Raw genomic sequence first — 72,089 nt, 5'->3', positions numbered from 1 at the left:
ACCAAGACATGCAGGGGCACAGACAGTGAGGAATTGCCACATAGTGGGCCAGCCAAAGGGTGTTCAGCTATATGCCAGAGGAGTAGCTCAGCTGCGGAGAGGTAGTTCAGTTGTGTGGGGTGGGAGAAGGCCACAGATGGAGGTCTGGTCAGGGCCCGGCAATGGTGTGGACTTTGGCCATAGGCGTACCATTTGTAGGTGGAGATTGCATTTTTGTTTCCTTACTCCCCAGACCAGAATAATCACACAGAAGCTGTACTAATTAAAACACTGTTCAGCCAATGACTCAGGCATATTTCTGGCAAGCTCTTAAATCTTGAATTAGTCCATTTCTATTAACCTATGTATCAGCATGAGGTTTTGACTTACTGGTAAGGATCCGGTGTCTGTCTTATTTGACAACTACATGATGCCTCTGACTATGCCTAGTCTCTCTCTCTCTCTCTCTCTCTCTCTCTCTCTCTCTCTCTCTCTCTTTCCGTGTGTGTGTGTGTGTGTGTGTGTACATCTTCTTCCAGCCTGGCTATATTCTACCATGCTATAGGCCAAAGTAGCTTCTTTATTAACCAATGGTAAGAAAACATATTCATAGCATACAGAGGGGAATCCCACATCTTCTCCCCTTTTCTGTCTAAATAAAAGGAAGGTTTTAACTTTAATGTAGTAAATTTACATATAACAAAATAGGTTCAAGCAAGAATTATATTTATAATATTTATTTTGGAGATCAGACCTTTGTCTGTTGTGGGGTTGGTGAAGATCTTCTCCCAGTCAGTGTGTTGCCTTTCTGGCTTAGTGACAGTGTCCTTTGCTTTACAGAAGCTTCTCAGTTTCAGGAGGTCCCATTTATTCAATGTTGCCCTTAATGTCTGGGCTGCTGGGGTTATATGTAAGAAGTGGTCTCCTGTGCCCATATGTTGTAGAGTACTTCCCACTTTCTCTTCTATCAGGTTCAGTGTGTTCAGATTGATATTGAGGTCTTTGATCCATCTGGACTTGAGTTTTATGCATGGTGATAGATATGGGTCTATTTTCATTCTTCTACATGTTGACATCCAGTTATGCCAGCACCATTTGTTGAAGATGCTTTCTTTCTTCCGTTGTAAATTTTTACCTCCTTTATCAAAAATCAGGTGTTCATAGGATTGAGGGTTAAAATCCAGGTCTTCTATATGATACCATTGGTCGACTTCTCTGTTTTTATGCCAATACCAAGAGTTTGAAGTCAGGGACGGTAATGCCTCCAGACGATCCTTTATTGTATAAGATTGTTTTGGCTATCCTAGGTTTTTTGTTTTTCCATATAAAGTTGATTATTGGCCTCTCAAGATCTGTGAAGAATTTTGATGGGACCTTGTTGGGGATTGCATTGAATCTATAAATTGCCTTTGGTAGAATTGCCATTTTTACTATATTGATTCTCCCAATCCAAGAGCAAGGGAGATCCTTCCACTTTCTGGTATCCTCTTCAATTTCTTTCTTCAATGCCTTATAGTTCTTGTCAAATAGATCTTTCACTTCCTTGGTTAGATTTACTCCAAGATATTTTATGCTCTTTGTGGATATCATGAAAGGTGATGCTTCTCTAATTTCCCTCTCTGTTTCCTTATCCTTAGTGTATAGGAAGGCCACTGATTTTTTGGAGTTGATCTTGTATCCTGCCACATTACTAAAGGTGTTTATCAGCTGTAGGAGTTCTTTGGTAGAGTTTTTGGGGTCGCTTATCTATACTATCATATCATCTGCAAATAATGAAAGTTTAACTTCTTCCTTTCCAATTCGAATCCCCTTGATCCCATTATGTTGTCTTATTGCTATTGCTAGAACTCCAAGCACTGTATTGAAGAGGTATGGAGAGAGTGGACAACCTTGTCGTGTTCCTGATTTTAGTGGGGTGGCTTTAAGTTTCTCTCCATTTAATTTGATGTTAGCTGTCGGCTTGCTGTAAATAGCGTTTATTATATTTAGATATGACGCTTGTATTCCTAATCTCTCCAAGACCTTTATCATAAAGGGATGTTGAATTTTGTCAAATGCTTTTCCAGCATCTAATGAAATGATCATATGGTTTTTTTCTTTCAGTTTATTTATATGATAGATTACATTGATGGATTTTCATATGTTGAACCAGCCCTGCATCCCTGGGATGAAGCCTACTTGATCATAATGGATAATTTTTCGGGTGTGTTCTTGGATTCGGTTTGCCAGTATTTTATTGAGGATTTTCGCGTCAACGTTCATGAGTGAGATTGGCCTGTAATTCTCTTTCTTGGTTGAGTCTTTGTGTGGTTTTGCTATCAGGGTAACTGTAGCTTCATGAAAGGAATTTGGCAATGACTCTTCTGTTTCTATATTGTGAAATACATTAAGGGGTATAGGTATTAGCTCTTCTTGGAAGTTCTGGTAGAATTCTGCATTGAAACCATCTGGACCTGGGCTTTTTTTGGTAGGGAGGTTTTTGATAACAGTTTCTAATTCTTTGCGACTAACAGGTCTATTTAGATTGTTCACCTGGTCCTGGTTTAACTTTGGTATATGATTCTTATCTAAAAAAATGTCCATTTCTTTTACATTTTCCAGTTTTGTGGCATACAGGCTTTTGTAGTAAGATATAATGATTCTCTGGATTTCCTCTGTGTCTGTAGTTATGTCCCCCTTCTCATTTCTGATCTTATTAATTTGCATATTCTCTCTCTGTCATTTGATTAGTTTGGATAGGGGTTTATCAATCTTGTTGATTTTCTCCAAGAACCAGCTTTTTGTTTCATTGATTCTTTGGATTGTTTTCTATGTTTCAATTTTGTTGATTTCAGCCCTCAGTTTGATTATTTCCAGTCTTCTACTCCTCCTAGGTGAGTCTGCTTCTTTTTTTTTCTAGAGCTTTCTGGTGGGATGTTAAGTCTCCAATGTGTGCTTTCTCCGTTTTCTTTAAGTGGGCACTTAGTGCTATGAACTTTCCTCTTAGCACTGCTTTCATAGTGTCCCATAGGTTTGAGTATGTTGAGTCTTCATTTTCATTGAATTCAAGAAAGACTTTAATTTCTTTATTTTTTCCTTGATCCAGGTGTGGTTCAGTAGTTGACCGTTCAGTTTTCATGAGTTTGTAGGCTTTCTAGGGGTAGCATTGTTGTTGAATTCTAACTTTAATCCATGGTGATCCGATAAGACACAGGTGGTTACTAATATTTGTTTCTCTGTTTTATTTTTGTCCAGCTGATGTGTTTATTGGTGTGATAGGTTATTGAATTCACACATTCTTATTGTGTTCCTATTATCTACCCTAATGGAGTGTTTGCTTTGATGGTAAAGTGTCTTTCTTGTAGGCAGCAAAAAGATGGATCCTGTTTCCTAATTCAATCTTATACTCTGTGGTTCTTTATTGGGTAATTGGGATTGTTAATAAGAGTTATTGATTTTGTGTATTAATTTCTGTTATTTTCTTTTCTGTAGTGTTTTTGTAGACTTCATTAGATTAACTTTCCTGGAATTGTTTATTTCTCTGTGACCTTCTGGGTGTGCTCATTCTTATCTTCAGATTGAAGTATTCCTTCTAATGGTTCCTGTGGAACTTGCTTAGTTGTGAACAAAGATGCATGCAGGCAAAACACAATTTTCCATAAAAAATAATTTTTTAGAATGCAAATATTCTTTCCCTCTGCTCTACCCCATACATGAGCAATCACATGGGTAAGTGGAATGCATGTCCCCTTGGTATCAAGAAAAAAAATAATAATTTTTTAAAAAGAGAAAACTAAGAATAAAAATGATGTGGTGACTGTAGATTACAATGAAATACATAGAATATGGAAATATTTTTAAATTTAGATTGCAAAAAACCTGAAAAGTCACTCTCAGACACATGTTAAATCAAGAAGATATAAGCACACTCCTAACAGCCTTTAACAGAAATTAAAAAAAACCTTCTAGCAAAGAAAAGCCAAACATCAGATTATTTAGTACTTGGATTCTAAAAATCCTTTAAAAAGGAGTTCAGTCAATGCTCATCAAACTGTTCAATAAAATAGGCAATATTACTTTGATACTGAAATCATGTAACATGGATAGAATACTATAGAACAGTTTCCCTGATGAATATGAGCAAGAAATTTCTCAGTAAAATTCTTACTAACCAATTTAACATCATCAATATTATTTGTGTGTATGTGTATGCACATGATATATGTACATATAATATGCATGTGAGTGATGTGGAATATTGTGTAGGTCAGAGGACAGCTTTGTGGAGTCACTTATCTCCTTCCCCATTCATGTAGGTTCCAGGGATTGAACGAAGGTTACCAGGCTTATGAAGCAAGTTCCTTTACCCATCAAGATATTTTGCAAGTCAAGTTTAAGAGCACATTAAGAAGATCAGGTAACTTGTTGCACAGGTCTGACTGCCTAAGTTCAATCCAAAGAACCCATGTAAAAGCAAAAGGAAAGAGGTGACTGCACATGTTTGGCCTCCACATATGCTATACCATGCATGCACTCGTAGTCACACACACGGAAGATCATACACAACAGCCAATTTGGTTTCACTGAATAAATGCAAGTTTGATTCTGTAGCACGATTAGTAAAAGCTCAGAGACAGACATTGGGGTTCAACCTGAAGATCAGAAAAGCAAAACATCCACTGGCTCTTATCTCTGCCGCAGCCTGAAATGACCTTCCTGCCTCCAGGAATCTCAGAATGAGACTGAATATCTGTCTCTGGGTTTTTATTAAGTGTGCTACATGATTCAGTTCATGAATAGAGGTAAAGTCACAAATCGTATATATATATATATATATATATATATATATTTCAACATTTCCTATTAACAATACCTGAAGAAACTCAGAATGAAGAGAACATAGTAAACATGCCAAACCTATATCCAGTATTATACTAAGTATGGGAAAACTGTGAGCATTTCCTGTAAAACCTCAAATGATACAGGGGTGCATACTCACTTCATTTCTATCCAATGTGGTTCTCAAAGTCTTAGCTAGAGCAATCAAGATATAAAAATTAGTTAGATTCTCTGTATTTCAATAATGAATTCACTTAAAAATAAGAAAAACCAACAGCAAAAAGTTCTATTCACAATTACTGCACTAGCAGTAAGAAGCCAATATGGTGTGTTTTGTTTTGATTCCATTTAATGATTTTTAAGTTGGACCTTTATTTTTACATTGACGTTACAGTCAGTTGTGAGTTGTTTGAGATGAGTACCAACATACAAAATTGGGATCTCTGAAAGAGCAGTATGTGCTCTTAACTGTTGAACCATTTCACCAGCCCCTATTGCCAATATTTAATTGTATTTTGGGAGAATCTTCTTCTCTCTTTATTTTTACTTATTATTCGGGGGGTTGTTTTTGTTTTTGTTGCTGTTTTGTTTTATTTTTAGAGTTCCTGGTATATTCTGCATCTTCATCATTTACCCAATGTTAAAAATAATGCAAATTATACATCTGGACACATGAAATATTCAAAATACTGTTTTACAGAATACTTTATTTTCAATGTGGTCTCTTTCTCCCAAAACTCTTTGAGGAAAGAGACTTTTGCAATATGCATTGATATATCTCCAGCACCTGCATACCTACATCCATGTGCTTTCAAAGATCATTTTAAATCAGTGAGTTTTAAATAGACAAATAATATGGTATTAGTTATCCTGTAGTCTTACTTAAAACCAAGTTTACAGAAGTCTATATTCACTTGGATATGCATACACGTTTTATTATCAAGATTTGACTTTGTATAATTTTGGGGTCTGAAAGAACATTCCCTAAAACTATAGTCTTTTTAAACCTACTATTAGACCTAGGAAGTTAGGAACAAAAGATGGATGTAAATGATAAAACAAATACAAAATGGAACTTACATCAGTTATTACTGATCCATTGTGGATAATGCAGGTATCCCGAAGAATAAATTTTCTCCTGAGATTAATATACACTCACATTAGGCCAAATTAAATTGCATTCTCAGAAACTGTACATAAAAGTTCTTTTTCCCCATTTGCTTAAGAATATTTGTTGGTTTATGTTTTCTTGATGGAATGAAATGATCCCAATGTAGTTTTGATTTTTTCCCTCACTTATTTAAAAGTATAATATTTCATGTATTTACTAAACATATTTCTTCATTTGAAACTTATGTATTCCGCTTAATTACATTTGCTGATTTAATATTAATTTGTGATTAATAATTTGATTCTATATATTTTATATTAATTTTCTACCAGATAAATAATTGGCAATTTTCATCCTTTATGGATGCTGTCTCATCTCTCTATTAATTGTTTTTTCTGTGCCTAAGGATTTTAGTCTGATATGATCGCAATAGTCAGTTCTTGTCATTATTTGATGAGTTATAAAATCATATTCAGAAAGCCTTTGCCAAAACAGAGATACTGAAGTATTTCTCCTATTATTTTCTCTGCTATTTTCAAAGTGCCAAGTCTTACATTAGAATCTTTGATCCCTTTCCAGTTGATTTTTGCATCATTGATAGATAAAGGGATCTTGTTTCAATTCTCTACACATTGATCTCAAGTTTTTTCAGCACAGCTTATTGTGCAGGTCATCAGAGCTACCTCGAATAGTGAGTTACATATAGAAGATAAAATTTCCCAATCCTCCAGATCCTGCATTCTTTCCACTTCCTCTTCAGTGATGTTCTCTGGTCCTTGGCAGGGGCATAGATGTTGATAAAGATTCTGTTATCTATTAGCTTTCTCTGAGGTGAATTTGTAGGAAACGGACATCTCAAAAAACAGAGAATGGACTAGAATTTGCAAAATTTCAAAAGTCAATACTCTAGGATATAGTTCATAGGAGTATTTATCTATCATGAAGACTTCATTAGGAACTTCTCAAGTCAGTGCTGAGCTTTCTTGGGAAAACATTTTACAAGAATGGGGTCCTTTAGGGATGGATAGCCTTCAGAGTCATACTGAAATTCATGAAGTCTTTGACACCATTGTTTGGATGGAGCGGTTATATTCAGATGCTTCTTTTGCATGTTTTAACGCAGGCCTCTTTCTAATGCCATTTGTGTTTTAATTTCACAAACAATACAACTTATCAGTCGTATTTACTTCAATATTGTAATTATGACTGTATAACAGGGATTAATATTTTAAAACAAATTCCAAATTGCAATGTCTCTTAAAAGACATCTCAGTAGTTTGGATCCTATGCATTTTCACATAAATTTGACAGTTATCTGTTTATATTCCACCAAAAATGCTGTCAAAGCTTTTAACTAGAATTGTATTTACTATATGATCTATGTTATGAAGAATGGACATATATAAAATGCTGAGTTTTCCCATTAGTAGTGGAAATAGAGGTCCTATGATTGTATATGTTTAGGACAGCTCTCTCTTATTTAACATTTAATAAAACTTGATTGTTTCACTTATAATTGTCTTATATTTCTTTGTCAGGCTATATTTTGTGTTCCTTTTGCTTTTGATATCATTAAAATAAATTATCTTTTCATTTTCTGTATATGGCATATAGAAATCAGTTGGGTTTTTTTGTTATTGTTTTCTGTGTTGGTTTCATACCGAACACCATTGCTAAGCTTTAGCTAATACTTCTCATATTCATTTATCATTGCCTTGGATTCCCATCCTTATACTTATGTATTGGGTATTAAAAACAGGTATTTGCATCTGTTCCATTCTTTACACCTCATCTCTGTCCTCCCTTCTGACCCATTCAGACATATAGTAATGGCTTATTTTCTTTTTGTATCTAGAGATGCTTACATTTCAGGCAAGTACTTTATCACAGCCTGATGGTCTTACTCCTGGTCCCATAGAGAAAGTCATCAATAAATCATGATTTAGTTTGATGCTTAAATAGAGTGTGTCACATATATTATCATCCTTTAAAAGTCAGTTGGTGGCTTCTACTCTTCAATGATGATTAATAAAAAGTTGTATCAGATTACAATCCTGCCAATAGTAGTTATAGTAATAAGGTGATTTCAAAGACCAGATAGGACAGTTATCATTGTACGATATAAAAATTCCAGAAATCAGGGTACTGTTGAGTGGGAGTCTGGTATTTCACGTCCATGTTGTACTCTGAACATTTGACCATCATTGGTGCACACCAACAGCTGAACACTCCTTAGAAGACCCTGATGTGGGAGGTGATGTATGCTGTGAATATGTTTTATTAACAAAGAAAGGCCAGGCAGGAAATCCAGAGATGTAGAGAGAGAGTAGGTGCAGTCAGAGAGACACCATGTAATTGCTGAAGGAGACAGAGGCCCTGGAACCTTACCAGTAAACTACAAGCCTTGTGGAAAAATATAAAATAATAGAAATGAGTTAATTTAACATATACAAGCTAGCTAGAAATATTCTTAAGCTATTGCCAAACAGTATTACAATTAATATAGTTTCTGTGTGATTATCTTGGGTCTGGGTGGCCAGAATGAACAAGCAGCCTCTGCCTACAGAGCCCAAACTTTGGGGCTATATAGGCCTGGGGGACAAATATAAACTTCAGGGACAGTTTTCCAGCAAGAAGAAGAAGTTACAGTATTGAATCAATATTCACTGGGGTTCTACTTTAACGTATTTGTTAAATTCTAAGGGGAAAAATGAACCTTGGAAAGGCAAAGTAAAATTTCCCAGTAGCATTTAATAACAAAAGGGTTTCAGTTCAGGCAAATTAGTTAGCAGGCCTCAAGAATGCACAGTTTCAGTCATATGAAATCCTCAGTGTTCTGACATAGTAATGGAGATGAAATAGTCATAGTGAGAGCTTCACTGAAAGAAACATATTCTGGCCAGGTGGTGGTGGTGCACGCCTTTAATCCCAGCACTCTGGTGACAGAGGCAGGTGGATCTCTGTGAGTTTGAGGTCAGCCTGGTCTACAAAAGCTAGTTCCAGGACAGGCACCAAAGCTACACTGAAAAACCCTGTCTTGAGTAACCAGAAAGGAAGAAAGCAAGGAAAGAAGGAAGAGAAGAAGGAAGGAAGGAAGGAAAGAAGGAAGGAAGGAAGATATTATGATCTCAGACTAGATTAAGATATCCTATTCTAAATGACTATTAATGAATAATATGAACACCCATAAAGAAAAATAACATCATATGAAGACTTCTTCTATATATATATAATATTTGGTGGTCAAGGAAAGCACCAAGACACATTAGTTCATTCAAAGGAAAACGTTGAAAATAGAAATAGACTCAGAGGTTATTTCAGTATAGGGTAAGAATTTACAATAATTAACTGAAGAAAAAAATGAAGGAAAAGAGAAGAAATCAGAAAATGTCCAGATAATTGAAATGCATAAAAAGGAATTAATATTTAGAAAATAGAGACCTAATAACCGAAATTGAGAACTAAAAATAGAAAACTTTCTCTTTCTGACTTCATGATATTTACTAAAAAGCGATGTATGTTGAGTTTTTTCCTTTGGAATCGCTCCAACCCTTTTGTTGTGCTGTGCTTTGTTTTGGTGTCAGACAATCTTGCTCTGCAGCCCAAGCTAGCCTGAAGCACACTGTATCAGGATGCATTGATTAGCCTGCCTCTGCCTCCTGAGTGCCGAGATTGGGGACTATGCCATGGTGCCTGATCACATTACTTGATTAATATATTTAATTTATTGATTTTTATACTATTATGCATTCCTAAAATAAATGCATTTCCTTACTACTACATTTTTTGTCATTTTCTTTTTTTTAAGATTTTTGTGTCTATGCTTATAAATGAAATTGGCTTCTAATTTTTTTGTTAATATCAAAGTTGTATTTGCCTCATAACTGAAGAAAAGTGTGTCCCCTCTCAATGTTCCTTGAAAGATTTTGTGACAGCTTGGACTACATTTTAATTGAACATGTCACCTGACCTCCTCTCCTTCATGTTCTCAGCCTTTATCTTCACTTTGTTCTTCTTTCTCAGTCCAAGTCTTAAATCTGGCAACAAAAACTACTTTCCGTCTTTTATGAGGATTAATTGTTTTCTCTTGACAATTCCTAATAATTCTTTGAAGATGGTCTAATTTTTACTTATAGTTAATTTGTATTTTCACTTCCTTTTCTAATTTGATCAAGATAGTGATTAACAAAGACAAAAATAATTAAAATGTGATAACGTGTCAGTAATGATGGCACATACTTATAAATCCAACACTTGGGAAGCCAAGCAGGAGAATCACTGCTGAATTATAGGCCAGCCTGCACTACATACTGAGTTCAAGGCTAACCTGAACCACAAACTGAGAACAAGGCCAGTCTGGGCTACAGGGTAAGAATATATCTCAAACAAGGTGATAAGTTCTACCAAGACTTAAAGATGTAATAATATCTGTGAACTTTTTAGGAGTACATGTAGTGGCATTTCATTTGTATTTTGATAAACAAAAGCTTGCCTAATGATCAGAAAAGTAAAACAGCCACATAGGCAGCAATGACACACACCTTTAATCCGAGTAGCCACACTAACTTTCCATAGAAACCAGGCAGTAGTGGTACACGCCTTTATCTCAGAACTAGAGAGGAATTAAAACAGGAAGAGAGAGCTCTCAGTCTTAGTCTCATTCTGAGATTCCTGGAGGCAAGATATGCCATTTTCAACTGGGTAGAGGTAAGAGCTAGTGGCTGGCTGTTTTGCTTTTCTGACCTTCAGGTTGAAGTCCAGATTTTTGTCTCTGAACTTTTATTAATCGTGCCTCAAGTAGTTACAAAAGCACATAAAAGAGACATTGTGTGAAAATTTAAATGGGAATTTGTCTGTATTCTGTTGTGTCCTCCTCCTTAAAAGTGATTCAAAGCTGAACTGTGATGATACACACCTTTAATCCCAGCACTCAGTAAACAGATACAGTGGATCTCTGTGGGTTCAAGACCAGCCTGGTGTACAGAGCTAGTTCTAGTACAGCCAGGGCTATGCAGAGAAACCCTGTCCAGAAAGAGAAAGAGAGAGGGGGAGGGGAGGGAGAGAAAGGGAGAGAGAGAGAGAGAGAGAGAGAGAGAGAGAGAGAGAGAGAGAAAGGGAGAAGGGAAGGAAGGGAAAAAAGTGATTTAAAAACCAAGGTCCAAATGGGGAAGCAGTAATGGCAGAACATTGAGTGAGCATACAGGAGGCCTTGGATTCAATTGTAGGCAGCAAAAACAAAGATCAGCTCTCACTCAAATGAAAGAGACTCAAATGGTAGCTCATACATGGAAAGACTTAAAAATTTGTAAACCTTCAGAGATAAGGGAAATCTTTACAGCAAGGAAAGGTTAAGAGTTATCCAAACAAAGGGAACCACTAGAAAATGCAACAGATACAGAAAAGTCTAATAAAACTTGTTAAACATCAGTAATAAAATCACAAAATACAAAGAGTTAAAATGTCAGAGGTTGAGATCTGAGAGCTTAAGAATGGGATGTTGCCTGTAGGATGCGGCAGATAAAGTATCTAAATTTTGTTCTCAAAACAACAGTCAATGAAAAGTTGTATTTATTAAAAATATATATAATTACATTTATGTTTTTCACATATAATGAGCTTCTGTGTGAGAAATAGTTAGATTGGGCCATTGTTGGCTACTACGACTGCAGAAAACAGACTATTGAAAGAATGTGGAAGGACTTAGATGACGAGATAGATGAGTTTGGTAATACTTGGTAGGCAAATTCTTAGAATTCTGCGACAGGTTATTGGGAGTGAAGATCAAAACAGAGCTAAGAACAAAACTCAGGCACTAGGTAGGGAAGCTTACCAAGTGATGGCACCACTAAGTGTCAGTTTGAACAAAGAAGTGTCTCTTCTCTTCTTTATGTACCTCAGAAAATGCCAATAGATGTTTGCCCTATAGAAGACCATTAAAATAGCCATTTTTCTTAAGGGGAGCTTGGCGATCCTAAAGAAAACTTTTACAACAGAAACCAGTTCTTTTCTTTTTAGTCCTTTGAGTTCTGTACATTAGGCATTATATTATACATTTTCTAATTTTACATTATAAAATATAGCTATCATATAGACAAGTATACTAGCTTCTAGACACAACAAGAATGAGGAAATAGTTAGCAATCTCTTATACAACAAGTAGTGACACCCTTGCATAATCTTCTCTACTCATGAGTGGGAATTAATGTTTTGAACCAGTTCTAAGAATAACTAGTGGCAGAACTTTTAGCTTAGATTATAAAATGTCTGTGGCTTCTATTTTGGTTGTTGTATCTCATTCTATGTCTTAGCTGTCTCCTTATTCAGGAATCTATCCATGTAAAAGTATGCTGGGCCATGATTCAAGGCTTCTTGTGAGAACATGCAATGGATTTCTCTTCCAGTGAGACTTGAGATGACTGAAGACACGAGTGAGTGACCTCTTAGTCTTTGTTATGCTACAAACAGCAATCTATAATCATTTTTCACAGCTACTTCCAATTCCTGATTACCTAAAACCATCAGATAATAAAAGTTTGTCCTGACTAAACATAGTGGCACATACCTGTGATTCTAATATACAGAAGGTATAAGTAGAATGATCATGAGTTTGGTGCCAATTTCAGCTTTATAGAACATCTAAGACATCCTGGGCTGCATGGTAAAAGCCTGTCTTTAAATGAATCAGTAAATAAAACAAATGTGTGTAGGTTCTTAACCATTATATCTTGGACTAAGTTGTTATACAGAAATAGCTAACTAATAAATATCAAAATGAGTCAAATGTTTGATTAACAGTGATCATAAACTATTTTGTTTATTTAAGTGTTAAAGCAGTACCTTAACAGAACCTTATTTTGTAAAGAAATAACAATATAAACATGAATATGATTACCAGCTAACACAGTGGAGATATTAGTACTTCTGGGCTGTTCTCCATGGCTACATAATTCAAAAGCTTTAAGACTGAATGAAGATAGGGCAGGAATATTAGATAGTCATTTCTGAATGGATGGATATAACAGAAATCAATAAGATATTTTAACAAAGAAATGGAAACATTTCCCTTTGAAGAGAGATCTCTGTAACATTCCTATTTTCAAAGTCTATGTTCAAAAGGAAATGGGGTACGTCAATTATCCAGTAAATCTGACTCCAAAATTCCCTTCAGTATGTCTCTTACAGAGTGAAAATAGCATGATTCAGAGGCTAGAGACTGATTTGACAATTGTTAAGAATCTAACACTTAAACTTGGGCCTATCTTGTAGTACTCAGGGCTAAATTCAGGGGCTCACATATGTTAGGTCAGTATTCTGAGCTATATCCACACCGGCAGCCATCCGTGGATCTTAGGTCACAAGAGCTATAGGTTCTCTTGGCCTCTCATGTCCAAAAAATTCACCCAGTTATGTTTCCCCATCTTTAAGGGATATGGTTACTGCTATCAGGTGGTGAATGATTTTCTTCTGCTTGAGATGGGAAGTTCATGACCAATATTCTCTTCCTTGGGTATATAAAGCAGGAACCCACTCAAGGGAGAGATAAGAGGAATCAAAATACCAGGCAGGCAGGTAATTGTTTGGGGCCTCATGCTATGGGTGTTTTGGTTTTCCAGAGAGAGATAAGTCTTTTAAGCTCAGGGCAATTGCAAGTCAGAGCCCTAAGGCCTGGCTGGTTTTGTCAATCTGGCAGTTCAGTGTCAGAGCAAAGGACATCCCCAGCACCTGTGAAAAGAATTGAGAAAATGTGAGGTCTTCAAAAGAGAAAACATTTCTCCCACAGATACTAGGATTGGTAACACAGAAAAGCAAGATTTCTATCACCTTGTGACCACTCTCCGGCATCACTCCCTTCTAAGGAATTTCTCTCTTTATGATTAAGGACAGCATTAGGAAGAAAATTGGAGCAATTGCAGTATGATGGAAATGTGGAAGGTTTTGGAAACATTTTTATCTTCTTAAGAAGTCACAGATGAGCCGGGCGGTGGTGGCGCACGCCTTTAATCCCAGCACTCAGGAGGCAGAGGCAGGCGGATCTCTGTGAGTTCGAGCCAGCCTGGTCTACAAGAGCTAGTTCCAGGACAGGAACCAAAAAGCTACAGAGAAACCCTGTCTCGAAAATCCAAAAAAAAAAAAGTCACAGATGAGTAATGTATAGCCAGTTGTCTTTATTGAACAGTATAAGAAAAATAAGTCAGCTCTGTCCAAGCCTTAGGTTTCTTTTGCTTCCAAGCAGAGAAAAGGTCATTTAATCTTTAGCACTTAAGTAGGTCTTAAATAAAGTATAATATGCTCAATACTTTGGTAGAAAATAATTTTATGAATATCACACAACAAAACAACAAAATTTCCCATTCACTTGTCAAACCAAGTACAAGCAGAAAGGGAAAATAATTATAATTTCCATCATTACTTCCTTCTTAACATAAAAGGTCAATTTTTCAAAGTAACTATTTTATCATAATCTTTTCCAGACCAGCTAAGTGAGCAACTAATGTGGAAATCTGCTTAGCACTCCTAATTTGACTGTGACTCATTTGTATCTCTAAGGGCACATTAATTTGATATATATTCATATAACCATTTTTCTGTATGTTTCAAGTTGAGTTGATAATATAATAATTTGCTCCTTGAATAGAGAAACTCATGAATAACGTGACATTTATTGCATCATTTTTCTTTCCCGGTACTGTTCTAAGACTGCGTGTTTTAACTCATTTAATCCTTGTGGGGATCCCAGGATGAAGCTCTTACCTGTATCACACATACACAGATGGTAATGATTCCAATATATAAGAAATTGGAGTGAAACCACTGTTTTGCTTTATTGTAGCAACCCTAGGGGAAAAATTATAGGCATGAATGGTATCATCCAATATGTCAACTTTATCAGGAAGGTTATCTGGGATGGCAGTTTGTATTTATTTAATACAGAGACTGACATCAGATGTTGCAGTTTTATTTCCCTTTAATTTTTAAAGAGACAGACATAGAGAACATTGTCAGAGGCCTTCCTACTGATATTATCAGTATATTTGCACTTAACACAGAAGACTTAGCTTTTAACAGAGTTAAACTAGCACCCAAGAAGTAAGTAAAAAATACATGTCCTTATTTTCTTTGGACACTAAGAGCTGATCTAAAAAATAACATATGGGATTATAGGTGTTGTGATCTTTGGATCAAGGTATATCTCAATATTTGCTTCAGGAATCAGCATCATAACCTCATAAAATTCCAGAGTTGTTGACTGCTGGTTGTCCTGTGTTTTTTTTTCCCTTGGACCTGAATATTTTTATAGATTTCCAAACTCAGGAAAAGGTAATATGTGGTCAAGACAAGGTCTTAGGGATTTGGTTTATTGGAAGATGACTCTGTTTTCCTCTAGATGAAGAAAGCCCAAAAATAAGAGGAAAGGTGGTTTCTAAAAACTCCTTTTCCAAAACTCTCATTCCTCCACATGCCTTTAACTCATCTCACAAAGGAAATGCATCTGCCATCTCCAGGGAGAGAGAGAAGACAAGCAGTTACCTAACAAGCTATTCTACCCTAATCATGTAAATTATACTTTAAAAGTGAGAACTATCTTTTGTTGAATAATTGTCTAGAAACATCTCTGGACAAGTTTTACACACACACACACACACACACACACACACACACACACAGAGAGAGAGAGAGAGAGAGAGAGAGAGAGAGAGAGAGAGAGAATAGTATAACAAAAGATTCTTCATTGTGTCTCTTAAATGGATTAACTTGCTTCTGGATTTTCGAGGCTTCTATAGTTACTGGGTGTCGTTTCCCTGCTCCTTTTTGTTATTGTTGTTCCAAATTCCCTGTTTCTAGGTGGAAGATTTAGGTCCTTTGGAACAGTTTCTGATGTAATTAAGTTTGAACAAAAGAGCCAGTAACAAGAAAATTGCTAACAAAATTACCTGAACATCTGCACCTGTTGGGCACGAAGATGGTGGACCTCCAGTCCAATCACTTGTGCTATTTACACCACAGCAATGCAGCTGAAAGACAAGTCCCCCAAACATGATGATTAGAAAATTAGCAAAAACCAACACAAACAATGAACCCTAAACTTTATACAAAAGGTATGCTTGTCTTTCAAATCTGACTCCAGAAGAAAAAAAAAATCAGAATGGATCTACTGCTGCAGCCTCTTTGGAACTAAATGTTCCCAGACTATTATATCATTTTGTTCATAGAAGACATCTTCACAGAATACAAAGGGCATGTTTGGCTTATATATTCATCTATTGAGTACTTTCTTCCCAGGAGGCCTTATAACACAGAACTAAGGCTAACCACATTGATTCTTGAGATTACTGAAAATCTCTGGACAAGTTTTACACAAACTACCACACACACAGAGACAGACAGACAGACACACACACACACGCAGAGAGAGAGAGAGAGAGAGAGAGAGAGAGAGAGAGAGAGAGAGAATAGTATAACAAAAGATTCTTCATTGTGTCTCTTAACTGGATTAACTTGGATTAATATTTAGATACCTGCTTAGATGAGAAAAGAGGAATGGTAGTTTTACATCTAGGAGAAATTTATGATCCAGCTATACTATTCTTAGACATACACCCAAAGGACACTGTTGTCCTACTAAAGGCACACTTGTTTATACACCTTTATTGCTATTCTATTTGCAGTAGCCATTCTAAATGTCCATCAATTGATGAATGGATATTGAAAATGTAGTACATTTATACAATGAAATATTATTCACATCTTAAGAAAAATTAAATTTAGAAAATTTCCGGTAAATGGACAAAGGTGGAGACAATCATCCTGAGTACAATAGCCTAGACTCAGAAACATAAATTTCATGTTTTTTCTCTTATATGTGGATGCTAACTTTGAACGTTTAGATTATTTGTTTAAATTGGAGTATAGATAGATGCCAGGAAACTGGTAAAAGGGTATGGGGATGCTCTCAAGATAGAGGAGTTAGATAGAATTCTGTCATATAAAGGAGATAAATGGAATGGGAATAGTTAAGTGAGTTGGGGGATAGGAGGGCAGGGTAAGGGATAGAATACTAGGAGGGGTAACTAACACTAAAGAGATCTGGAAAAAAGATATATGGAAACTTTTGCAGCAGTATGTTTCCATATATATATATATATATATATATATATACAATTTAATATAAACAATTTAAGTGACGTTATCTGTAATTGAACAATAATGCCCCTACTAGACCCCAGACTAACAAATAAACCTTTGTTGGGGATGCTGGCCATTGGGGTTCTATAGACCCTTACATATTACAAGCTACTGCCAATATCTCCAGTTACACTCCAGAACTTGGTATAAGACCCTATTGATGAAACTTCAACATATGTGAGTCACAGAACATGGAGAGATCAAGCTGGATTGATTTGGAAGTTTGATACGTACTGGCTAGATTTCATAGTGTTGGGCAGTTCTGTATGTGCTACCAGAGGAGAAATGTGGTCATAAATCTTACAGACTTGTGATCCTGAGAGTTGTAATAATGATCAGCCTAGCAAGACACTACTACTAGCACTATCATGACCCAGATGCCACGGGAGTAACCATTAACTTTCTGCTTGGATTTAAGGCATCTTACATAAGATAGGACACATACTTGACACCATTTTGAGGGCCAATAATCTGTGACTGGATAGTCTATAGGCCCTTGGGGAGAACCTACTAGAATGGTTTTGCTAAAATGGACAAAATATCAAATCAGTTTCTAATGACTTATTACTATACCCATAGATGAGTGCATCACTTAGCCATCATCAGGGAAGTTCCTTTCTTTAGTAGATTTAGTAATTATCACAGAAACCCACAGTTGGTCGATGTGTAGAAAATGGGGTACTCAGTCCTAAGCTGACATCTATATTACACCATCTCCTCCCAGGATTGAGGGATCTGTGTGAAAGAATGAATGAGCAGAAAGTTGTAAGAGCTAGAGGCAGTGGAGACTAATTCACTATAAGGAACAGCATTTCCTGGGCACAACAGGGCAGTTTCACATAGGAACTCACAGTAATTGTGACAGTATTCACAAAAATAGAACAAACATAAAGGGTAGAATGGCCAGGAAGTTCCGTCCCTAGTTGAAGAGTTATTGGCAACTGATTACTTCCGGAAGGATAAGCAGTTTTTAAGGATATAAGGCATAATATCTGGTAGGTGAACTTCACTCCGATGGGATGACCTCACTCAAAAGTATATAGGTATCACTAACTGAACTCAGTGGGTTTATCAATAAAATGAGGATACAAACTTGAGTGAGTAGAGAAGTGGGAGCAGATCTGGGAAGAGTTGAGGGGTAGATATGATCAGAATATATTGTATGAAATTCTCAATTAATAAAAAAACCGTTATTTTAAAAGAAGAGAAAAAGAAGGAGAGAGTGAGACTTCATCAAGACTCTAGATTCACAGTCCTTCTGGGAAGCAGATTTCCTGCCATCAAAATACCTGTGAGAAAAAACCAGTCAGATACAGAAAATGGTAAAATCTCTAGGACAAATAACCTAATTTTTGTTCACATACACATATAAAGAACACTATTATAGAATAAAAGAAATTTTGAGACATTTCATTTAAATGCAACATTTGGACCTTCTTATATCTTGATTTGTTCAAATCAGTTGAAATTTTTTGAGAAAATTAGAATAATTAGAATGAAGACTGTAGTTTGCATATAAATATATATACTATATTTGAGGATTCATTTATTAATTTATTTATGTGTATCTTCACTAAGCCCATGCAAATGCATGTAGAAGCAGGAAAGGGCTTCAGAGCCTTTGGAGTTGGAGTTCCAGGAGGTTGTGAGTCACTGGATTGGTGCTCTAACAAAACCCAGATCTTCTAGCAAAGCAATAAGTGCTTTTAACCACTGAGCCAGACCCTTTAGTAATATTGGGTGAGATGCTATCAGGTTCAATATTTCATTTTCTTTAGAATTTTCTAGCAAAATGTTTGGTGATTGAATGAGGTGGCAGTGACAAATGTTGATATAAAGCTGGTGACATGTATCAAGAGATTTACTCCTCTTGTTTTGTTTTTACTTTGTTATGTGTCTGAAGATTAAAAGGGACTTCGAATCTGAAATGAAACAAATGAAGAGTTTGAAAGATAGAGGTTGTAATTTTTCCAAGTCCTCCCCTTTATGTTGTAATTTCCTATGTTACTATCATCTATTCCATATTAATCCATCATGGGTGATGATGGTACTCTTGGGACGTATATCACGCCCGTACAAGGCTCGCTAGTGCATGTTTGTCCCTCGGCATTCTAAGGAAAGAATGGAAAGTTGATGTATGTTTGTGGGTAAGGAGAAGCATGAGGGACGTGACACTAGAGGGCTAGGTAATAAAATGTAATAATTTTGGTGACTGGGGAATAAAAGTAAATAAACTAATCCAATATGATTTATTCGGGTCTTCTTTTCATCCTGTTAGGGATAAAGCGATGATCTTATGTCAGTAGATAAAGAATGAAATAGAATGCAGAAAAATTTGAACCAGTTGGATTAACCCCTATAGTTCTCTGCCTACGAGAGCACAGACAATACTTTGGACTTTAGAACTGATGATCTTTGAGTCTGAAACATTAGGAAAGAGATGCTGGTTTCTGGGAACCAAACCTTGGAATTCAGCTTAACTCATCTGAGCAGGATTCTTTATGTACTTACATGTGACTGGATGAAGTCCCAGGCTGCCATGGTGCTGTTGTCTGTGTGATAATGTTGAATGCTGTCATTCAGGCCCTCAGCCACTAAGTTGCTCAGCTGTGATAAATCATATTTCATCAGAGAAGACATAGTAAAAACAAGATGTATTTAAGAAATAAGAGATTTCTAGTGGACCAAATAATATATACCCCTGCCCAAGGAGCCAGAACTAGGGAAGTGAGATGAGGGAGGCTATATGTTAAAACAAGCTGAAGGTTATATGGTTTTGAAGGAAGATATACATAATGGATGGACTTTTATCCTTCCATAACTATAGTTACAAAGGAAGGATGATACAAAGCCAAGGTCAAACCTTACTGAGAAGACTACCAACTCCATGGAGAGAAGTAGACAGGAGGAAGACAAGAAGACAAGCTTGCTTCATTTTCTCTCGTTATCTTTCAAGGCATCATTCAAATACAATCTTCATGACATTTTTTCTCACCTCAACTGCAATTAACTCTCATCCTCCTACTTCATTTGTATGATTTACTACTAATTTGGTTTTACTAACTTCTCCACCATGTATTCCCCATCTTAGTAAGAAGAGAGCAAGTCATGTTCTTCATAACTTACCTTTTGCTCATACACAAAGAGCAGGATGGCTAAGGCCACCTCAGCAAGGAGAATAATCAGCAGCAGAACAAAGAACTGTGACAAAGCAGAGACATGATCAGAACATTAATCCCCACTTCTGATCTACCTCTCTCTGACATGGGGGAAAACAGGTCTACACATGTGGGCATATGCGCGTGCGCACGCACACACACACACATACACACACACACACACACACACACACACACACACACACAATCATGCATGGGAACTGCTCCTGCCTCCCCAGGGCTTTATAAGCCCTCTCTTGTTTTAGGAACAATATGTGTTCTTTTCCTACAGTTGGACTTTAGAGGGCAGATTAGCTATCCTCTGACTTTATTCTAACATTGTTGAGTCAATGTTTTAGCATCAGCCTAGTGAAACAGTTGTACAAAAAGCCAGGATGTTAAAGCATGAGTTTGGGTCCTGATCCCATATATCAGATCAAGTCTAGATCAAGAGAAAAGGTGGATGATGATGAAGGCTGGGAGGGAATCTGAACAGAGAGAAAGAAGGAGCCTAATCATAATTCTAAGTCAAATTTTCGTCTCCAAATTTAGAATTGTGATCCCTACATGACATTTATGAAAAAGCTTGGACAGTTACAACTATTCTTCACCTTTTAAAAAACTTAAACAACTATTTTGACTGCTTAAATCATTTGTTTTGTCCTGTCTCTGATGTTTACTATCATTTTATGTCTGACAAAGAACTGTTTGATAATAATAATAATTATCATCATCATCATAATTATTGTTATTGTTGTTGATCTTGGCTCTAGTTTAAGTGTTGATCTGCAAGAGAAGATTGAACACATGACTTAAAGGATAACTGGGATGCAAACATATCAACCTCTTTCCTTAGTACACTAGAAAAATTGTATCTTTTCTACTCCAATGCCAGTAGGTAAAATCTAAGCCTGATAATATTCCTCAGGCTGATTATTTGACAGGGAACTGCTACAAATCTCTCTTCTTTTTCTTGTATTCAAGCTCCTTACCTAAATTGTGTAACTCCTACTATGAAGGCTACTTTGTGCATGAGTTAAGGAAGAATTCTACATCGTTGGGGAGGGTCACTATGTTCAGAAGAACCTACTCATTATTTTTCATCAGTTAATTACTACGCTCAGATTTCAAAGATCTTGGATCTTGAAGTCTTGGAAATTTTGAAAGGCTTTAGGAGATTACTGGAATTGGACTATATTTTATATCCTGATATTAACATGACACATATGGGGCAAGAAAGTTATGGTTCAAAGTGATGTGTGTATATATGAAATTGACAAGCGATGGTCTGTGTTGGTTGGTTTTTATTGTAAACTTGGCACAACCTAGAATCAAAAGGGAAAGGAACTTTAATTGAGGAATTATCTAGGTCAGTCTGGCCAGTGGAGATGTCTTCCGGGGTTGCTTTTATTTTGACTGTTATGGGCTCAACTCATTGTGGATACATTATTCTCTAAGCTGTCATCTAAGTTGTAAAAGAATGAAGAAAAGCAGTAAGTAAGCAAAAATTCTGTGCTTATTACCTCTCTGCTCTTCTTTTTCCAAAACAAGGCTTCTTTGTGTAGCTCTGGCTATCCTGGAACTTGATCTGTAGACTAGGCTGGCCTCACACTCAGAGATCCCTCTGCTTCTGCCTCCTGAGTGCTGGAACTAAAGGCATGCACCACCACTACTTTCTTATCCCTCTCAGTTCTTTAATTATATATATCATCCAAAAGTAATCTACCATGAAACATATCATCCTGGACTTGAGCCGTCATCTATCCCAACTCAGAATATCACAGGACTCACCGACATAAGCAGGCACTTGTTTTCCTTGATTGAGCCCATGCAGCCCAAGAAGGCAACCACCATGATAATGGAGCCCACAATGACGAGTACATTGCCCAGTGTCAGGAAGGGAAGGTTACGGAAGAGCACTCCATAGGTGTTTTGAACCAGGAGGTAGATACCAAAACCCAAAATGCAGCAGCCACAGACCTGAAAGGAAAAATTCCATAGCATTCTAAGGTGAATGTAATTCTTTGTTTTTTTTTAATTGTTTCTATTGTGTTATATGTTTTTCTCCACACCCCTCCTCTCCTCCCCCTCCCCTTCTACCCTCTCTCATGATCCCCACACTCCCTATTTACTCAGGAGATCTTGTGTTTTTCTACTTCCCATGCAGATTAGATCAATGTATGTCTCTCTTAAGGTCCTCTTTGCTGTCTAGGTTCTCTGGGATTGTAAACTGTAGGCTGGTTTTTGTTTGCTTTATATCTAAAAGTCACTTATAAAAGAGTACATATGATATTTGTCTTTCTGGGTCTGGGTTACCTCACTCAACATGATATTTTCTATATCCATCCATTTACCCACCAATTTCAAGATGTCATTATTTTTTCTGCTGTGTAGTACTCCATTGTATAAATGTACCACATCTTCTTTATCCATTCTTTTATCGAGGTTGTTTCCAGGTTCTGTGACAAATAATGTTGCTATGAACATAGTTGAGCACATGTCCTAGTGGTATTATACCCAAAAGTGGTATTGCTGGGTGTATGCCTAATTTTTTGAAAAATCACCATGCTGAGATTCAAAGCAGCTGTACCAGTTTGAACTCCCACCAGCAATGCAGAAGTGTTCCATTTACCCTACGTCCTCTCCAGCATAAGCTGTCATCAGTGCTTTTGATCTTGACCATGCTTACAGGTATAAGATGGAATCTCAGCATTGTTTTGATTTGCATTTCTCTGATGGCTAAGGATGTTGAGCATTTCTTTAAGTGTCTTTCAGCCATTTTAGATTCCTCTGTTGAGAGCTCTCTGTTTAGGTCCGTACTCCATTTTTTATTGGACTATTTGTTCTTTTGATGACCAATTTCTTGAGTTCTTTGTATATTTTGGAGATCAACCCTCTGTCTGATGTGGAGTTGGTAAAGATCTTTTCCCATTCAGTAGGCTGCCATTTTGATTTGTTGACCATGTCCTTTGCTTTGCAGAAGCTTCTCAGTCACTTTCAGGAGGTCCCATTTATTGTTTCTCTCAGTGTATGTGCTACTGGGGTTCTTAAGTATCTCCTAACTTATATTCTCATATCCTTGAGATCAGAATCATCTGAGGGGAGGGGGGTTGGGCTCACTTGAGACTTGCCTCTTTACTCAGTTTCCCATTATCATATAGAAATAACAGCTTCTGCATATGAAGTAACACTTGCATTTTTTACAACACATATTCAGATGCCAAGATAATGTCAGACCTATGAGGGACCTAATACTTTTACTACATATAAGTACATATATATTATTCTATATATAAGTACATATATGTGTGTACTAATATCTAGAATAAAGAATATATATGTATATATATGTATATATATTTAAGAATAGTCTCATAAATACATGAGTACAGATAAATCTTACAGATGAAATGCAGCTGCTGAATTCAGTACAGTAAAACCTCCTTAAATATCTCTTTTTTTCATGTTAAATTACTAACGTGGACATATGTGTCTGAAACTTAACAGTTTTATTAATTCAAATTAATTATACAAAATGTTTCATTTTTCAGTCTGTGCATCAAGTATATAATGTACTTTGATCATATTCACCACTCTATTAATCTTTAAGTGATTTTTCTTTTCCATTTTCCCCCTCCTCACTCCTAATAGTCCCCTTTTAGCTAAATGTCTTTCTTTATTTTTCTTGACTTCCACACATGAAGGAGAAGATGCAATCCTTTTCTATATGGTGCTGACTTACTTCACTCAGAATAACCTCAATTTTCATCTATTTTTCTTCATAATTCCATCCTCCTTTATGTCTAAGAAAAACTCTACTATATACATATACCATCTACTCTTTATTCTCTGCTGATGGATGTCTAATCTGCATCAACAATTTAGCTGTTGTGAAAGATCCTGTGAAAAGCATGGGGTTCAAATATCTTTGTAATAAGGTGATTATTTTTTCTTTTGGAGACAAAATGAGTAGTAAATTGCTAGATTATCTGGAATTCCAAAACTGGAAAAAAAGAGAATTAAAAAATGTACAAGTGACAAATGAACAATGGAAATAAGCAATTTTAAAAGAATGAAATATAAATGGCCAATAAGAATATGGAAAAATGTTCAACATCTTCAACTATCAAAGCTATATAGAGATCCCATTTCATTCTGTCGAATAGCTATCAAAGATAATTATCAACAACAAATGCTGACCAGGATGACAGAAAAAAGGAACCTTTTTACACTATTGGTGAGAATAAAAATAGCCTAGATACTGCAGAATTCATCTCTGAGGTTCTTTCCAAAAACCAGAACTTCCATATTATTTCTCTGTCTGTCAATATTCTTCCATGCGGTCAGGGAGTAGGAGAGTGTAGAGTTTAACACCGAAATTATAGTCCATTTCTCATTTATAAATGCCAGCTATTTGCAATATTATCCTAAAGCCCCCAGAGAGAGTTGGCAGCTCCATTATTGACTGCACTGATACCTTTCAGTTGTTTTGTTGTTGTTGTTGTTTTGGGTTTTTTTTGTTTTGTTTTGTTTTTTGAGATAAGGTTTCTCTGTAACTTTGGTGCCTCTTCTGGAGCTAACTCTTGTAGACCAGGCTGGCCTCGAACTCAGAGATCCATCTACCTCTGCCTCCCGAGTGCTGGGATTATAGGTGTGCGCCACCACCACCTGGCACCTTTCAGTTTTGTAGGCTTATAGAGACAAAAAGGCAGGCGGGAAGGAAATTATTGTTTCTTTATATATACATGACATGTTCCAGATAGTCTCAAGGTGTGCACAGTTCACATTCTATACTACATTCTTTAGCTGAAAAGAAAGGACAGGTTAACTGGGATGGAGGGGTTTTATTTCAGACATATTCCAAGGAAACACTTACCCAAAAGAGCAAGTTAAAGACAAACAGGACATATTTCAGCAATTTCAGGCTGCTCATGCCCATTCTGGGAGAGTATGACCTAAAAAGCAGAAAGAATAAGAAAAGAATATTTTAGAGGATTTGGCATTGTAAAGTAGCACAACAGACTCCAAAATGTAGGTGTTTAGAGTCAAAGGATTGTCACCACCATCTTGTATTTGAACTATTTATTTCTCCTTTGGAAATTGTCCCTAAATCTCTGCTTTCAACTTTAAAAATTGAAGCCCATGTTGAACAAGCATCATCTTGAACACTGAATGTTACTCCAATTCAGTAAGCAATGTTTGATGTTTCAGTATGCCCCATGACCCAATGATAGAGCTATTCTAACAACAAAGTGAGTCTTAGTGGCACAGACTAAGCCAATGCTTTTGGTCCTGTGTGATATTAGTGACTAATGTCTGACTGCTCAAGAAAAAGAAAGCCAGGGACTTGGTCAGTCAGTTCCTTAACTCTCTTTAGATTCATTACTAACTAAATTTGCTGTTGTTGTTTATTTATTTATTTATTTATTTTTGTGACCATGTTTTAATTACAACATTTTTCCCTCCCCTTCTTTCCTCCAAATAGCTCATATACCCCTCCCAATCTCCTTCAAATTTATGGCCTCTTTTTTCATCAGTTGTTATTGAATGGTCTATAAACCTCTCCAGATGAAAATAGAAGGTCCTCTTATGCACAATTATCTAAGATATTTCTGTTCTAGATATGGCCATGGCTAAGTATTAGACACCTTCCAATAGATGCTGATCTTATAGCAAAAATAAAACACACAAATGCATAATGAGATGTTAAAAGGGTCCACAATATGAGCCCAGTCTTTTAAGTGAGGCTATCATTTATTTCAGCAAGGATACCACTGTGTAGATATATATGATGTATTACATGGTAGGTATATGCATATATGTGTGTGTAGACACTAGAGAAGTACATATGGTATCCAATTCTGTCACTATGTATGTCCTTAGGGAGGTACACACACAGAGGGTGAAGAGGGAGACAAATGGGATGGACAGTGAGAAAGTGGAAGGGATAGAGAAAGAAGGGAGGGAAGGAAAGAGGGGAGGGAAGGGACAGAGAGAAAATTATGTCTAGACAATGCCCATCTAGGTAAACCAGGGTTATCTCTCATTTCAAGACATGAATATGATGGCAAATGCCTGTAATCCCAGTGCTGGGGAGCCTTAAACAGGAGGATTACAAATTTGAGGTCATCCTAGGCTACATAATATAATACTTGCTATATATATGCAAATTAGTCTGCTAAAGCTGAAATGCTTGAGATAAAAATACACTGGGACATATTATTAGTAGATATTATATAAGGAAAAAATAGTGAACTTTAAGGTAGTAAAAAAATCATAAAAGGACATATAATAAAAATTTAAATGATAGAGCACCTCTAAATAAAGTAATACTGAATATCATAATTTGTATGTAATGGAAGTACCCAAGTAAAGAGAGAAAAATACTCGAAGAATTAATACCTTTAATAAATTCTGAAGAAGATTAAAATAATTTATTCACATGACAAAGAAGATCAATGAAATCCAAAAATAAGAAATTTATACTCTGTAGTAAAATTTAAATAAAGTATACAATCAATGTTATAAACAAAATCTTAAAATAGCCAAAGGAAACAAGATATGTTTGGCACAAAATAGTTAATATGAAGATAAGATTTATAAGAAAACAGTCAGTCCAAGAAAGACTAAAGTAATGCATTTAAAACACTTAGATGCACCCCAGAAAAATCACATCAGGATTTTATAATCAGTAAAAAAAAATTGGAAAAACTAAGAAAAAGCAAAGAATATAATATACATATGAGATTTGTTCATGATATTAAAAAGACATAACTATAACATGTACAAAAGCTAAGGGAATTTCTTCTCAGCAGATCCACACTACAAGAAGCATTTAGGGAAATCCTCTAGGCGAATTGTTAGACCATAGGCAAGACGAACGTTACTGCACAGATAAGTAGACCATGTATTCTTGCTAGTTGTGATTTGAATCTCAAATGACCCCTAAAGAATCATGTGTTAAATGAAGACTTGGTCGCCAGTTGATAATGCTATTTAAAAAGGTGATAAATTCTTTAGGAACTGCAGCCTTTTTTGAAAGATTTAGGCTACTGGGGCATGCCATTACAGGGTGTGTCTTTCTCTATCTCTCCTTCTATCTACCCCTGTCTCTCTTTCTTCATGTCCCCCTTTCTTTCTCAACCATATGACAAGAACACTTTTGCTCTGCTCCATGCTCTCACCTCAGTGTTTGAACCTCAGAACACACCCGAACTAATGGCGCCAGTGATCACACATTGCAGCCTTTGAAACTGTGATTAAAAGACAATTTTTCCTCTTTTAAGTTGATTTCCTAAGGATTTTTGTCACAATAATGAAAAGTAAACTTCACATTATTTAAATATCTTTAATAAACACTGAACTGTGAAAAACAGTATTATATGAGGTTAAAATATATATATAAAAAAGAAGTTTGTAATAACAATAACATTGAGTCTGGAAAGGAAAAAAACTGAAAATTCTTGTATTGGATGTGGAGTATCATTAACTCACAGATACTGTGGTTACATGCATTGGTACCCTACATGCATTGGTGCCCTACATAAAATTGCAGCATGAATTTAGGACAGCTTACAAAGTTTAGGAGCTGCTGGAACTTTCTGAATGCTGGGAAATAGAAAGTCAGAGTTTTTTGGAAGTATGGGCAGTTGCCAATGATCTAGTAGACGCCCCACACAAGTGAACCCATGAGCAGCATTGACTAAACTCAGATTTATAAAAAAAATAAGGACACAAAATTGGGAGGACAATGTTTTGGAGTGTTTGGGGATGGTTAGGGAGAGACAGTGAAAGTGGGTATGGCCAAATTACATTATATACATCCACAAAACTTCCAGAGAATACATAGAAATAATATTTTAAATAAATAATTATAAATTGAGGGTTCAGAAGGGGAGGGAGAAGGAATGTAAATACAGGAGGAAGGGGTTGGATGAGGGACAAAGTTGGCACATGCTATAATCCAAAACTTGCTTGCAAACTTAACCCTCAAGGACAGAGGTGGGAGGATTGACACGTGTTCCAGGCCAACCCAGGGTACATGATTAAAGCTTGTTACAAAAAAAATTACAAGTATTTTTGGAGTGGAATAGCAGGTTTGGGGGCATATGCCAATGAGTTGACTATTCATTGCTGCCCTATTTACAATAGGTAAACCTTCCTTTTCCTTCTAACCTTCCTCTTCCCTCTTGTTGCTTTGTCTCAAACCCCAATTCAAGTTATCCCCTACTGATCAAAGGGTTGCTCCTTCTGGGGCAACAAGTAGTCTGAAGGCAGATCCACACCTCTCCTACTGCTCCTGAGATCCAATCCCTCAGCTCATCACCAGCTCTGTAACTGGAAGCCTGATATAATCTTCCTTTCTTCTCTGAACCCATTACCAACAGATCAAAAAGACTTTCTCCCTCAACCTTCCTTTCCTCAACTCATCCCAGTATTACAGCCGCAAACACTAGTAGGTATTCAATATAAATGCACCAGCTAAACAGGCCAGGAGAAGAGGCAATACATAACCAGAGAGGAAATAGAAGACAAGGAACAAAGTATCTACCCAACAAAGACAAACCCAGAAATCAGCACCTAAACCTATACTCATTCCCAACTCAGAGGCCTAGATGCCCGAATAAAAATACAATCAGTGCCTCTACTAGAGCCCAGCTATGCAAACACAGCAGGACTTAAATATTTCAACATAACTTAAACACAAGAAAAAGAAACCTGCAAAACAGCTTTTATGAATATGATAAAGTTCCTTAAGGAGAAGATAAAGAAATCCCTTAGAGAAAGAAAATCTATATATTGACTTTTTAAAATCAATCATCTATTGTGCAATCAGAATTAGAGTTCATGGGTTTAAAAACAAATAACTATTAAGACTAATTTAGCTTTGTGGGTGGTGTTTTCATGCAAATGAGCAACAGTGGGCTCCTCGTTCTGTAGTTCTGAATTTGGTTTTAATACTCTGGACTGCCTGTGTACACAGCACATTAAGCCCTTAGAGACTGAAATTACTGCTTTTGTGCAACTGTATTTTGAATAAAGCCACCACAGTGTCAAACACAAGGACAGGCAAACTGATTGTGTGTTCTGGCTTTTTTTTTTCTGACTGCGGTAACTTCAGTTTTGAAAATGAATTGCTTTGAATAAATCCAAGAGTTGTTAATAAAAAAAGAAATCCAGGAAAATACAGACAAACAGCAGATGGAAATAAATAAAACTGTTAAAGACCTAAAATTGGAAACAGAATCAATAAAGAAAACTCAAACTGAGGGAATTCTGGAAACAAAAAATTTTGGAATTTGAACAGGAACTACAGAGACAAGCTTCATCAACAGAATACAACAGAGGGAAGAGAGAATCTCAGGCACTGAAGATACAATAGAAGAAATGGATTCACCTGTCAAATAAAATACTAAATCTAAAAAGACACCTGACACCAAACACCCAAGAAATCTGGAACACTAAGAAAAGACCAAACTCAAGAATAATAGGTATAGAGGAAGGAGGAGAAACCCAACTCAAAAGCTCAGAAAATATTTTCAACAAAATTATAGAAGAAAAAATTTTTAACCTAAAGGAGATGCCTATAAAGATACAAAAATCATACAGAACACCAAATAGATTGAACCAGAAAAGAAAGTCTCCTTGCCACATACTATCAAAACACTAAACATATAGAATAAAGAAAGAATATTAAAAGCTGCAAGGGAAAAAAAAACCCAAATAACATATAAAGGCAGACCTAATAGGATTACACTTGACTTCTCAATGAAGACTCTAAAAGTTGAGAGTGGCTAAACAAAGGTGTTTAGACTCTAAGAGACTACAGATGCCAACCTAGGTTACTATTCTCAGCAAAGCTTTGAATTAACACAGATGGAGAAAATAATATGTTCCATGATAAAGTAAAATTTAAACATTTAGCTACAAATCTAGCCTTACAGAAGGTGCTAGAAGGAAAACTTAAGCCTAAGGAGGTTAACTACATCAATGAAAACACAGTATGAAACATGAAAGCACAGCAAAATCAAAAGAAGAGAAGCACACTCATGTGCATGTTCACACACACACACACACACACACACACACACACACACCTCCACCAGCACTACAAACAGCAAAATAACAGGAATCAAAAATCATGGTCATTGATATCACTCAGTATCAATAGCCTCAATTCCCCAATAAAATGGCACAGACTGAAAGAACGAATATCCATCCACCATCACCAGGCTAAGAAGTTAGAAGTTAAGAAGTCTAGACAGTTCAGAAACAGTAGGAAGGAATCTACTATTATTTTAATAAAAACACATAGTATTAAACTGACTCCTAATTATGACCATAAATTCAGTCAAACTGAATCTGAGAAATTTCTGTTTTAAGTAGACAATAATTAACACAGTGACCCACAACTTGCCAAGGTACAAAGAATATTAAATTGATGAATGTTCAGCCCTAAAGACGGAACCACCTCCCTGTCATGGCTCATGGATCATCTCAGAAGAGGAGGCATAACGAAGTAAGAGCCTGAAGTGGTGGATGACTACAAGGAAACATTATCTCCTAGACACAGCGGGGCCACTGCACATTTGAACCCACATTGCTTTTGACAGGATGCACAAGCCCTACGCAAGCCTAATCCAGACCAAATCTCAACAAAGAGAGCACACTATTCTACCCCCAAGCAGGGGCAATATTGACAATTATTAGGGGCTATGAGTAACATTTTACTCTCAGAGTATAGGCCCTGCTAAGTCAACCACTCTCCGATGGGAGACCTCATATCCAAGAATATTTTGAAACCACAAGCTGGTCTTGAATATTTTTATGAAAGGATGAAAAAGGGTAGGAAAGTGGGTAAATCAGTGAAGAGGTGGGAGAGGTAGAGAATATAATAAAAAGGATGTATGAAACTTTCAAAGAACCAATTAAAATGTAAAAGAATAACTATGGTGAGTAACAAAAGATAGATATAAAAGTGCATAATGCATGATTCCAGGTATATGATATTTAAAAAATGAAAAAAATGTAGAAACAGAAATCGGACCAGAGATTGCATGGAAATCTAAAACCTCTTTCCTCTCTTTTACTCATGTTCTTGGCTAAAATATGTTCCTTTCTGTCCTCAACATTTATTCTGATCAGTTACTAACAATTTTTTCACTCAATTATATCATTTTTCCATGAGATCTTCTATGATGTCTAATTTTTTATAGCTAGTCCTCACTCCTAAAAGGAGTGCCTGCACTATCTCTGAATCTTTTTCATTATATCAAAATCTATATTACAAGCATCTCTTCCTTCATTAGGAGGTAAACTTTGAAAGTAGGCACACCCATTCACCTTTGAATTACTGGCACCTAGCACATCAGATAATAACCCCCAAAATTAGTAAGATTGTTAAACAAACAAATAGTTTTACCTCATTTAATAACTCCATATTCTAATATAGTAGAATAAACAAGATACTACAGAGTCAGTAGCCTTGAGATTTTTGTTGTTGTTGTTAACAAATGATGCTTTAAACAAAGGAAAATAAGTTCTTTATCAACTATCAGGGGGTTATCAAGTCATCTGCCTCCTAGAGTCACAGACGTCCCAGCATCCTTGAGTCCTATCACAACTTTTTCAAATATATATACACCCATTTTCCATCAATAACCAAGATACCCTCAAGCCTGGGTGTGTCACCATCGACTCTTACCTTTACAGAAAGCAAACGGGTATCCGTTTCTTCCCTTTCTGGTTTTCTGCTTACTTGGATTCTTGTCAAATTGAAGGATTCCTTTGCAAAATGGCCCTATTTTCTTATAAGCCCAGGCAAATGTCTCCTATCCTCTCTACACCATTACTGGCCAGTTTCTAAAACTCCCACTCTTGTACCATTCTGCGGAACTGACCCTGACCTAACAGTTAAAGCTGTCACTTCCACCCCATGACTCACAGTGTTTTCATGGGTTTCTTTTTTATGAGGAAAGCTCCTGACGTCAATTTCCAGGAAACCTTCAAGACTAAACCACAATGCTCTGAGGCCACATCCCAGGACCCAGTGCGGGAACCAGACTAAACACCGTTTAATTACTCCAAACAATGAGCTTGGGCTTGTGAACTATCTTGTAGGTTCCTAGTTTGATCTCTCTCTCTCTCTCTCTCTCTCTCTCTCTCTCTCTCTCTCTCGATCTGTAATTCAGCACCATCTACTCTTGCCTTGAGTGAGATCAAGTTTGGAGGTGGTTGTGGTTAGACAGAAACTTCAAAAGAACTCTAACAGTGTTTGAGCTCTGTCTATATAAAATTCAGTTGCAGAGGCCAATGTGTAGCTACAGTGAGTAGCTTTGCTTTTTTCTACATAGACAATTTATAAGATATTAACAAGTTACTCTCACGAGGCTGTGGTGGCACACACCTTTAATCCCAGCACTTAGGAGACAGAGGCAGGAGGATCTCTGTGAATTCAAGGCCAGCCTAATCTACCAGTTCCAGGATAGCTTGACAAACAAAAAAAAAAAAAAACAAAGAAACAAACAAAACAAATAAAAAAACCAAGTGATTCTCAAAAAAGCCAAAAACAAGGCAGTAAGGAATGCAAAAATTCCATGGTCAGAACTTTTGAAACTAAATAACAATTTAAGTGCCATGCACAAACCAACACTACTGCACAGACATGATGCCTATGGACCACAAGAACCAGCATGGCGCAGTAACCCACAGGATACAGTAATGGCATTACTTAAGGGTAACAAACAGGTGTCTAATTGTCCTTAAGACTCACTGAACAAGAAGGAAATACCAGAAACCTAGCCAACTACCCAGGGCTAGTGAAGTTGTAGCTCCTGGGGGATAACCTACAACAGCCACTTTACTAAGCCAGCATAATCACTGACTGCATTCTAAATGATTATCCTTATGCCCACAGAGAAGTGTAGTCCTCATTCCACATTAGTTCAACTTCTGTTTTCAACAGACAAAAGCCATTAAGAAAACCACAACCCCCCAATACCAAAGCCCAGTACCAATGAATACATCTATGCAGCAACGCCCATACTTAAGGCTCTGGGATCATTGCAGAGAAGGTGGCAGAAAGACTGTAAGAGCAAGAGGATCAGATATGGTTATTTTTTTATCTCTCAGGAATGTTATAAGATACACACATAAAGTTTGACCCATGTGACTGCCTAAACATGAATAAAACAAGGACAACAATAGGCACTCTAATGTAGACTGAGGGAAAACCCACAAGGCCTCAAACCTAGACAAAGAACTACAGGCAACTGAAGGATGCTGAGAATAGAAGAAAAAAATCTTCTCCAGGGAAGAGCACATCAATACCTAATACCAAATGGTCAGTCACAAAAGCATACATGTAAGTAGTAATATATAGACTGAACAGGTGTAATTATGTACGTATCAATGTGTGTGTGACAATGATTAATGACAAAAAAGTCTGTGAATTTGAAAAAGAACTATGAGGGGTATACAGGAGGACTTATGCGGAGGAAATAGAAGGGGTTTGATGTAATTATAATCTCAGAAGGTAATAGAAATAATTTAAAATCAAAAGTGAATGGCTTTTCTCTGGGGAGGACCTAGGACTTAACACAGGGCAGGGAACCAGGACTGCTCTGTGGACTGGAGAGGGAGGGGGAGAGGAGTGGGGGGAGGGGGAGAAGGGTGGGAGGAGGGGGAGAAGGGTGGGAGGAGGGGGAGAAGGGTGGGAGGAGGGGAAGGGAAATGGGAGGCTGGGAGGAGGTGGAAACTTGTTTTTTGTTTATGTTTTTTTTTCTTCTTTTCGCAATAAAAAAAAAGAAATCCTTTTATGAAGAAAAAAAAAGTGAATGGCTTTTATGTGCACCTCTTAATAAACTTGTTGTAAATTAACAATAATGTGGGTCTGTATGAGAAAAGTATACTTACAAAACTACACAATTTTCCTATACTGAAAATTCCTCATTCCTAATACTGCGTCATTACATTGAGGTCTATTTAGTCTGGTCAGGTCTATTTATAGACAGGTCAGCTTGCGTCAACTCAAGACAGGCAGACCTTGATGGAAGAGCGTGTCTGTTGCTGTTATGCTCCACAGATATATTAGCACTTGGGCCTGCATGTCAGCCTCATGGCAGCTTCAGCAAAGCACAGAGCTTTGGTGGACTTGCTGCTCTACATGTAGGATCAAGGGGAGTCAAGTTATCACTGATCTGCAGCTGCTTCCGGGCTTGACGAACCAGGTGGGAGCAGTGTAACTTGGTGAAGATGACTCACTGAGCTCAAAGCATAAAGATCATTGTTTGATAAACACAACTTTAGAAACAAGCTTAGTTTAAGTTCAAGCACTGCCGCTTACAATTATAGCCTTGGACAACTTCCTTAAGCTGTCAAACTTAAAGTTTCCTCATCTTTAAAGAGGCATTTAATATTGCCTTCAGAGTTGTTCTAAGGATTCAATATGATAGAATTTCCTGAATGGTTCCGAGCCAGAGAGGTTCAGGGAGTGCTGCATGAGCCCTGAGCTCCTGAGAGCTCTCAGGAGTGAAATGCCTTAGGGGCCGGAAAGGCTTTAATAACTGTTTCCCTTGCTTTGTTTCCTGGAAATACTTCTTTAAAAGTTTTGCCTTTTATAAGAAAAAGTTCATGATTTTCTCCCCGGAAATTTGGTCTACTTCCCTTAGCCAAGAGGACAACTATATGTTTTTCCTTGGGTTCACCTTCTTACTTAGCTTCTTTAGGTTCACCTCTTGTAGACTCCGTGGTCCTTCTTTATGGCTAGAAACCAATTATGAGTGAGTACATCCCATATTCATCTTTTTGGGTCTGGGACACCTCACTCAGGATAGTGTTCGGGGGTAAAGGGAGATGGGGAGAGAAAAGGTAGAAGGGAAGGAGGGGGGACCTGGGAAACAGGAGAATTGGGATAAAGGAAAGGTGGATAGGGGAGCACGGTACCACAATTCTTGGTTAAGGGAGCCAGTTTGGGGTGGGCAAGAGACTTGACCCTAGAGGGGCTCCCTAGTGCCCAAGATGAGGTTCCCAGTTGGTTCCTTGGGCAGCTGAGGATTGGGAACCTGAAATGACCCTATCCTAGAGCAATACTGACGAATATCTTGCATATCATCATAGAATCTTCATCTGGTGATGGATAGAGATGGAGACAGAGACCCACACAGGAGCACTGGACTGAGCTCCCAAGGTCCCAAGGAGGAGCGGAAGGAGGGAGAACATGAGCAAAGAATTCGGGACCACGAGGCGTGCATCCACCCACTGAGACAGTGGAGCTGATCTACGGGGAGCTCACCAAGGCCAGCTGGACTGTGACCGAAAAAGCATGGGATAAAACCGGACTCTCTGAACATGGCGAACAATGAGGGCTGATGAGACACCAAGGACAATGGCAGGGGGTTTTGATCCTACTTAATGTGCTGGCTTTGTGGGAGCCTGGCCAGTTTGGATGTTCACCTTCCTAGATATGGACGGAGGGGGGAGGACCTGGGACTTGCCACAGGGCAGGGAACCCGGACTGCTCTGTGGACTGGAGAGGGAGGGGGGGAGAGGAGTGGGGGGAGGGGGAGAGTGGTGGGAGGAGGGGGAGAGGAGTGGGAGGAGGGGGAGAAGGGTGGGAGGAGGGGAGGGGAGGTGGGGGACTGGGAGGAGGTGGAAACTTGTTTTTTTGTTTATGTTTTTTTTTCTTCTTTTCGCAATAAAAAAATTAATTAAAAAAAAAACAAAAAAAAAGAAAGAAAAAGTTCATGAAAAGACAAATAAGGAGGATAAAAAAAATGAAGTGAGGAAAGATAGATTCAGATGATAGTGGGAAGTTGTCTCTTCCCACTAGGGAGCTCAGCAGGATGACACTAGCCACTAAGGGTGCTAGAGATCTCTATAATAAGGCTATTACTTAAGCTAGGACCAGTTACCCAGAACCTTCACACAGTCCAGCCAGTAGATGTCATATCATCTTTATTATCTTAAATCCATGAAGAATTTTGCAGTAAAACATATTTCTTTTCTACTTGGTGAAAATGGATAATCAGTAGGGAAGATTTGCCTCTATACCCCAACATAATAACTCATGGCTTATATTGTGAGCTCCTACTTACTGGCTTTGCAAGTATATATTTTCTCTTTCTGAAAACCTTTGTCCAGACAGTCTTCACAATCCAAATACCCAACCATCCTCTTGCCCAGCATCTGCAACCTTAGAGACCAGATCTAGACAGGTGTCTGGTTTCTACACCTAAGTGGTAGCTCTTCCTGATAACATCCCAAGGACAGGTGCCTAGTGCACAGAGCGACCTACACAGTGCATGCTTGTTGAGGTATAAGGAAGTGTGATAGGCTGACTATGAACACAAGCCAATATATGAAGAAGCCAAGATGAACACAAGCCACTATAACTAAATCAACACACTAATTGTTGGAATGAAACTTCAGAAAAAAGAATGACTACAACTTCACACACACCCAAAAATAACCTCTACTTTTCCTTCTGATCGAGGGAAACAATAAGGTTAAAGAGGAAGAAATCTGCCTCTGTGTCCCATTTCAAATCCATAGAAATCTATCGAAATTGTTGTGTCTAGATGTCAAGCATAGCTCTGCCCTGAAATAGACCCAGGACGTGTCTGTTCAGTAAACTTGCCATCTACTTTGAATTGCCAAGTAGGAGAAAGGGCTTGTGGTGCTTCCTGTGATCATGTGACTATTTTCTCTTGCTTAATTTCATTTCTATCATGCCTATGGCAAGGAGTGGGGGAGTAATGCTCCTCTGAGTGCATATTCAGTGTTCTGTAGCTGTAATGTTCCTAGACCCGGTCTGGATAATAAATTCATAACAGTGTCTTCTCTCAAGGAGTCTTTGGCAGACTCTCAAACATCTGCAATGTGTGTACATTCTCTCTACTTTATAGAAAAGAGCACATTGTATTGTGTTCTCTGTACCCCTCTGTCTGCCCGCCCCCATGGTAGTCTCTTTGTGATTGACAATCACATCAGTTATCTCTGTGTGTTCAGAACCTGGACACAATGCCTGGCCATTGGAGCACTATAGGGTGGTAGGGGTTGGGGAAGGAAAGCTGTAGTTTGAGGGCTTCTGGCCAGTTAGCGGCTAACCAGAGGGAATACGAAGCTGAGAAAACAACAGGGTTTTTCCTTTCCAGATCTGTCTCACTTTAACAAAGCTTTGAGTGATAGTAAGGTAGCTGTGTTGGCCTGAACTTTGGATCACTTCCTGTGCATACAGGTAAGAGAACGTTGTGTTAAAAGAGAAATAATCTTAACTGACCCACACAGGAAACCACATTTCAGTTCAGCATCTGCTCCTAATCAACAAGTTTCGAAACAGTGAAGATTCCGTTTTAAGATTGAGAAACGAAAGCGTTGCTGCCCAACAGATACCATTCTTTGGCCTGGTCCTCATATATGATTGACTGAAGAGTCCCGTAAGGGCAAAATTATTTTTGGACAAATTCTCCCTTCTTCCTCATTTGTCCTCCTTATCCGTAGTACCTGCCAAAGCAATGTCAGACTACAAGAGATGCCCAACCCCTGATTGTTAACACAGTTCACTAAAAACTGATCGTTATTTCTAATTATAAGGTTTAGTAGCCTCTGAGGGAAACTATGGTAAGCTGTCGCTTTCTCCCCATTTTCTCCCCTGATTTTTAGGTGAGTAAATGAGGTCACAGGGGACTTTCTTCTCTCTCCTTTAGATCATAATCAAAAGCGCTGTCACAGTTCCTGGACTAAGAAGGACTTGACACAGACATTTTGTATTGACAAGGGACGACCACGTTAGTCTCAGAAAATCAGGACCAAAGCTTGACTATTACTTTGCTGAATACCTGCAGCCTAGAATTAGTTTGGGTAGTTGTTAGTTAGTAAATTAGCAGCTGGAAACTACTGCTGTATCGGGTGTTGTGTTTCCTCTCAGCTGAGCACTTCATATGAAGTTGTTCATGTGCATGCTTTGTATATCAAGGATTAGTGAATATGGAGAAAGAAGCCCTTAGATTACAATGTTTGCATTGCTCTTTGAAAGCCCCCAAACTAAACATCCCCAGTTTTATCTTGGAATAAAAGCATTAAGCACAGTTACAAGGCACCTACTGTGTTACAGGTTCCTTTAAATCCTATTTTATACCAAAACACAATGGTCAGAACACTAACTTCCCTTATAAAATGTTTTTTCAGATGAAGACAATACATCTCGTGGCTACTGTTCTAAATCACTCCAGCTATTACCTCTCTCCCCACTTTAAAGTCAAAACTCAAGTTTTCTAAAGCACCAGCAACAGAGAAGATCTCCCCCATTTCTCGCCTCACACAGAAAACTTCAACCATCAGAAACCACCATACAAAGTAAGCAATTCAGTGCTACAGATAGGTAGGCTCAAAGATGCTCAGGCCCAAAGAGATATCAGATAACAAAGTCAATCCAGGTATTTCTAGCCTGGTTGCCTGAAGGAACTGCTGATCTAACTATCTGTGAAATCAGACATTTTAAAGTTACTAGAGAGATTAATGGGGACTCTTAAAGTGATGTGCCCCCACATGAGCTTGTTCGGAGATGTTAAAAGCTGTAAGTCTTACCTTTTGTAGGCAGTGTCCCTCAGCACTTCAGGTAGAATTTGTTGATTATCTTTAAGGTGGCCAACACCGGCTGGTAACAGAAGTCTGGGTCTATTTGTGTAAAAGGAGAAGTGAAGAGAGAAAAAAATATGGTTGTGCCGTGAGGACAGGAAACCCAAGCGAGAAGGGTGAGGAAGTGAGACTGAATGTTCTCTCTTAGGCTCAGATAGTCAACTGTTCCCCAGTGGGTTTTCAGAGGCTCCCACCCACAGACAACTCTAAGATAGTTTCTGAGAACCAAAGACCTAGTACACCAATTTAAATCCTGGGGAACTCTACAGTGATTTGGGTGATAGTTCCTGTCTAGAGAACAGGGACTTCTGGATTGAAATGGCACCTAGGAATTACCTGTGGATCTTTTCTTGTGTAAGTGGCCCCACCACCTGACCATCAACTATACAATTAAACCATGGTGACAAAGACAGCATGGTACTGGAACCAAAACATACTTGTAGGCCAATAAAACCTAACAGAGGACACAGTAATAAACTTTATTTTTTCTTTTTTACTTTTTTTTAATTTTGGATTTTCAAGGCAGGGCTTCTCTGTGTAACAGTCCTAGATGTCCTGGAACTAGCTCTTGTATACCAGGCTGGCCTCAGACTCACAGAGATCCACCTGCCTCTGCCTCCTGAGTGCTGGGTTTAAAGTTGTGTGCCACCGCCACCTGGCTGAAATAAACTTTTACAGGTATGGATACCTTAAGAAACAGTTCTCCAAATAAGAAATACAGATGAACAACATAGTTTTAAGTGTTCAGCATCCTTCGCCTGCAAGAAAATGCAATTTAAAACTACTTTGGAGATAGAAACCAAAGAAGAAACCCAAAGATCTCCATGTTCATTGGTTGGTAGGATTAATATTTTGAAAATGACCTCATTACCGAAAGCAATCTACATATTCAATAAAAAATTCCCCATCATAATTCCAGCATAGTCCTTCACAAAATCTGAAAAATCAGTATTCAACTTCATTTGGAAACAAAAAATTCAAAATAGCTAAAACAATCTTGAATTAACGGACTGCTGGGGATATTACCATCCCATGTTTCAAGGGGCATAACAGTGCTATACTAATAGCAACATCATGGTATTGTTTCAAAAATAGGCATGTTATTCAATGGAATCAAATTGAAGTTTGTCCTATGGATATGTGATATTTGGTAAAGAAGACAAAACTACACAGTGGTGAAATGGAAGCAACATAAACAAACAAGGCTGCTCAAATTGTACGGCTATGTGTACAGTTTCTATCTTCAATGTCCTAAAGTTTTTATAATATGATGCATGGTTAGAGTTATCTCAAGAAAAATGTTTTAGACAACTAAAGCTATTGTTTTCTTGATTTCTTCCTTAGACTTGCATTTGCATAGAGGAAGTCTACAAGTTTCTGTAATTATGTTTCTATCTTGCTACTTCATTGAAAGTATAAGAATGTTAGGTTCTTTTGTGTATAAAATCATTTCATTTACAAAAAAAGACATTTTGACTTTTTGGTTTTTTTTTAAAAAAAAAAAAACCTACTTTGAAATCCTGATCCTCTGGATTTCACAGTCTTTCAATCCCCTTGTTCGTGTTCTCTGATCCCTTAGGTGTGAGAGACATCTCCATCGAGACTGGGTATCCCATGGTCAGATGTTCTCTGCATTATGACTAGTTGTGTCTTTCTATCATGATCTCTGTTTGCTGCAAAGAGAAGCTTCTTCTCTTTGGATTAAGACCTACAATTACCTGTGGGTATAATGGTAAGCATTTAGAACACAACAGGAGTTATATTGTTTTGATGAGGTGGAAGTAGTGGATTCTCCTCTAACATCCATGACTTCACTAGACCCTGGTAGTTGGCTAACTTTCCAGGACCAAGCATGATATCCCTCCTATTGAACAAGCTTTTAGTCCAATTAGAGAGCTACTAGTTATCACCAAAATGTGAGTGTCACTATTGTTCCTTTAGGGATACCATGTCATGATGGCCATTGCTGTGGTTCATATGCAACCCAGCTGTGTAGAACTATTGGTTGTGTCCCTCCCTTTGCAGACTACATAGCATCTTCTGATACTATGAAAGCTGGTCTTCAAAGAGGGACACTTTAAGGTCAAACCCAGCTCAAATCCACCCAGTTCTGTGTCAGAAATGCATCATGTCTTCAACAATGGGGTCTTAACTCAAACTTCTGGGAGGCAACTGTGCTGGCTAGTTTTTTAGCTTGACATAAGCTAGAGTTATTTGGGGAACTAATTCCCAACTGAAAACAAAAATGACCACACCAGATTGGCCTGTGGGCAAGGCTGTTGTGCAATTTCTTGATTGATAATTAATATGAACCCAGGTCACTGTGGGTGCTGCCACTCCTGGACTGGTACTCCCGAGTGCTCTAAGAAGACTAGCTATGTAAGCAAGCCAGTAAGCGGTACTCCACGATCGCCTCTGTATCAGCTGCTGTGTCCAAATTCATGCTCTGCTTGAGTCCCTGCCCTGATTTCCCCAGCAACAGAATAACCTGAGATCATTTATTTTCTCCTTGAGTTCTTTTTGTTAATGGTATTTATCACAGCAATAAATCCTAACTGAGACAGAAATTGGTACCAGGACACAGACTATTCCTGTGACAGACCTGACCATGTTTTTTGTAAGATTGTGGTCACATTTGAACTTTGGGATAGAAATGTCATTGAGTGTTCAGCGATCAGTTGATTATTCTGTCGAAGTCTGGAAGATAAGACTGGTGATAATGGTGCAGAAGATGGAAGCCTGGGCTTTGAGGTTTCAGAGGAACATTCTGAGAGTCCTTTAAAGATTCTGTTGGGGTCATATAACGTTTTGAATCAAGAATCTATGGTGTCTGGCCAGCTGGCGTTGAAGAATTTGTGGTAATCAATTAGAGAAAATGCCAGTGAAGTAAAATGTTTTCTTTACTGGGACAATTTATGCTGGCTAGCTAGAGCTGAGACATTAGAGTTAATCAAAGTGAGACCACCATCATTGAGGATTATAAATATGGGACCACTTCCTCAGAGTCAGCACACAAAAACTGTGGTCCAGAGGAATCCAAGGCTCAATCTTGTTCTGGCAGATGAACTTCATAATGTAGGTAGGAATCACCCAGGGGATACTGATTTTGAAGACATGAAGGGATTCATGGAGAGTATCTGAGACTTGGCACTGTGTGGCAGAAGGGGAGTTTCAGAAGTGAGGACAACAAAGTTCATTAATGAAGGTTCAACCTCAGTTACAGCAGAAGCCCCAGAACTAAAGGGGTCATGGATTGAGTTGAAGGTTGGCACCATGTTTTGAAAAGGGGTGAGGGTGGCATGTTAGGAGTTGGAGGGAGAAGAGGGGAGGGGACATGATGTAATTATATTTTAAGGTTTTAAATTACAAAATATAAAACATTTTTTTAATAAAACAAGAACAACAAATGTTGCTGTTTTTAGTGGCCCTCCCCATGGCACTACTGGGGTACCTTAAAACTGCCCGAGCCTTCTGCTGCTACTGGGTTGCACTTTCACTAGCCTCTCCTAGGCTCTCTTCATGGTCCCTAACCTCAAGTTCTCTGCAAGACCCTTTCAGTCCTGGTACTTCATCTGCTACTGAGGCTACACCTTCATTAATGGCATCCCTGACCTCTCATATTGCTAAGCCTCAGCTTCTCTCCCTGACCCCTTCAATCTTTTAAACCCAGAACCACCTGGGTGACTCTTACATTACCAAGTTTGGTTGCCAACAGGAGGTAAAACCTTAGTCACTTCTGGAACCCAGCTCTGTATGCTAACCCTGAGAAAACTCTTCCCAGACGACTTCACCTCAGTGATGCTGGTCTCTTCTTAATCACAACTCATTCTTCAGCCCCACATGGCCAACGTCATTTATCTTGGCAAAGCAAAAGTTTCAGATTAGATATTATAGTATTATGTTAATCACAGCCAATTCTTCAGTCCCAGATAACCAGAACCACAGATTCTTAATTTAAATTGCCTTCGTAGAGCTTTTGTTTCCCTTTGAAACTTTGAAACTCCAGGCCTCCATCTCCTGCAGTACACACAGTGTTCTTTTCCCCCGAGTTCCTACGGAACAGCTCAATGAGCTCTCAGCACGCTATGTCTTTTCTTGTCCAAAAATTTAAAGTCCTGTCATGATCCTCCCTAAAACAGTCAGGCCTGTCATAGCAATACCCCACTATCTTGTTACCAGCTTGTCATAGTTTGGGTTCCTATTGCTGTGATGAAACACCATGGCCAATAGCAACTTGGAGAGGATAGGGTTTACTCCACTCACAGTTCCATACAACACTTCATCAATGAGGGCGGGAACCTAGAGCCAAGAGCGAATAAGGCCATGGAGGGGACTACTTGCTGTCTTGCTCTCATGACTTGCTCGATTCTTATAACTTAAATTAACCCATTTCTATTATTCTGTATTTTAACACAAGGTTATGACTTGTTATCTCATATCTTGCTTCATCATCAGATGCAGGCACCTCCCTGATCCTAAACTCTTCATCATGCTCTGTTTGGATTTCTCACCAAGCTGTATTCTGCCTGGCTATTGGCCAAATCAAGTTCTTTATTAGCAAATGGTTATAAGATACATTGACAGCATACTGAGGGACATCCCATATCATTTCCCCTTTTCTGTCTAATTAGAAAGGAAGGTCTCAACTTTAACATAGTAAAATTACATATACCCAAACAGCTATCAAGCAAGGATTACCTACCAGCCCAGGGGTATTACCACTTACAATGGTCCAGGCCCTCTTCCATCAATCAATACTTAAGAAAATACCCTATGCACCTGTGTACAGCCCAATTTTTTAATTAATTAATTAATTTTACATTTGTACTACAGCCTCCCCTCCCTCCTTTCCTCTCACTCTCTCCTGCCACCTCCCCTCCACCACCTACCCACAATCACTCCACCTCTGTATTCACTCAGAAAGGGGCAGGTCACCCATGAGCATCAGCAAAGCATGGCATATCAAGGTGCCATAAGACCAAACATCCTTCCCCTATATTTAGGCTGGGCAAAGCAACCCAGCATGAGGAATATGCTCCCAAGAGTCAGCCAAAGTACCAGATACAGCTCTGCTTCCATTGCCAGGAGTCTTACAAATAGACAAAGCTACACAACGTTCACATATATGCAGGGGCCTAGATCAGTCCCATGCAGGCTCCCTGGTTGTTGGTTCAAACTCTGTGAGTTCCCACAAGCCAGGCTAGCATTTCTGTGGGTTTTTTTCTGATGTTTCTGGCCCCTCTGGCTCCTATCCCTCTTCCCTCTACTCAGCAGGACTCCCCAGTTTCACCCAATGTTTGGCCCTGGATGTCTGAATCTGCCTCCACCAGTCACTGGATGACGGCTCTCCTAGACAACTAGGTAGTTACCAATCCAATCACAGGGGATGGCCAGTTCAGGCTATACATTCACTGCTACCAGGAGTCTTATCTGGGGCAATCCTTGTAGACTCACGGAAGTTACTCTTGCATCAGGCTTCTGACCAGTTCTATAAACACCCCCTTTTTCCAGTCATCTTTATTAGCACTCTCCCCCTCCACTTAACTCTCCAACCCAATAATTCAATTTCCCGTGCCTACCCAACCCCAATCTGACTAAGAGATATTCTTTATTTCACTTTCTCTGGGAGATCCATGTGCCCTTCTTTCTGTTCTCCTTGTTACCTAGACTCTCTGGAGCCTATGGAGTATAGGATAATTATCCCTTATTTCACAGTTAATATCCACTTAAGAGTGATGGCATACCATATTCCTTTTTCTGGGTCTGGATTACCTCATTTGGGATGATTTTTTTTCTAGTTCTATCCATTTTCCTTCAAATTTTCTGTTACTCTTTGTTTAAATTAATTTTATTAAAAAATTTTATTGAGCTATACATTTTTCTCTGATCCCCTCCGTACCTCTTCCCTCCCCCTCAGCCCTCTCCCATGCTCCCAATTAACTCTGGAGATCTTGTCTTTTTCTACTTCCCATGTAGATTAGATGCATGTATGTCTCTCTTAGTGTCCTCATTGTTGTCTAGCTTCTCCTAGATTGTGAATTGTAGGCTGGTTTTTCATTGCTTTATATTTTGAAACCACTTATGAGTGAGTACATATGATAATTATCTTTCTGTGTCTGAGTTACTTCACTCAATAAGATGTTTTCTAACTCCATCCATTTGCCTGCAAATTTTATGATGTCATTATTATTTTTTGCTGTGTAGTATTCCATTGTGTAAATGCATCACATTTCCCTTACCCATTTTTGGTTGAGGAGCATTTAGGTTGTTTCCAGGTTCTGGCTATAAAAAACAATGCTGCTATGAACATAGTTGAGCACTTGTCCTTGTGGCACGATTGAGCATCCTTTGGATATATACACAAAAGTGGTATTGCTGGGTCTTGAGGAAGGTTGTTTCCTAATTTTCTGAGAAATCGCCATACTGAGTTATCCAAAGGGGTTTTACCAGCTTGCACTCCCACCAGCAATGTAGTAATGTTCCCTTTACCCCACATCCTCTCCAGCATAAGTTGTCGTCAGTGTTTTTGATCTTGACCATTCTTACAGGTATAATATGGAATCTCAGAGTTGTTTTGATTTGCATTTCTCTGATGACTAAGGATATTGAGCATTTCTTTAAAAATCTTTCAGTCATTTTAGATTCCTCTGTTGAGAATTTTCTGTTTAGCTCTGTACTCCATTTTTTATTCAATTATTTGTTCTTTTGATGACCAATTTCTTGAGTTCTTTGTATATTTGGGAGATCAGACCTCTATCTGATGTGGGGTTGGTGAAGATTTTTTCCCATTCTGTAGGCTGCCATTTTGTCTTGTTGACCATGTCCTTTGCTTTACAGAAGCTTTTCAGTTTCAGGATGTTCCATTTATTAATTGTTTCTCTCAGTATCTGTGCTGCTGGGGTTATATTTAGGAACTGGTTCCCTGTGCCAATGCGTTGAAGTATACTTCCCATTTTCTCTTCAGTGAGGTTCAGTGTTGCTGGCTTTATGCTGAGGTCTTTGATCCATTTGGACTTGAGTTTGTGCATGGTGATAGATATGGATCTATTTTTATTCTTCTACATGTTGATATCCAGTTGTGCCAACATCATTTGTTGAATATGCTTTCTTTTTTTTCCATTTGATTTTTTGCTTCTTTGTCAAAAGTCAAGTATTCAAAGGTATGTGGAATAATATCTGGGTCTTTGATTTGGTTCCATTGGTCTTCCTGTCTGTTCTTATGCCAATACCCGGCTATTTTCAGTACTGTAGCTCTGTAGTAGAGTCTGAAGTCAGGGATTGTGATACCTCAAGAAGTTCTTTTATTGTACAGGATTGTTTTGACTATCCTGGTTTTTTTTGCTTTTCCATAAGGAGTTGAATACTGTTCTTTCAAGTTATGTGAAGAATTTTGCTGGAATTTTGATTTGCATTGCATTGAATCTGTAGATTGGTTTTGGTAAGATTACCATTTTTACTCTGTTAATTCTATCTACCTAAGAGCTTAAGAGATCTTTCCATTTTCTAGTATCTTATTCAGTTTCATTCTTCAAATATTTAAAGTTGTTGTCATACAAGTCTTCCACTTGTTTAGTTAGAGCTACTCCTAGATATTTTGTGCTATTTGTGACTATTGTGAAGGGTAATGTTTCTCTGAGTTCTTTCTCAGTACATTTTCATCTGTGTAACAGAGGGCTAGTGATTTTTTTTTAATCTTGTACACTTCTACATTACTGAAAGTGTTCATGAGTTGTAGAAGTTCCTTGGTAGAATTTTTGGAGTCGCTTATGTAAACTATCATATCATCAGCAAAAAGTGGGAGTTTGTCTTCTTCTTTTCCTATTTGTATCCACTTGATCTCCGTTTGTTTTCTTATTGCTCTAGCTAGGACCTAAAGATATGAAGATAGTGGACAACCTTATCTTGTTCCTGATTTCAGTGGGATTGCTGTGAGTTTTTCTCCATTTAGTTTGATAATGACTGTTGGCTTGCTGTATATTGCCTTTATTATGTTTAGGCATGTTCCTTGTTCTTAAGACCTTTATCATGAAGGGATGTTGTATTTTATTGAAAGCTTTTTCAGCATCTAATGAGATGATCATGTGGTTTTTATTTTTCAGTTTGTTTATATGACGGATTACATTGACAGATTTTTGTATGTTGCGCCATCTCTGCATCCCTGGGATGAAACCAACTTGATCATGATAGATAATGGTTCTGATATGGTTTTGGATTCAATTTGCCAGTATTTCATTTTACTGTTCTTGCATCAATGTTCATGAGTGAGATTTGTCTGTAATTCATTTCTTAGTAATGTCCTTTTGTGGCTTGGGTATCAGGGTAATTGTGGCCTCATAGAAAGAGTTTGGCAATGTTCCCTCTGTTTGTATTGTGTGGAATAATTTGAGGAGTATTGATATTAGTTTTCTTTGAGAATCTTGTGGAATTTTGAGCTGACACTATCTGGTCCTGGGCTGTTTTTGGTTTGGAGACTTTTGATGACTGTTTCTATTTCTATAGCAGTTATAGATTTGGTTAATTTGCTTACCTGGTCTTGATTTAATTTTGGTAAGTGATATTTATCCAGAAAGTTGTCCGTTTCCTTTAAGTTTTCCAATTTTGTGGAGTACAGATTTTCGAAATATGACCTGATAATTCTCTGGATTTCTTCCATGTCTGTTGTTATGTCCCCCTTTTCATTTCTGATTTTGTTAATTTAGATATTCTCTCTCTGCCTTTTGCTTAGTTTGGATAAAGGTTTGTCTATTTTGCTGATTTTCTTGAAGAAGCAACTCTTTGTCTCATTGATTCTTTGAATTGTTTGCTTTGTTTATATTTTGTTGATTTCAGCTCTCAATTTGATTATTTTCTGCTGCCGCGAGTTTGCTTCTTCTTTTTCTAAAGTTTACAAATGTTCTGTTAATTTACTAGTGTACAATTTTTCCAGCTTCTTTACGTAGGCATTTAGTGCTATGAAGTTTCCTGTTAACACCGCTCTCATTGTGTCCCATAAATTTGGGTATGTTGTGAGGTCATTTTCATTGAATTTTAAGAAGTCTTTATTTTTCCCTTTATTTCTTCCTTGACCCATTGATGATTCAGGTGATCATTGTTTAATTTCCATGTGTTTGTGGGCTTTCTGTAATTAGTGCTGCTATTGAATTCTAGTTTTAAACCGTGTTGATCTGATAAGATACATGGGATTATTCCAATTTTTGTATCTGTTTAGGTTTGTTTTGTTACTGAGTATGTGGTCAATTTTTGAGAAGGTTCCATGAGGTGCTGAGAAGAAGGTATATTCTTTTATGTTTGGATGGAATATTCTATAGATGTCTGTTAAGTCCATTTGAGCTATAACATCTGTTAATTCCCTTATTTCTCTGTTCATTTTTTGTGTGACTGACCTGTCCAGTGGTGAGAGTGGAGTGTTGAAGTCTCCCACTATTAGTGTGTGGGGTTTAATGTATGATTTAAGCTTTTGAAGTATTTCTTTTTCATGTAAGGGTGCATAAATATTCAGTATTGAGATTTCCTCTTGATGGATTTTTCCTGTGACTAATATCAAATGTCCTTCTTTGTCTCTTTTAACTGATTTTAGTTTTAAGTCTATTTTGTTAGATATTAGGATAGCTATACCAGTTTGAATTTTAGGACAATTTGATTGGAAATATTTTTTGCAACCCATTCTGAGGCAATGTTGGTCTTTGAGGTTGAGGTGTGTTTCTTGTATGCAGCAGAAGGATGGATTCTGTTTTTGTATTCAATCTGTTAGCCTGTGTCTTTTCATAGACGAGTTGAGTTCATTTATATTAAAGGATAATAACGACCAATGATTGCTATCTCCTTTTAATTTAGTTTTCATTGTTGGTGATGTTAATTTGTGTGTTTTTTACCTTCTTTGGGATTTGCTGCTATGAGATCATCAATCATCTGTGGTTTAGTTGATGTAGCAACATCCTTGGGTTGGAGTTTTCCTTCTAGTACTTTGTGTAGGGCTGGGTTTGTGGCTAGGTTAAATCTGGTTTTGTCATAGAATATCTTGTTTTGTCCTTCTATGGTGATTGAAAGTTTTGGTGGGTATAGTAGTCTGGTCTGGCATCTGTAATCTCTTAATGTCTGTATAATGCTTGACCATGACCTTCTGGTTTTCATTGTCTCCATTGAAAAGTCAGGTATAATTCTAATAGGTCTACCTTTATATGTTACTTGGCTGCTGTGGGACAATGATCTGTACCCTGTCAATTATATTTTAAATGAATGCTGATTGGCCAGTATCCAGGCAGGAAGTATATGTGCGGTGACCATGCAGGAAGGAGAGGCATGGCAAAGGTGTAGTTGGGGCTGTCTGTGACTCTGGTGATCAGTCTTTCAGGGGCCAGTGGATCCAAGGCTCAGATGGTTGTTCCTTGTGGTGCAGTCAGTGTCATGGTTCCAATCACCTTGTTGGTCACTCTGTGTTCCAGGAGGTCACCCAGTGTTCCTGGGGTTTGTTCCACTCCCATGGAGTTCACTCTCTCAGACCTGCTCTGGCATAGGTTTCCAGCTCAGGCACGTTTCTGTAAATGTCCCTGGTCAGCATCTGCTCCTTCAGAGGTCCTTGGCTTGGGGTTGGTACTGCAAAGGTCCCTCAGATGTCCCAGAGTCACGTGTACCTGAACCAGCAGAGATCCTGGTTCAGGCCTACTCTGTCAGAGGTCTCAGACTCAGGCCTGCTCCAGCCTAGGTTGCTTCCTGCTTCCACAAAAATCCCTGCTCTGCATCCACTCCCATGGAGTTCATCATCTCAGGTCCACTCTGACCCAGGTCACTGGCTCAGTCCTACTCCTTTGGAGTCCACTGCCTCAGGCCCACTCTGGCCTCTGTTACTCTTTTTAACAGCTGAGTAATACACTGTTGTGCAAGTGTACCATATTTTCTTTATCTATTCTTCAGTTGGGGGAGGCATCTAGGGTGTTTCCAGGTTCTGACCATTACAAAAAAAGCTTCTGTGAATGTAGTTGAACAAGTGTTATTCTGGAATGATTGAGCATCCTTTGTGTATATGACCAAGCTTGGCATCACTGGGTCTTGAGGTAGATTTATTCCCAATTTTCTGAGAAATAGCCACATTGATTTCCAAAATGAGTGCAGAAGCTTGCACTCCTGCCCGCAATGGAGGAGTGTTCCCCTTGCTCCACATCCATTCCAGCATAGGCTGTGATTTGTGCTTTTGATCTTAGCTATTTTAACAGGTGTAAAATGAAATTTCAAATTAATTTTGATTTGTATTTCCATGATGGTCAAGGATGATATAGATTTCTTTAAGTATTTCTCTGTTAATTGAGATTTTTCTGATGAGAAATTTCTGTTTATGTCAGTATCCCATTTATTTATTTATTTATTTATTTATTTAAGATTTCTGTCTCCTCCCCGCCACCGCCTCCCATTTCCCTCCCCCTCCCCCAATCAACTCCCCCTCTCTCATCGGCCCAAAGAGCAGTCAGGGTTCCCTGCCCTGTGGGGAGTTCAAGGATCTCCCACCTCCTTCCAGTTCTAGTAAGGTGAACATCCAAACAGCCTAGGCTCCCACAAAGCTAGTACGTGCAGTAGGATCAAAACCCAGTGCCATTGTTCTTGACTTTTCAGCAGTCCTCATTGTCCGCTATGTTCAGCGAGTCCGGTTTATCCCATGCTTTTTCAGACCCAGTCCAGCTGGCCTTGGTGAGTTCCCGATAGAACATCCCCATTGTCTCAGTGTGTGGATGCACCCCTCACGGTCCTGAGTTCCTTGCTCATGCTTTCTCTCCTTCTGCTCCTGATTTGGACCTTGGTGTTTCAGTCCGGTGCTCCAATGTGGAACTCTGTCTCTGTCTCCTTTCATCGCCTGATAAAGGTTAATATTCAGGAGGATGACTATAAGTTTTTCTTTGGGTTCACCTTCTTATTTAGCTTCACGAATTACACAACAAAAGTATGTGCTCAACTATGTTCATAGCAGCATTGTTTGTAATAGCCAGAACCTGGAAACAACCTAGATGCCCTTCAACGGAAGAATGGATGAAGAAAGTATGTAATATATACGTATTAGAGTACTACTCAGCAGTAAAAAACAATGACTTCTTGAATTTTGCATGCAAATGGACAGAAATAGAAAACACTATCCTGAGTGAGGTAAGCCAGACCCAAGGAGAGGAACATGGGATGTACTCACTCATGATTGGTTTCTAGCCATAAATAAAGGACATTGAGCCTATAATTCATGATTCTAGAGTATTCCATTTTTTAATTGAATTATTTATATTTTATGTCTAGTTTCTTGAGTTCTTTATAAATTTTAGATATCAGCCCTCTGTCAGATATAGGGTTGGTTAAGATATTATCCCTTTCTATAGGCTGCTGTTTTGTCCTATTGACAGCATCTTTTGCTCTTTCAGAAGCTTTTTAGTTTCATGAGGACCCATTTATTAATTGTCAGTCTTAGTGTCTGTGCTACTAATATTTTATTCAGGAAATTTTCTCCTGTGCCAATGAATTCAAGGCTATTACCAACTTTTTTGTCTATCAGGTTTAGAGAAACTAGATTTATGCTGCGGTCTTTGATCCACTAGGACTTGAGTTTTGTGCATCAAGTGTACAGCCCAGTCTTATAGAGGCATTTCCTATGATTTTAACTTATGCTAAGTTGACATAAAACTATTCAGCACAGTTACTTAGTATCTTTGAGCCTTGGTGACTTTTTGTGTACCATGGGAATTATTTCTGCTTCTGAACCAAATGAGGAGTGTAGAAAAGTTTTATAAAATTATAGGTATGGCTGGGCATGGAGGCACATGGTTTTAATCTCAGGACTGAAGAGGTAGAAGCACCCAGATCTCTGTTACTTTGAGGACAACCTGGTCTGCAGTAAGTTCCAGGACAGTCAGGAATGTTACACCAAGAAACCCTGTCTCTGTGATCCCAAAAATTCTAAATATGATATGATGTTGTAATTATTCTCAATCGAGTTCTTAAACAACACCTAGTTGTTTCAAATTGAGAGCCTAAGATCCAAAACAAGTGAGAGACTGGCCCTAGATGTCAGCTATGTTGAAAACAAACATGTATCATAATCTTGTACTCATATTTTTAGGAGGACAAGCAGAGCTCAGAATGTACAAGAAATGGTCCCTTTGTCCCATAGACTCCTTTTATTTCAACAGGATAATGTGACTCTCTCTTATTAAGCTTCCATCTTCTTTGAGCTCAAATACATAAGAACAGGAAAGAGTCATAAACTCTGGAAACAATATAGCTCAGTCTTCCATGCTGACATCAGAAAAAGAAGAGTGATAGGAATCTCAGACAGGCAAATAATCCCTATGTAGCAGCTATGGCTATAGTATGTCCTTCCTGCCCCACCCCAGTGCAATCTTGACTATACATATAAGCCGCTTCTTATCCATCACCAAAGGACCACACAGCACTGGAGCTAGAGTCAAGAACCTATCAGGTAGTGTCCTCTATCATGTCATGAGAAAGAATCTGTCTATGAATGGCAATGGGCTTCCCTCATAGATCACTTCACGACAGGTCATAAATTTTTTTTGCCAATTATTACTCTCACTTTGAGAATAAACTTGATATAGACATGCTAGAAGCTTAGAAGCTAACAGTCTTGATGGCAGATGCCTATTACAAAGAGTGTTACAATAAAAATAAATACATGTGTGCAAATGTCTTTTTGGTGTCAAGACTTCATTGTCTTTAGATGTATACCCAGAAATGAGATGATTATATCAAATATAAGGTAGTTCTGTTTTTAGTTCTTTAAAAAACTTCCACATTAAATATTTTACATAGTGGCTGTGTTCATTTACATTTTCACCAACAGTTGATGAGCTTCTCCTTGTCTGTGTCTCTTAAGAGTTTATTTTTGTTTTTGTTTTCTAAATTTAATCATTCTGGCTACATTAAAAATGATACCAAACCATGGTTGTAATATCCATTTCCTTTATCTGTTATGTTGAACATTGTTTCATATACTTTTCCATTTGTATGTCTTCTGTTAACAAATAACTTTTTAGCTTGTTTGCCCACCTTTCAGATACTTTAAGTTTTTGTTTTGCTTTGCTTTGGATTTTTTACTTGCCTTTTGAGACATAGCTCTTGCTATGTACCCTGGATCATATTGAGCTTTCTATACAACCCTTATTGACCTCAAACTTTTGACAATCCTAGTACCTGTGACTACAGAATTGTGGAGTTATAAGCATGTGCCACCATGCCTAGTTCTGTTTTTGGTGTTTTCCTTTACTTCTGTTCTATATTTTGGATAATTTGCTCTGCAGCTTCTTATTTATTTTATTCTTCTCTTTTACAATGCATTCTAACCAGAGTTTCCTCTCTCTCCACTCCTCCCATTTCCCCCTTCCACCTCCTCACTTCCCCAGAACAACCCCTCCTCCATTTCCCTTCAGAAAAGATCAGGCCTCCCATGAATATCAACTGAGCACAGCATAACAAGTTACAATAAGTCTAGCCACCAACCCTCATATCAGGATTCTGTGAGGCAACCCAGTAGGAGAAAAAGAGTCCCAAGAACAGGTGAAAAAGTCAGAGACTCCCACTCCCACTCCCACTATTAGGAGTCATACGAAAACACCAAGCTAACAACCATAACATATATACAGAGAACCTAGTGCAAGCTCATGTGGGCTCCATAATTGTTGTTTCAGTCTCTGTGAGCTGCTATGATCCCTGCTTAGTTGATTCTGTAGGCTGTATTTCAGTATACTCGATCCCTTGGTTCCTACTATCCTTATTCCCCCTCTTCTCTTGGGCTTCCCGAGCTCCAACAATGAAGATCTCCAATTGGGGCTCTTTTTCCACCTGATGTTTGGCTCTGCATCTGATCCCTTCAGCTGCTCAGGGAAGCTTCTCTGATGATGATTGAGCTGGGCACTGATCTATGTGTACAGGAAAATATCATTAGGAATTATTTTATTGAATTTTTCTATCCTAAACCTCTGGGCTGTCTAGTTTTTAGTTCCCAGACATCCAGGCAGCATCAGGCATGGGCTCCCTTTTGTGGTGGGTTGGTAACCCAGACCCAGAACGACAAACCTGATAGATGCTTATTAACAAGTAGATATTATTATCTGTTAAGTAAATAATAATCATGCTACAATCCACAGACCCAGAAAGGCTAAGTGATAAGAAGGGCTCTGGGGGAATGAATGGATCTCCCTGGAAGGGAAAACACAACAGATTTTGTGGGTGTAAGAGGGATTAGGTGGGGGCAGGGGCAGAGGGATCGAGGGGGGGAGAGAGAGAGAGAGAGAGAGAGAGAGAGAGAGAGAGAGAGAGAATAGGGAGAAATGACTGGAATTGAAGGTCATTTGGGGGGCAATGTGGAAAACTAGTGCTTCAGAACTCCCAGGATTCTACTACGAGGGTGACTATATTGAGGACTCCTAGTAATGAAGAATATGAAGCCTGAACTGGTTGTCTTCTGTAACCAGAAAACTTCCATTGGTGGAACTGGTACACCAGCCTAGCCACAAAACCTTTGACCTACAATCTATCCAGATTGCAATGTGCTGGGACAATGGAGACACAGAACTTAGGGAAGGGTAATGACGGGTCTAATTTGAGATAGAAGCTTCTTATTTTGATACAATTCTTGCTTTCTGGTGTGTGTGTGTGTGTGTGTGTGTGTGTGTGTGTGTGTGTGGTCTTTGCTTTTAGGGTCATATCTAAAATAATTAGTGGCTGTACTAATGTTTGAAGTGTTTCTCCAGTATTTTCTTTTTTCTAGTGGTTTCATAGTTTTCTTGCATCTGAGTCTGTGATCTAATTGAGCTGATTCTTTTTTTTTTTTTTTTTTTTTTGGTTTTTCGAGACAGGGTTTCTCTGTGGTTTTGGAGCCTGTCCTGGAACTAGCTCTTGTAGACCAGGATGGTCTCGAACTCACAGAGATCCGCCTGCCTCTGCCTCCCGAGTGCTGGGATTAAAGGCGTGCGCCACCACCGCCCGGCCTTGAGCTGATTCTTAACAGGGTGAGAAATGTCTAGTTTTGATTTTTTTTTTTGCATTCGAATGGCCAATTTTCCCAGCATCACTTATTGAAGAGGTTGTCTTTCTTCGAACAATTTAAATGCCTATCAGAAGATGAACTTATTTTTGAAAATGGTATACTTCAACTAAAATAATATTGAATCATAAAAGTAATGAAACTCAGTTATTTGTAGTAACATGGATTGAACTGGAGGCTAGTATGTTAAATGGAATAAATCTGGCACAGAAAGATAAGTATTCCTTATTGTTACTCATATGGAGAAGCTAAAATGCTGATGTCATTGAGGACTGCGGGGTAGTGATAATTACAGTTTAGGAAGAATGGGAGGATATGTAAGAGCCTTTTCTGTTCCTGTAACTTCTTTTGACTTATGGTTCCAGAAGGATAATGTCCATCATGGCTGTGAAGCATAGCAGCACGTGGCAGGCATGACAGCAGAAACAGGAAGCTGAGACCTTGTATTTGCAAACACAACCACAAAGCAGAAAGAGCAAACTGGAAGTAACGGGAGGGTTTTAACAGCAAATCCTACTCCAAGTGACATTCTTCCCAGGCTGCACTACCTAAACCTCCCCAAACACTGCTACCAACCTGGGACCAAGTGTTTAAATGCCCAAGATTCTCATTCGAAGCCCCACATAGGAAATATAAGATCGTAGAGTGAGTACCAAAATATAGTTTTAAACAAGGAAAAAGTTATAGGATTCTGTTATGACAACAAATATAATTAATAAATAATCAGAATACAGGCGTTTGAGGGCTTCTAATACAGACACATGATGGATAGTTAAGTAGATGAGAGATAGGCAAAGTAATTGCTCTGGTTTGATCATTATCCATTTTGTATAAGTCAATTATGACATTGTTCCCATAAATACCAATAATTATTATATATTAATTGAAATCAATTGCTTTTAAATGACACAATAGGTGGTTGTAATACACTTGATCTACAAACGCTTGTAATCTGAACAGTAACTCCCTCTAAGCACTCTCTTGTTCTCCTCTTATCCAGTTCAAACCATTTGTCCTCAAGCTTATTGGGTTTAAATGAAACCAAATATGTCCCCTGGGTCTTTGTATATTTTCATAGCAAGGAAATAAGGGAGGTTATAAAGAAAGAAAAGTTCTAGCAAAAATAAACATATATGTGCATGCCTTGCTGGGAGCAGAGTATATATTCAAATAAAGTTTTAAATGGAACAATAATAAGAAATAGGAAAAGCAGAACTTCTCAGAGAGCACACAGGTGGACTCAGAGACTAGTTACCCTCCTTCCTGTTTTTTGTTAGCTTGGGCATATTTCCCCATCTCTAGAGCGGGAAATCCACTGGTCTAGATCAGTGGTTCTCAGCCTTCCTAATGCTGTGATCCTTTAATTCAGTTCTTTATGTTGTAGTGACCCCCAACCATTACCTTCATTGCTACTTCATAACTGTAATTTTGCTACTGTTATGGATCATAATATAAAAATTTTTGGAGATAGAGGGTTGCTAAAGGGGCCCCGACCCACAGGTTGAGAACCAATGGTCTAGGCAGTCACATTTCTTGGTTCTTTGCAAAATTTAAGGATTTATTTCTAGTTGTGAGTCCAAAAATGCAACATCTCTGGTTCTATAGACTCCACAAACTTGAAAAGCGTCTCACACTTCATGTTTTATTTTACTGTTTTAATAGAAATAGGAAGCCAATTTTAAACAAATTCTCTTCCCTTCCCTCTATGAGAAGTCAAGAGCTGTGGTTTCCTACAGAAGGAATACTAAGGAAGTATTTCCTCCAGATGACAGTGGTTTACTGACCACAAAAACCTTGAGGCTTTTTGAACTGATTCCAGGCTGGGACATTGCAGGAAGAGCACTGTGGGCCAGTAGGTAATGTCTGACTGTACTATATCCTCACTGATTATAACAAATATGGTCCCAGAGGCAGCTGTAACACAAAGGGAAGTTACTTACGTGCTGTTGACCAGGAGGAAAAGCCACTGAGTTGGGAGTGTTCCATTTAGGATAAAGACTTGGGATCAGAAGTACTGAATCCCAGCTGTTTCCCTATAATTATGTGAGAAATATATAATTATTTGAGATAATATAATGTTATTAAATATTATAATATATAATATGTGAGGTTTATAATACATTTATAATATATCAGTTTTCTGCCTGATGCTCCTAGAGGTTATATCCATACCTATGAAAAAACACAGAAGAGATTAGCCATACATTTTTTTCTAGATTTCAACAGTTCTGATCAGTTATCACTTTATAATATCAACAGTGAATACCTACCGAATAATTGCTTTTTCCTAGAGTTTGTGTAGCAGGGGCACCTGGAAGAATTCCTAAAGCTCTTCATCCACTTCACTCTGTTTGTGTCTTAGTTACTTTTCTAATGCTGTAATAAACTACCATGACCAAGCAACCATCAAAAGAAAGTATTTCATTTGGGGTTTTATGGTTTCAGACAGTTAGTGCCTATCAAAGTCCTAGTAAGAAGAATGGCAGCAGACAGGCAAGCATAGTGCTGGTACAGTAGCTGAGAGGGCTAACTGCGAATGGCATGGGCTTTTGGAACTTCAAATCCCACCCTGAGTGACATACCGCCTCCAACAAGACTATACCTACTAATCCTTCCCAAACAGTTCTACCAACTGGCGGTCAAGCATTCAAATATGTGAACCTATGGGGCCATTCTAATTCAAAGTGCCACAAATTGTGAGCCAGCCAATGTGTTGCACATGTCTTCATTCAGGATAGGTATAGTATCTTTCTTTACAAATAAGAAGGGCCAAGGTTCATGAGTTTAGTAACTTATCCAAAGTCACAGTGCTAAAACGTGGCAGAGCTTGAATTAGAAACTTACCCATGATGAAAACAATCACTCTCCCATCTAGCCAACCACCACACCCCCAAACAGAGTAACGACAACTTGTTATAGTTGAGCCGCCTGCAGAGAACTGAATGATGGCAACTTTTACTTCTGCTTGAGACATATCATATCAGCAATGTTCTTCTAAATTTCCGTGATATTCAAGAAGGTAATTTGTCTGCAAAAAGCAAAGTGTACAACTGTTTCACATAGTACAAATGTACTATTACCCAACTCAGATCTTGACTAACCACCATGAATGGTGAACACAACCTCTTCACTCAGCTGGTAAAGAAGGGGAAAGGTAAAACCAGATATTCCTCTTCCCAGAACTGGTGATGTATAATTTTCCAGAAATGACAAGGAAACAAACAATATTGAGTATGAAATGCTGCCATCAGCTCTTCTACTCGGAAGCTGACTCAGAACTAAAAACTTTGAACTAAGCTACTTTTGAATTAAAAACAAACACATATTCAGCACATATTGCTATCACTACTGAAACCATGTCCATCAGGAAGAAAGAGTATCCCTGAAGGCATAGCAACAGGGAGTGGCATCGAATAATACAGTTTCTCAACTTTTGATTAGGCTTACTGCTGTGGTGACAGAGGAGAGACTTGCTTGTTGTTTATTAATGTCTAATATCCACTTACAAGCAAATATGCACCATGTTTATCTTTCTGTGTTTGGGTAACTGAAGATATTGATTCAGTTCTTTGATTGAACTTCACTTCTGCAAATTTTCATTTTCCTACTCTAAACCCTAGAGTAAAAAGGATTATAAGATTTTTTTCAATCTCTATCATATCGGGTGTATTTGAAATTACTCAAGAGTAAAATTATATAATTAGAATGTGTAATTAATGGTAAAAGTTTCATTTTCTTACTAAGGTACTATTAATCCTTTCAAGAACCCTTAGATATAAACAGTGGGATGTTCAGATGTATTCTAATTGTTCAACTACAAAAGAGTATTATCACAGAGGGTACTTACTATGTATGTTCAAAACAATATTAATTTCTACAAATAATATGTAAATGTTTCCAATACTGTATGTTTTAATAAGAGGTTGTCCTAAAACTTCTGTGTTTTCAGTCATAATTTTGAGACCTGCCTAAAGGGGTTTATTAGATATATATGTATATCAGATATGCTCTTTTTGCTTGACAATAATTCCACAAAACTTAACTTTAATCTCCACTTCTTTATTTTTTCCTTTTATTGCAAATATATTCTTTTCTCATACAATATATCCTGATTATAGTTTCCCCTTCATCTATTCCTCCTAGTTTCTTCCAGACTTCTCACTTCCCTAGAGCCCCTCACTTTCTGTCTCTCAATAGAAAAGAACAGGCATCCAAGAGAAAACAACCAAACATGACAAAATACAATATAAAATGAAGCAAAAAAAACTATTATATCCAAATTAGACACAACATCGCAGCAGAAGAAAAAGAGTCCCAGGGGCAAGCAGAAGAATCAGAGACCCACTCATTTTCACAGGCAGGAGTTCAATGAAATTACTAAGCTAATAATTACAACATATACACAGAGCACCTGGTGCAGACCCATGTCAGCCTTGTGCTTGTTGATTCGGTCTCTGTGAGCTCCTATGTATCTTACTTAGTTGTTTCAAAGAGCCATGTTTTCTTGGTGTCCTCCATCTCCTTGGGTTCTTACAATCTTTCTGCATCCTTTTCCACATGATTCCTGAGCTCTGAGGAGAGGAATTTGATGGAAACCTCCCATTTCGACTCTCCAAGTAATGTCTGGCTGTGGGTCTCCATCTGTTCTCATTCTACTCTCAGAGGAAGTCTATCTGATGGTGACCGGATAAGACACTGGTCTATGAGTAGAGCAGAATAACATAAGGAGTTATTTTGTTAATATATACAGACGAGTAATGCTTGCTTCTATCCTAGGTCTCTGGGATATTTAGTCTCTAATTCTTGGTTAACCAAGCATTGTCAGGTGTGTGTTCCTTCTAATGGAGTGGGCTTTAACTCAAATCAGACATTTGTTAGTCCCACAAATTCTGTGCCACCATTGCCATAGCATACTTTGCAGGTAGGACAGATTATAGGTCAGAAGTGACTGGGTTGGTGTCTACATTTCTCTTTCAGTAGTCTTCAGAATACCTTTCCACACTAAAGAGATTAGAATGTAGGGGTGAAGGCTCTATGTAGGCACAAGCTTAACTTCTTTATATTCAATGTTCTGTTGGTGTTGTCCTTGGCAATGAGGCCCTGGATGTCAGTTTGCAGAGAGCAGCACTTTGTCTTTGCAACAACCTGAGTTGTTTCAGGGTTTCCATATGATGTTCGTAATTGAGTGAAATCAAGTACTACCACTAGAAGCCTCACCTGGCAACAAGAAATGTCCAGTTGTGACTCCATATTCCCCATTACTAGGAGTACTCAATCATCTTCATACATTCCAGGAAGTTTCCACTACACTAGGATTTTTTTTTTACCACCCACAAATAACCTCCAATTCCAGTCATTTCTTCCCATACTTTCTCCCTCCACTTCATCCTCTTCATCTGCTCCCCACCCCAACCCACTCACTCCCAGTCTGTCGATAAAACATATTCTATTTCTCCCTCCCTGGGTGATCCATATGTTGCCACTAGTCCTCTTCTCTTTATCTAACCTCTATGGGGATATATTTTGTAGCTTGGTTATTATTTACTTGATGGCTAAATACCCATTTATAAGCAAATATATACCATATTTATATTTTTGGCTCTGAGTTACCTCACTCAAGTTGATGTTTTTATAGCTCCAGCTACTTGCCTGCAAATTTCATGATGTCATTTAAAAAAAAACTGAGTAATATTCCATTGTATAAATGTATCACATTTTCTTTATCTGGATTATAAGATACTCTCCATAGGCCAAATGTATTTCAGAGAAAGGATTTGCACTCCTGATATACAAATAACATCTTGCATAGTTTTATTTTTATGAAGATTTTAGGTTTGCAGCAAAACAGAAAGCATAGCAAGTTCTCACATACCCTCTGTGCTTACACAGCCAACCTTCTCAGTATCCAAATCCCACGCCCAATGGGATCTCATTGTTAGACTCATGAAACGTCAACTTCACCCAATGACCAATGCAGCTCACTGTAGAGAGTGCGCATTCTTTTAATTTCAAAAATGTGTAATGATACATACCCATGACAACAGAATCACATAGTAGTTTCACTCTCTCTTAATTTTATAGTCTGCTTAGCCATGCTTCCTTCTTCCCAATGCTTGGTAACTACTGTCCTTTCAAAAATATTGTATAGTTGGAAACATGGAGAATGTAGCTTTTCCAGTAGCACTAGTGATATCCCTTTAGGCTTTCTCTGTGTCTTTTCATTGTCAAGTGATCCGACTCCCTTTTATAGAATTAAATAGCATATCATTTTCTGGACTTATCCATTCATATACTAAAGGACATTTCGGTTGCCTCCAATTTTTGGCAACCATAAATAATGCAACTATGAAAAGAATCTGTGTAGATTTTTTATGGAAAATAAGTTTTCACTGAATTTGAATAAAGGATGTAATTGCTCAATAATATTGGAAAAGTGTGCTCAGTTTTGTAAGAAAGTGCAAGGCTGTCTTTCAAAATGGCTGAGAATGTTGTGTGTCTACTAGCAATGAGAGGTTTCTCCATCTGGTGCTGCCAGTGTTGTAGGTTTGGGCCATTCTTATAGATATGCATTGGCTATCTGATTATTTTGAATCATCAGTACAATTTTGTATTTGTATTCATGGTTTTATATTGAGTATTCAGCTAATGATTTTCTTCTAATTAAACTGTGAGTTTGATGAGAGCAAAGAATGCCTCTGTTATTTTTCATCTGTTTTTATTATCTGTCTTGTCTAGCAAAGTACCTTGAGCATAATAGACTTTCAATGAATATTTGAATAAATTATTCAAAATCTTATCACTTCATCTTGTTTATTGGTTTTTATTTGTACATGAATCCATGAATACATTTACATAATGGTAAGACTGCATCTGACCTACTTAGACCATGGCATGGAATCCTAGTTCACCTGAACCTGTCAGAAGTCAGTAGCATCTATAGCATCCTCAAGGGCAGTTGTTACAGCACTTTTCTTTTTCGTGTCATATGAGAAAGTCTGGCTTCTTACCCAAGCATTTCTTCAAGGCTTCATGGATGTCTCTGTTTCTCAGGCTATAGATAACGGGATTGAACATAGGTGTCAGGATAGTATAGAGCAGGGAGAACCCTTTACGCAAGTATTGGGAAGAGTCGGCAGAGGGCACAAGATATGTGGCAATCAGCGTTCCATAAAATACTGTGACGACAGTGAGATGGGAAGAACAGGTGGAGAAAGCCTTTCTCCTGCCTGTGCCGGATGGGATCCTTAGGATGGCAATGAGGATGCATGAGTAGGAAATTGCGATGAGGAGAAACGGTACCAGCGTGACTGCAGAAGAGGTGGCAAAGGCAATGGTCTCAGTCAGTGAAGTATCCATGCAGGAGAGGTGGATCAGAGGGGTAAAGTCACAAAAGAAGTGGTCAATTTCATTAGGGCCACAAAAGGTTTGTCTACATAGCAGGACCATGGTGATGGCTGTGAGGAGGAAGCAGCAGAACCAAGATCCAGTAGCCAACCTTAAGCAGAGAGAGCCAGACATCAGGATGGGGTATCGGAGAGGCTGGCAGATGGCAAGATAGCGGTCATAGGACATTACAGCCAGCAAGAGGCACTCCGTCGCAGCAAGGGATCCAAAGAAGTAGAATTGTGCCAAGCATCCAACCACTGAGATAGTCTTCTGGTCGGCTATGATAATCAGCAACATCTTGGGGACAATGTTGGAGGTATAGCAGACCTCCAGAAAGGACAGGTTCACCAGGAAAAAGTACATGGGAGTGTGGAGAGCATGGTTGCACAGAACTAGGAGGACAATGAGGATGTTTCCAGAAACGGTTAGGATGTAGAAGATGAAAAACATTATAAAGAGGGAAATATTTAGCTGTAAAATGGAAGAGAATCCTCGAAGAACAAATTCCACTATCATTGTTTGGTTTGTCCAGGATAAGGGCATCTTTCTTTGGCTTCTGTGAAGGAGAACGTACAATGAGGCCATACAAAATCCAGCTGGTTCTAGTTTACACTAAAACATGAAGAGAATGGTTTTTATTCTGCACTCTGTCTGCTCCCTGCTCTGTGGTACCTGGGTCAGAGAGAGTGGAGTGAAGAAGAGAGTTGGGGTTCTTTAACTCACATGAAAGAAAATAACTTAAAATAAGAACTGTGGTTTCATTCTTTTCTTCCCCCTACTTGGTCTCTTCACTTCATCAGGAACAGAAACATGTAAAAGAGAAGACTATGAAGATGGATGGAGGGCGGCTTATTACACACTCTTCCTAAGTGTATTCTGGTAATCTGGTGAGCTATAGACAGGAAACTACAACAGAGAAAGTGAAGAGGAGCTTTGTGAAATCACAGAGAGCATGGTGAGCCAAGAGTACAAGACAAAGAGCCCCTCCCACATCAAACAGAAGCAATATTTGTCATTTAAGACATTTAAGGAAATGCCTTTTGTCATACCAATTTTATTTTCCTCTCCTTTCATCTTCTCACTATATTGTGGGGTGTGGAGTTATTTATAATTTGTTTCATTTTAAAGAGATCATATGAGTAGGAGGTTTGAGATTCTCTGATTTTGAATCAGAGGCTATGAAGGCATAACCCAGGGATGTGAGTGCATTAATGGAAACAACTTAAAAGTTTTTATTTAAGCCTTAGTAAGTGGTACCCATTCATGTGCCACAGAACAGGGAGTGCAGAATAAAAATCATTCTCTTTGTGTTCTTTTTAGAACTGGTCAGTGCAACCAACCTTGAGTGTAATATGTATAATTTGAGTGAGTTAAGGAATCCCAACTCTCCTCTTTAGTAGAATTTTGGTGAAAGCCACTCACAAACAACTGAGCACAGAGTAAAGAGAGACACACTCCCCAAACCCTGCTATGGTTCAGCAGAGTATGCGGCTGAACATACTTTAGTAATTACAAGGTCCAAATGTTGTATGAAATGCCTTAAAGAAATTATGGGGGGACCACATGGTTAAGGAAAGCAAGGTGAGATAAGAACGGTTATGAACAAGCACACGAAGCACCATGTGATGTCACAAAGAGGTTGTTACCATCAGTACCCAGAAAGCGTTAAATAAAGTCACAGATTCTGCTTTGTGAGTCAGACTTTAAATTTATTGGCTAGCTTCTCTAAGGTTTGGATTTTTCTTCATAAATTGCAATAAAAGATTGGAGCAGGACAATATTTTTAAAAAATCATACAAATGAAAAGATTGAACAATCATTGTCTATTTAGGGCTTCAGATAGTTTTAAGTTTACTAAGGAATGCCCTGGATTTTTAGGACCATTGACATGAAATTCCATCCTCCTGCACACATTGCACAACTCTGAACCATGTGCTTTGATGGAATTGTGGGCTAACAATTGATCCTTCCCATCTTGTGTCACCCCTATCTACTTTTTATAATATGCTGACCCCAGTTTTCAGTGTTGTAGAAACCTAGAGGTCATTCTATGGAGTATAAATTTCTACTTTCTCAGGGATGTATAGAAGTATCTATCCTTCAGTGTCTACAGTTCTGATACCCACAGGATGCCTCAAGTCGAATGCTTCAGACTCTGAGCACATTGAGTGTCACAGGGGACACCGAAAAGAAAGGACTTCTCTCCACCTGCTGCAAAGCACACCTGTGATTTGAGATCTCAGAAAACGGACTGCAGTTATGATACAACACAACCAGACTCCTGCATTCTGCTGCTACTAATGATGATAATATGTTTGTCCCAGGTAATCTTTCAAGTGCTGAAAATCTAGGACTCATGAAATCACCATCAAAACTCATCACCAGAATTGCAAGTACTTTACAGGTGGAGTCACACCTTACATGGAAACACAGAGACCTTGTGTAGCTATCCATGCTTATCCGAAGGCAGTGATGAAATTTAGACCCACTGTGGATTTCCAGCTGCTAACAACACTGTCTGGGAGCCTGGCTACAAAAGTTTATCAGCATCATCTGACAGAGGTAAAAATAAGAAAATTTCCACAGCACAGACTTCCACCCAGTTTTAAATACAGAGAGAAAAAGGCCTAATTTGGGTATAATTATATAAACAGTAGCATTCTCATAAAATCTATATTGTCTCCTGGAGTTGCTTTTGGGTGCTTTTTATATTCTTTTTTTTTACCATCTTTTAAAAATGAGAGTAATCTATTATCTTAAGATTGATATGAACTGTTTTTGGAGAAGATGCACAAAATCCTTCTATTTCCTCTCTACCAAGTGATTGTCCTACTTACTTGGGGCTGCTCCATACCCTCATACAGTGCATAGAGTCATGAATTGAACAGTAAGTTGGGTGAGAATAGAGAGCCATGAGTACAAAGACAGCAAAGACAGGCTAAGAGTGTAGGCTCTAAAATGAAATGAGCTAGGTTCAAATCCTTTGCTCAACCACAAAAGTATTTGCTTGAGAACAAACTTAAACTTTAATGAAAGATCAACTCTTTTTTTTTTCTTTACCTCTGTGGATGAGGCTTTCAAGGACAATGAAGGTGGAAGGCCTGACATCCCCATGCTAGCTTGCAACCAATACCTCCTCAGCAGAACTGAGGGAACTTTAGAAAGCTATCCTTTGAAAAGCCAGAGGTGTAGGACTCCTGTATTAACTGTTTATATACACTTCTTGACTCCAGAACCACAAGCCCAACAATGCAATGAGTGTATACACCATGGTGGTGTAGGACTGAGCCCAGAGAATGTATTTGTGAGTTATAGTGCACCCTCCCACTTCCTTCCATATATGCCCCTTCCTTCTCTTAACTCTCCAATAATCTTTTTCTCCTGCTCTGCCTCCTTTCCTCTCAGTTCTGTCCAGAACAGTCAATATTGTCATTCAGTAGATAATGGACACCTTGTGAAAGACACCAGATTCCATTCACTGGATGTATTCAATAAGAACAGTTTGTAAAGACAATTAAAAGAACTTAAAAGAGCTTGGCTCAGTAAAGAATGATTAAGATTGTTTCTTTTGATAAGACAGGTGTCCTGTGCAGAGCCCAGACTGACTTTGAACTCTATCTTCCTGATTAAGCATTTAAGTGATGGGGTTATAAGATTGCACCATCATGCCTGGCTTGGTTGGAAGGTTTTTAACATTCTTTCCAAACTTGATGTTTTTGTTGTTCTAACATGAAACATCCCATTTCTCCAGGAAGTATTCTTAACACAAATTTGTAAAGAAAAGAAAGGGCTTATCACAACCAAAGTTAAAACACTAATACTGTGTGAATTATAGGTGTTGTTGCTTTCATTTACAAGATTGAAAACAAAACAAAATAAGAATTTGAGGTGAACATAGAACACTTACTTTAAACTAAAAGCAGGGGGTAGGGTGAGCAATCAATGAGCAATCAATCAATTCATTCAAAATAGACCTCACAATAATGACAATGGACTTATGGCAGGCACTGGTCAGTTCAGAACAATTGTCAAACAAGTAAGAATTTTATTTTGCCATTAATAGTTGATTAGGACATTAGTGAATTATATTTCCATCCAATAGGTAGACTAAAAACAGGAAAAGGGAAAAACCATCAGAACAGATTAACTTTACCTACCAGTGTCTTAAAGGGGTCCACTCCTACTCTACAGAGCCAGGTCAAGTAGATTGAAACATGTCCATTTACCCTGGATTTAAACATTGAGGACAGATATGTGGAATCTGCTTTTAGCCAGAAATACACCTCCCTGTGCACTCAACAAAAACTAAGGGCTATCTCCCTTTCATTCTGGGAGGCTGGTTGAATTTTGACCTTATTTCTCAACCTATTCCCCTGAGTAAACTGGAGTACCTTTGTGAGTAAATCTGTCTCTTCCCCAATGATGTCAAACACAGGAATTTTCCAAATGACTCAGAAGGGAAATTTCTGTTTATTTTGCAACGTATCTAAAGTCTAGGTGCCTTCATCATACAGAAAATCTCTTTTTTTCCTTTGCTGCATGTTAAGCTTGTACTTAGAGAAAAACTATATGACTTTGGTAAAGAGATTTATTTTTTTTATTTATTTTTTTTTATTTTTTATTGAGAAAAGGAGAAAAAAAAACAAGTTTCCACCTCCTCCCAGCCTCCCATTTCCCTCCCCCTCCTCCCCCCCTACGCCCCCTCCTCCCACCCTTCTCCCCCTCCCCCCACTCCTTTCCCCCGCCCTCTCCAGTCCAAAGAGCAGTCAGGGTTTTCTGCCCTGTGGTAAGACCTAGGACCTCCCACCTCCGTCCATATCTAGGAAGGTGAACATCCAAACTGGCTGGGCTCCCACAAAGCCATCACATTACGTAGGATCAAACCCCCGTGCCATTGTCCTTTTCGTCTCATCAGCCCTCATTGTTCGCCATGTTCAGAGAGTCCAGTTTTATCCCATGCTTTTTCAGTCACAGTCCAGCCGGTCTTGGTGAGCTCTCAATAGATCAGCTCCACTGTCTCAGTGGGTGGGTGCATCCCTCGTGGTCCCGACTTCTTTGCTCATGTTCTCCCTCCTTCTGCTCCTCATTGGGACTTTGGGAGCTCAGTCCAGTGCTCCAGTGTGGGTCTCTGTCTCTATCTCCATCCATCACCAGATGAAGGTTCTATGATGATATGCAAGATATTCGTCAGTATTGCTCAAGGATAGGGTCATTTCAGGTTCCCTATTCTCAACTGCCCAAGGAATTAACTGGGGACCTCAGCTTGGGCACCTGGGAGCCCCTCTAGGGTCAGATCTCTTGCCAACCCTAAAGTGGTTCCCTTAACTAAGAATTGTGGTTCCGTGCTCCCCTGTCCAACCTTCCTTTATCCCAATCCTCCTGCTTTCCCAAGGCCCGACCTCCTTCCCTTCTAACTTTTCTCTCCCCATCTCCCCTTACCCCCAACCCACCCCACCCCAAGATCCCAATTTTCTCCCCGGCAATTTTGTCTACTTCCCTTAGCCAAGAGGATAACTATATGTTTTTCCTTGGGTTCCCCTTCTTACTTAGCTTCTTTAGATTCACCTATTGTAGACTCCGTGACCCTTATTTATGGTTAGAAACCAATTATGAGTGAGTACATCCCATGTTCATCTTTTTGGGTCTGGGATACCTCACTCAGGATAGTGTTTTCTATTTCCATCCATTTGCATGCAAAATTCGAGAAGTCATTGTTTTTTACCGCAGCGTAGTACTCTAGCGTGTATATATTCCATACTTTCTTCATCCATTCTTCCATTGAAGGGCATCTAGGTTGTTTCCAGGTTCTGGCTATTACAAATAATACTGCTATGAACATAGTTGAACAAATGCTTTTGTCATATGATAGGGCATCTCTTGGGTATATTCCCAAGAGTGGTATTTCTGGGTCCAGGGGTAGGTTGATCCCGAATTTCCTAAGAAACCGAAACACTGACTTCCATAGTGGTTGCGCAAGATTGCATTCCCACCAGCAATGGATGAGGGTACCCCTTCCTCCACAACCTCTCCAGCAAAGGTTATCGTTGGTGTTTTTGACTTTAGCCATTCTCACAGGTGTAAGATGATATCTCAAAGTTGTTTTGATTTGCATTTCCCTGATTGCTAAGGAAGTTGAGCATGACCTTAAGTGTCTTTTAGCCATTTGAACTTCTTCTGTTGAGAATTCTCTGTTCAGATCAGTGCCCCATTTTTTAATTGGGTTAATTAGCATTTTAAAGTCTAGTTTCTTGAGTTCTCTATATATTTTGGAGATCAGACCTTTGTCTGTTGAGGGGTTGGTGAAGATCTTCTCCCAGTCAGTAGGTTGCCTTTGTGTCTTAGTGACAGTGTCCTTTGCTTTGCAGAAGCTTCTCAGTTTTGGTAGGTCCCATTTATTCAATGTTGCTCTTAATGTCTGTGCTTCTGGGGTTATACATAGGAAGCGATCTCCTGTGCCCATCTGTTGTAGGGTATTTCCCACTTTCTCTTTTATCCTTTTCAGTGTGTTTGGGCTGATATTGAGGTCTTTAATCCATTTGGACTTGAGTTTTGTGCACGGTGAAAGATGTGGGTCTATTTTCATTCTTCTAAAGGTTGACATCCAGTTGTGCCAGCACCATTTGTTGAAGATGCTTTCTTTCTTCCATTGTATACTTTTAGCTCCTTTATCAAAAATGAGGTGTTCATAGGTTTGTGGGATAAAATCCGGGTCTTCTATACGATTCCATTGGTCGACTTCTCTGTTTTTATGCCAGTACCACACTGTTTTCATTACTGTAGCTCTGTAATAGAGTTTGAAGTCAGGGATGGTAATGCCTCCAGAAGATCCTTTATTGTATAGGATTGTTTTGGCTATCCTGGGTTTTTTGTTTTTCCATATAAAGTTGATTATTGTCCTCTCCAGATCTGTGAAGAATTTTGATGGGATCTTGATGGGGATTGCATTGAATCTATAAATTGCCTTAGGTAGAATTGCCATTTTTACTATGTTGATCCTCCCAATCCAAGAGCAAGGTAGATCCATCCATTTTTTGGTATCCTCTTCAATTTCTTTCTTCAGTGCCTTAAAGTTCTTGTCAAATAGATCTTTCACTTCCTTGGTTAGATTTACCCCACGATATTTAATGCTGTTTGTGGCTATCATGAATGGTGAAGCTTCTCTGATTTCCCTCTCTGCTTCCCTATCCTTTGTGTATAAGAGGGCGACTGATTTTTTGGAGTTGATCTTGTATCCTGCCACATTACTAAAGCTGTTTATCAGCTGTAAAAGTTCTTTGGTGGAGGTTTGGGGGTCGCTTATGTACACTATCATATCATCTGCGAATAACGAAAGTTTAACTTCTTCCTTTCCAATTCAAATCCCCTTGATTCCATTATGTTGTCTTATTGCTATTGCTAGAACTTCAAGCACTATATTGAAGAGGTATGGTGAGAGTGGACAGCCTTGCCGTGTTCCTGAGTTAAGCGGGATGGCTTTGAGTTTCTCTCCGTTTAATTTGATGTTAGCTGTCGGCTTGCTGTATATAGCTTTTATTATATTTAGGTATGACCCTTGTACCCCTAATCTCTCCAAGACTTTTAACATAAATGGATGTTGAATTTTGTCAAATGCTTTTTCAGCATCTAATGAAATGATCATATGGTTTTTTTCTTTCAGTTTATTTATATGCTGGATTACATTGATAGATTTTCGTATGTTGAACCAGCCCTGCATCTGAGGAATGAAGCCTACTTGATCATAATGGATAATTTTTCGGATGTGTTCTTGGATTCGGTTTGCCAGTATTTTGTTGAGGATTTTTGCGTCGATGTTCATGAGTGAGATTGGCCTGTAATTCTCTTTCCTGGTTGAGTCTTTGTGTGGTTTTGGTATCAGAGTAACTGTAGCTTCATAAAAGGAATTAGGTAATGACCCTTCTGTTTCTATATTGTGGAATACATTAAGGAGTATGGGTATTAGCTCTTCTTGGAAGTTCTGGTAGAATTCCGCATTGAAACCATCTGGTCCTGGGCTTTTTTTGGTAGGGAGGTTTTTGATAACAGCTTCTAATTCTTCGCGACTTACAGGCCTGTTTAGATTGTTCACCTGGTCCTGGTGTAACTTTGGTATATGGTATTTATCTAAAAAAGTGTCCATTTCTTTTACATTTTCCAGTTTTGTGTTATACAGGCTTTTGTAATATGATCTGATGATTCTCTGAATTTCCTCTGTGTCTGTGGTTATGTCCCCCTTTTCATTTCTGATCTTATTAATTTGCGTATTCTCTCTCTGCCGTTTGATTAGTTTGGATAGGGGTTTATCAATCTTGTTGATTTTCTCCAGGAACCAGCTTTTTGTTTCATTGATTCTTTGGATTGTTTTCTGTGTTTCTATTTTGTTGATTTCAGCCCTCAGTTTGATTATTTCCAATCTTCTACTCCTCCTAGGTGAGTCTGCTTCTTTTTTTTCTAGAGCTTTCAGGTGGGCTGTTAAGTCTTCAATATGTGCTTTCTCTGTTTTCTTTAAGTGGGCACTTAGTGCGATGAACTTTCCTCTTAGCACTGCTTTCATAGTGTCCCATAAGTTCGAGTATGTTGTTTCTTTATTTTCATTGAATTCCAGGAAGACTTTAATTTCTTTCTTTATTTCTTCCTTAATCCAGGTATGGTTCAGAAGTTGACTGTTCAGTTTCCATGAGTTTGTAGGCTTTCTGGGGGTAGCATTGTTGTTGAATTCTAACTTTAATCCATGGTGATCTGATAAGACACAGGTGGTTACTAATATTTTTTTGTAACTGTGTAAGTTAGCTTTGTTACCGAGTATGTGGTCAATTTTCGAGAAGGTCCCATGAGCTGCAGAGAAGAAGGTATATTCTTTCCTCTTCGGGTAGAATAATCTATAGATGTCTGTTAAGTCCATTTGTTTCATTACCTCCATTAATTCTCTAATTTGTCTGTTAGGTTTCTGTTTGATTGACCTGTCCATTGGTCAGAGAGGAGTGTTGAAGTCTCCTACTATTAGTGTGTGTGGTTTGATGGCTGCCTTGAGTTTTAGTAATGTTTCTTTTACATACGTGGGCGCTTTTATATTCGGGGCATAGATATTCAGGATTGAGACTTCATCCTGATGAATTGTTCCTGTTATGAGTATAAAATGTCCCTCTCCATCTCTTCTGATTGATTTAAGTTTGAAGTCAACTTTGTTAGAAATTAGTATGGCCACACCTGCTTGTTTCTTAGGTCCATTTGCTTGATAAGCCTTTTCCCAGCCCTTTACTCTGAGTAGGTGCCTGTCTTTGTGGTTGAGGTGTGTTTCTTGTAGACAGCAGAACGTTGGATCCTGTTTTCGTATCCAATCCCTTAGCCTGTGCCTTTTTTATAGGTGAGTTGAGCCCATTGACATTAAGTGATATTAATGACCAGTGGTTGTTAACTCTGGTCACTTTTTTAGTAGTAGGGTTTGTGTGTTTCCCTTCTTTGAGTTGCGCTGGTGAAAGGTCTCTAGATGACTGAGTTATTGTGGACATTGTTGGACTCCTTGGTTAGTGATTTTCCTTCTATAATTTTCTGTATGGCTGGATTTGTGGCTACGTATTGTTTGAATTTGTTTTTATCCTGGAAAATTTTGTTTTCTCCATTTATAGTGAACGAAAGCTTGGCTGGATATAGTAGTCTGGGCTTGCATCCATGATCTCTTAGTTTTTGCAATACATCTATCCAGGACCTTCTGGCTTTCATGGTTTCCATAGAGAAGTCAGGTGTAAGTCTGATAGGTTTACCTTTATAAGTAACTTGGCCTTTTTCCTTT

General features: G+C 38.3%; 2 protein-coding genes across 3 annotated transcripts; both read right to left on the bottom strand.

The window, feature by feature from the left end:
• Positions 1 to 12,709: 12,709 nt before the first annotated feature.
• Positions 12,710 to 38,935, bottom strand: LOC121449745 (leukocyte surface antigen CD53). Of its 2 annotated transcripts, none has more exons than XM_041654430.1 (8): positions 38,836 to 38,935; positions 25,127 to 25,205; positions 22,042 to 22,230; positions 20,219 to 20,293; positions 19,604 to 19,699; positions 15,841 to 15,921; positions 14,660 to 14,743; positions 12,710 to 13,630 (listed from the first exon to the last, which is right to left on the bottom strand). In XM_041654430.1, exons 2-8 carry the CDS (start codon positions 25,187 to 25,189, stop codon positions 13,559 to 13,561), a joined length of 660 nt encoding a protein of 219 aa, XP_041510364.1. In that variant the 5' UTR covers positions 25,190 to 25,205; positions 38,836 to 38,935; the 3' UTR covers positions 12,710 to 13,558. The 2 variants fall into 2 exon arrangements, with proteins under 2 accessions (XP_041510364.1, XP_041510369.1); XM_041654435.1 differs by lacking the exon at positions 38,836 to 38,935 and adding an exon at positions 31,955 to 32,051.
• Positions 38,936 to 61,897: 22,962 nt separating this feature from the next.
• Positions 61,898 to 62,845, bottom strand: LOC121433533 (olfactory receptor 11A1-like). Its single transcript, XM_041632025.1, has one exon. It carries the CDS (start codon positions 62,843 to 62,845, stop codon positions 61,898 to 61,900), a length of 948 nt encoding a protein of 315 aa, XP_041487959.1.
• Between the last annotated feature and the right edge of the window lie 9,244 nt (positions 62,846 to 72,089).

The sequence above is a fragment of the Microtus oregoni genome, unplaced genomic scaffold (genome assembly GCF_018167655.1).
Source record: "Microtus oregoni isolate MIOR12 unplaced genomic scaffold, Mior012 000000F_ref0000247, whole genome shotgun sequence".
Lineage (NCBI taxonomy): Eukaryota > Metazoa > Chordata > Mammalia > Rodentia > Cricetidae > Microtus > Microtus oregoni.
Note: the sequence above shows the minus strand (reverse complement) of the source record. Positions and strands in the feature narration are given on the sequence as shown.

What these genes read in the sequence shown, in the direction of transcription:
- LOC121449745 (XM_041654430.1), bottom strand. Translation starts at nt 25,189, where the DNA reads ATGGGCATGAGCAGCCTGAAATTGCTGAAATATGTCCTGTTTGTCTTT. An exon ending in GGGACTTCATCCAGTCACAT is followed by an intron (nt 15,922 to 19,603) that starts GTAAGTACATAA and finishes CTTGTCTTTCAG; the next exon opens with CTGCATTGCTGTGGTGTAAA. An exon ending in CAACAGGTGCAGATGTTCAG is followed by an intron (nt 14,744 to 15,840) that starts GTAATTTTGTTA and finishes TTTTTCCCCTAG; the next exon opens with GGTTGCTACAATAAAGCAAA.
- LOC121433533 (XM_041632025.1), bottom strand. Translation starts at nt 62,845, where the DNA reads ATGCCCTTATCCTGGACAAACCAAACAATGATAGTGGAATTTGTTCTT.